The sequence below is a fragment of the Glycine max genome, chromosome 1 (assembly GCF_000004515.6).
Source record: "Glycine max cultivar Williams 82 chromosome 1, Glycine_max_v4.0, whole genome shotgun sequence".
Lineage (NCBI taxonomy): Eukaryota > Viridiplantae > Streptophyta > Magnoliopsida > Fabales > Fabaceae > Glycine > Glycine max.
In genome coordinates this window covers 39,137,061-39,196,180 of record NC_016088.4, presented here as the reverse complement: position 1 = coordinate 39,196,180, position 59,120 = coordinate 39,137,061, and the positions used below count along the sequence as shown (strand labels likewise).

Here is a 59,120-nt window from a genome sequence, read left to right as displayed (position 1 = left end):
GATTGACTAAGGAAGAAAAGAAAATTATGCCTGATATGACAAAGTCGATGGTGACACCGAAAAACATCTCGTTCACGTTGAAGGAACCACATGCCGTCAGTTGCACCATGATAAAGCAAATTTACAATGCAAGAAGTGCATATCGTTCTTCAATAAAAGGAGCTGATACCGAAATGCAGCATCTGATGAAGCTTCTCCAACGTGATCAATACATTCATTGGCATAGATTGAAGGATGAAGTTGTGGTGCGTGATCTGTTTTGGTGTCACCCAGATGCAGTAAAGTTATGCAATGCATGTCATCTGGTGTTTTTTATAGACAGTGCCTACAAAACAAACAGGTACAGACTCCCACTACTTGACTTTGTTGGAGTGACACCAACGGCGATGACATTCTCTGTTGGGTTTGCATATCTGGAGGCTGAGCATGTTAATAATATTGTATGGGCTTTGGAACGATTTCGAGGCCTATTTTTAAGAAACGATCGCCTCCCTCTTGTTATTGTCACTGACAGAGACCTAGCACTGATGAATGTAGTGAAAGCTGTGTTTCCCGAGTCTACTAATTTGTTGTGCAGGTTTCATATCGATAAGAATGTGAAGGCGAAGTGCAAATCTTTAATCGGGGAAAAAAATGCGTGGGACTATGTAATGGATAACTGGGGTACTTTGGTTGATTGTCCGTCTGAACACGAGTTCCATGAGTCACATCAGAAGTTTCAAGTTGCTTGTTCGCCTTGGCCGATGTTCATTGACTATGTTAACGACACATGGATTATCCCCCACAAGGAAAATTTTATTACAGCATGGACAAATAAGGTCATGCACCTAGGCAACACAACAACAAACAGGTATTAAGAACTGATTTTATTTGTTAGTAAGGATTAGTATTACATGGTATTTAATTGTTGTATATTTTCATGTTTGTTGTGTATTTTAAATGTAGGGTTGAATCAGCTCATTGGGCTCTCAAAAGAGTACTACAAAATAGCATTGGAGACCTATGTAGTGTTTGGGATGCCATGAACAACATGATCACGCTGCAACACGTCGAAATTAAAGCATCCTTTGAAACCAGTATGCATGAGGTTGGCCATGTATATAAAAAAACCTTATACAAGAGGCTTCTTGGGATGGTTTCAAGGGATGCTTTAAATCAGATTGCTTCTGAGGTTGACCGTCTACGTTATCTCGGCAACAATCTCTCTTCTTGTGGTTGTGTGATGAGAAGCACGTACGGTCTTCCTTGTGCATGTGAGCTTTCTAGGTATACTGCTGGCAGCATCCCATTGGAGTTAGTCCATCTTTTCTGGAGGAGACTTTGCTTTTCAGACCAAGGGTTATGTGAGACGAAAGTCACCATCAAAGAAGAGATAAAGATCATATCTAAAAGGTTTGATGAACTTGATGTGGCTGGCAAAGTAACTCTGAAGAGTAAACTTCGAGAAATTGCATACCCTGATCATAAATCTATGTGCCCTCCTCCGTCAAAGGTCAACACTAAAGGTGCACCGAAGAAACGATGAAAAGAAGTCAAAGATCCACAAAGCGTGATCCGTCTTACTGGGAGTATGTTGATGTTTTTCATTCTGTTCAAAGCAGCAACTCTCCAGTGAAACAAAGTGCATCATGTTCTCAACCGCCTCAGCCACAAGGATCATCCCAATGTTGGATCAATTTGCGTCATTCTTTCAAGGTTTCATTCGTGACGTTGTGGATGTGAAAGCGGACGGTAACTGTGGATATCGGTCAATTGCCGCTTTATTAGGTATGGGGGAAGATTCGTGGCCGTTAGTGCGTAATGAATTGATTAAAGAACTTGGCAGGTGGTCGCATAAGTACATGAACCTCTTCGATGGTACAGAGATATTTGAACAATTAAAGTTGTCCCTACTTGTTGATGGCTTTTCAAAGGTATGTTTTTAGGTTAATTTTTTTTTAATAACAATGTTTAAATTACTTACATGTGTATGTTTGGTTCATTCAGGTTAATGTGGACAAGTGGATGGATATAACGGACATGGGATATGTGATTGCTTCACGGTATAACGTAATCCTTGTATCGTTGTCCCGACAACAAAGCATGACATTTTTCCCTCTTAGAAGTCAACCACCACCTGATTCTTCTGGCCACCGCATCATATGTGTCGGTCATGTGTTTGGAAATCATTTTGTTCAGGTACATTGAATATAGTTAGTATAACAATTATGCAATGACTTCGCTGGTTCGTTTGGCACGGTCAGCGTATGATATATTGTTTGTTCATGTACAACAGGTTTATTTGAAAGACCATTGTCCCTTGTCGCCTCCAGCGCTGTTGTGGTCAAGCAATTGTTATTCTCAAGCAAAGCAGTGGGCAATTCCATATATTAGTAGAATGTAACAATACACAAGCTTGATGTCATTCAAAACACACTATGTAGACCTAAATGAATACTAAACATGCATTGTTTATGTAACTGTATTCATTATGCGATATAATTTGTTGCAAACCGTTACTAACCAATTAATATTATCAAGTACTCGTTTGGTTAAGCAAGGAAATTGTTGGTCCAACAAAAATCATTTACGCGTGCATCATACATCATTGTCATAATTGACAACACATAATGACATGCATGCGTATTACAGTTTGAGCGCGACAACACATTGGCTGACTTGACTACACATTCTGAAACTAGCAGTCGCTCGACAACACATTGGCTGACTTGACTACACATTGGCGACAACACATTGGCTGACTTGACTACACATTTACGCGTGTCTATTTTTTTGTAAACAAAGTTAAACAATGGCTCGGTCACAACCATCTATATATATGGCAGACTAGGCTACTAAATCACACATTATCTTGCTTCCAAATAGTCTCCCAACTGATACACAAACTATGGCATTTTTAGGAGAAACTAGCAGTCAGACGATTGTCAACTCAAGGTTGACTTTCATTTTTCCAAATGGATCGATTATTCACAATGATACTGGGGTTTACTTCCAAAGTTCAACTCCGGTGCCCATTCGAGTACCAAATAGCTGTGATTTTGCAAGCCTAAAAACCAGAATACACAATACCCTTCAGCTATCCGACAAACAATTTTTGGATGAAATTCACTACTTGAAGCCATTCACCGATAGAGGTAACCAAATTCACTTTGAGTGTATGCAATTGATAAATGATGACGATGTCAACACAATGTTAATGTGTAATGATCAATTTTCTTGTGTTGGTCCGATTGAGTTATTATGCACCGTTGGAAGAACACCAGATGGAATAATAAACTTACTTGAACGCACTATGCCTCGTACTCATGACGCGATCCTGTATTACAACGGGAAATGGAACATGCCACCGCAGAACAAATTTGTTGGATGCATGTTCACAGGAAAAAATCCTAAGAAATTTCAAATTCCTTCAACATGTACCATCGATGAACTGAAGAATTTAATCAAGCAAGTTGCACCTAAAGGGATTCCCCCTCTTGGAATTCACGAATCACAAACGGTAAGACGATTGTTTTTCCGCCAACCAGCTCGCTTTGAGTATTCAGATACGGTTATAAAATATGAAATAAATGAGCTGATGACCAACGAAGAACTGCTGAAGGTGTTAGTACAATCTAACTACTGGAAAAAATATGGACCAGTAGAAATTTTAGCTGTCTTTACTAAATATGTTGTGAAAATCGAAGACGAGGTCACTGGGACGTCGCTAAACAACTGAATGTGATGTTTAATTTTTTTCATTTTTGTTGATGTAACCTTTATCTGTTTACGGCGTGTTTAATTCCCATAATAAAGTTGAATGTGTTGTTTCAGTGGTCCAAAAAATTAATTGTTAAAAGGGTCGATTTTCCATTTTTTTTGGATTTTCAAGCTTTGTTTTGACGTGTTAGTTGACGGAACCGGGGAACGGGACTATTGTTTTTAGGTTCTTTGATGTCCAAACATGAGAAATGGCCACCCTCCATTGTCTCACGCCACTGGCACACCCACGCAAAAAAATCCCAAACATGGGTACTTGAACATGGAAAAAGGGTCGATTTCCTATTTTTTTGGATTTTCAGGCTTCGTTTTGACGTGTTAGTTGACGGAACCGGGGAACGGGATTATTATTTTTGGGTTCTTTGACGTCCAAACATGAGAAATGGCCACCCTCCATTGTCTCACGCCACTGGCACACCCACGCAAAAAAATCCCAAACATGGGTACTTGAATATGGAAAAAAGGGTCGATTTCCTATTTTTTTGGATTTTCAGGCTTCGTTTTGACGTGTTAGTTGACGGAACCGGGGAACGGGACTATTTTTTTTGGGTTCTTTGACGTCCAAACATGAGAAACTAAAACCCTCTATTGTCTCACGCCACTGGCACACCCACGCAAAAAAATCCCAAACATGGGTACTTGAACATGGATTTTTTTTAAAGTCATCATTGTAGTATCTTATATGGCGATTTCATTGTCATGTCAATTTTTTTTTATGATCAAATCATAATTTATTATATATCATAATTACTTTAAAAATCTTACTAACACATAATTATGAATTATGAATTATGAATGATTTTAAAAACATTTGTTTTGAATGTAATTCTTACAAACAAAACTCTTGATTCTAGGTTCACTTTTTTAAAAAATAAATTTAAAACACTCGTAAACTTCGCTTAACGACCACAAACAATCGGAATAATAAACTATATTATAAAATAATAAACCGTGCAAAACACGTCAACTATTAAACAAAAAACTGTAATAATTACAAATATTCATGTTAACTACAACACAAAATAAATACAATGATCAATGGTCCGTGCGGCGTCTCTGACGAGCCCTGACAGTCCCATCAGCATTGGGTCCCCCTCTCGCGATCGTCATGCAGTCCTGCATAATGTCATATAACTCTGTGCCTACAGTGACTATCCTAAGGTTGAGCACACGCTCAAACCTCTATGCAATCGCCTCATATCCCTCATAATCATCCTGTCAAAGTCATTAAAAACATTTATTATGAAATTTAAAATAAATAATAACTCATAAAACATTAAACGCACAAATAATCTTACCACATGTAGAGGGGGGTCAAATGCTACTGGAACTTGGGGGTTGGGCGGCTGTATGTAGTCCTCAGGGTCTGCGGCTAGTGCATCCCTCCGCTGGTCACCTGCCTGGGTCGGTATCATGAATGAGTGAGATATGCGGAAAAACCACTCCATGTAATCCGCAGATGCCTGCCCGGCACTAGACAAACCTGACCCGCAGGTAGTAAGTGATCCGCAAACTGCATCCACCTGTCATCTATCTGATCGTGTGACAATTGTGCACTAACAGGCGGCGGAGGGATGCTCTGGATGTAACCGAACTGGCGTACCACCCTCTTCGGTCGAGCTGTGACGACCATAGGACCCCATCTCAGCTGACCCTGGAAAGATGAAATCTCCTGAAATGCCCTAACCCCCCGATGCTCCGAAAACGGCAACCAGGACACATCTGTGACGGTCAAACCATCACAACGTGCCCTGTAGGGTGCTCCTGTGATTCCCTTCATGTGCGCCTTCGACGTCAACCACTGGGAAGCACGTGGGGACGTCTCCTGGTATGTATCGTCAGTCACGCACTGGTGCACACTAGGGAAGTGCTCATAGATCCAGCACTACACAATAATTGAGGTTAACATAACATAAAAACATGTTTAAATCATAATCGAACGTAACATATTAATAAACACAAAATTTACCTGAAGTAGCGTCAAGTACCCCGCAAGCTGTCGGGTGGTGGTCCTACAAGCCTCATCTAACTGGTCATAGATATGAACCAGCGCGGCAACTCCCCAAGCGTAACCACCACTATGAGCGAGGTCCCGGAAAGCGTCAAGGTGGACCACATGCACGAATGTTGCACTCTTATTAGCAAAAAGAGTGCAACCGACAAGGTGCAGCAGATAAGCGCGAGCTGCGACAATCCACCGCCGGGCCTGACATCTCGTCTCATAAATGTCTCGAACCCATCCTAATCGTACATATGCTCCACGTGTGAGTGTTGTCTCGGCTCTGGCCTCCTCGGCAGACACTTCCAGCAACTCCGTAAGCAAAAATCTGGCCTCCTCCGTAGAAAGAGCGTGGAAACTGTGCAAGGCGCCAGTGATGGGCAAATGTAGGATTGACGACACATCATCCAATGTGATCGTCAGCTCTCCTAAAGGAAGGTGGAAGGTGTTAGTCTCACTGTGCCACCTCTCCACAAATGCGGATATAAGTCCAGGATCGCCAGTAATAACTGAACAATCTATCAGTGGACTTAATCCTGTGGCAGCCACCAGGCCTTTAATCTCAGGCACTGGCCTCCCAATCAGTGTCACCTTCCTCCCATGTGACACTAACTTCAAATCAGGACGTTCCTGATTTGAAGTACAAATTATACAATTATTAAAAAAAATTAATCACAAACAAATAAATCAACAATGATAAATAATTAACAAATTAAAATACCTGTCCACTCCAAACGGCATATGCAACATGCTCGGCAAATGATGTGAGCACTGACGGGTCACGTGGACCACCAGGGAATCCCTCAGCAGCATCATCACCATCTGACCCCTCACCACTATCAGCACCCTCTGCGTCCGCACGCATCTCAGGTGCCTCCGCAGCCTGCTCAGGGACATCGTCAATCATGTCAGCGACATCCTCAGCCATATCACGTCCCTCCGTAGTCATCTGATGAACGCGTTGCCTACAGGCTGAGGCAGTAGGCCTTCGCCTCTCAGGAACATCAGCAGCATCCTCGTCAGCAGGTCTATCTCTGCCTACAACTCTACCTATCGCACGACCTAACCTCATGTTCTGGCCATGATCTGCAAATCATGTCGAACACGTATTTTTTTCGGTCAAAATATACACAATTTTCTTTATAAAAAAATAACTTTATTTATAAACAAATAAAACTAACTTAAATCAAATTATTTTAAAACATACACAACATAATTTTAAAAAAAAAATTAAACAACTTCATTTAAAAAAAACACAACTAATGTAAAAAAAAATTAATTAGTAAACATCCACAACTTAATTTAAAAAAAAAAGAAACTTCATTTCTAAAAAAAACACAACTAAATTATTTAGTAAACATCCACAACTTAATTTTTTTAAAAAATAAACAACTTCATTTATAAAAAAAAACAACTACTATAAAAATAATTCATTACTAAACATCCACAACTTAATTTTTTTAAAAAAAAACTTCATTTATAAAAAACCACAACTAATGTAAAAAAAATTAATTAGTAAACATCCACAACTTAATTTAAAAAACAATTTAAAAAAATTCATTTATAAAAAAAATACAACTCAATTATTTAGTAAACATCCACAACTTAATGTTTTAAAAAAATAAACAACTTCAATTATAAAAAAAAACATAACTAATATAAAAATAATTAATTACTAAACATCCCAACTTAATTTAAAAAAAATAAACAACTTCATTTATAAAAAAAAACACAACTAATATAAAAAAATTAATTACTAAACATCCACAACTTAATTTAAAAAAAAAACTTCATTTCTAAAAAACCACAACTAATATACAAATAATTAATTATTAAACATACACAACTTAATTTTAAAAAAAATTAAACAACTTCATTTATAAAAAAAATACTTCATTTATAATAAAATAAACAACTTTATTTATAATAAAATAAAAAATTTTATTTATATACAAAACAAATACAACTAATTTCAAAATATATAATTAGTAAACATACACAACTTAAATTATATATAACAATAAAACAAAAATGGGAAAAAAAATTCCAAACATACACAACTTTATTCATAAAAATTAACTACTTCATTTATAAAAAATACATAAGTAATTTAAAATTAAATAATTAGTAAAATACTCAACTAAAATGATATAAAAAATAAACTGAAACAATTAACAAAAATAACAAACTTAATTAACAAAAACAATATTTAAAAAAAAAAAACTTCCGGAAGAAGGGCTCTTCCGAAAAGTGCTTCCGGAACCACTGAAAGGTCATCCGGAAGAACCCTTCTTCTGAAATGTTTCCGGAAGACCAGTGCTTCCGGAAGACGTTTCAGTGGTTCCGGAACAACTAGTCTTCCGGAAATATTCCGGAAGACCTTCTTCCGGAAGCCGCCACCGTCACCAAGCTGTCATTTTTTCCGGCGTCTTCTACCCTAAGGTTCCACTAACCTAACGTTACACTAACCTACCCTAATGTAGTGCATAACAAAACCAAAGCTAAGAAGAAGGCCACCTATCTCGAATGCAAATGGGTCCAAGGGCTGCCGGAGAAGCTCGTGGAGAAGAAGCTCGTCGGGGAAGAGAGAAGAGAAGAAGCTTTTGCGGAAGAGACTCAGTGAAAAGAGAGAATGCTTTCGAGGGAAAAAAAATGCTTTTTATTTTTTTAAATGAAGGGCAAAATTGACCTTTCAATGAATTGCTGGGTGCTTTGCTGGTGCACCTAGCATATCCCTAAACTTTAACTAGACCATGTTCTTTAACTTGAGCCCAATCTGATTGAGGCCCAAAATATATGTAACAAGACGGGTCAACTCCATTTTTAACATTATGTATAGTTAAATTTTAGAATAAAAGAAATACACAAGTTAAATTAAGGTACATTTTATAATATATATTTTAAAATAAACAATTTCATTATAAATATAATATCATGTTATACAAAATCAGGAGTATAAATGAGTGGACCTGAGCACTAGAAACTTAGGTTTGACATGGGAAAAAAATGGATAATTCAAACTTAACTCATTTAAATAAATGAATCTAATTAAAAGTTTGGGTTTGGCTTGTTTAAAAAAAAAATAAGAGTTTGACTTGTCTAGCTCATTTATAACTTAATTATTTTTAATTTGTGAAAATTTTTCATAAATTATTTTTTAAATTTATGTATTTAGTATTTAATAAAACATTTTAAAACTAAATAATAATCTACAAATAAAAATACATACTATTAAATAAAATGTTGACTATGAATACACAATTATTAAAAAATGTATACTTTTTAAGAGAATATTAGATAACTTATATATTATGTTTGGATCTCTCTTACACGACAAAAACGTGTTTATTTCGAGTATTTCTATCAATTTATGGTCAGGAGTATTTTTGAAAAAGTAAAAACCAAACTAAGTATGGGATGGGAAGAGAGTAAACCTGGTAGGGAATAGCAAAGTCCATTAAAAAACTGCACCGGTCTCTTTATCTTTGGGAACTGCTTGGGGCACCTAGCATTGTTGTCCAATAGTTTTTCAAAATACTGAAAATGTCCTTATGGGTATTTTTAGTTATAAATAGCTGATTAAATTTTTCATTTTTGCAGTGCCTTTTTTTCTATAAAATCATACTCTCTTAGTGTAACCTACTTCCGTTAGCATCCTTTTGTGAGTGTTTGTTGTCTCCAATAGTGTATGTGCGTTGTTTACAGATATACTATGAAATTCGGTGGTTTTTCGTCACCGAAGAAGAGGTGTGTATTAAAACAAATTCAAAACATATGTTTTGCCAATCCGTATGTTTTGAATTTTTTTTAAAATTATAATTTTTTTAGAATCTTTTTATACATTTAATTTATTTACAAAATTTGATGATTAAAAAAATTGATATTTAACTGAACATTGTATTTAGATGTTTATTACAGGAGTTAATAGTTAAACAAATTTGATATTTAATTGAATGATGTATTTGGATGTTTATTACAACAATTGATCATTAAATAAATTTGGTACTTTTTTTACATATGTAAATTTTTATCAAACCTATGATTTTTATTTATAATTTATATATGTAAACAAATTAATTATCACAAAATTTATTATGTAAATTTACGTGTGCATTAAATATACATTAGAAATTTTAGTGTTATATATAGCGACATTAATTATTTTATAACATAATTGGTTTATTAGCTTAGTTGGTTAAAATATTGTACTAATAACATGAAAGTCACAGGTTTGATTCCTGTTTGAACCGTTGATTTTAAATTAATTCGTAAATTATATTTTTTAAAAAAAATTAAAAAAATCCTATGGGTCACTTATGGATTGACAATCCGTAGGTTCAGTACGGATTGCTAATCCATAAGTCTCATACAGATTTTGAGCTTACGAAAGGGTAAAATCAGAATTTCGCATGTTATGCTGGGTGTACCAGCAAAAATGTTGAATGCCCGTAGCAGTTTCCTTTATGTTATGCAGGCCCAAATTTAATAAGTGGGCTTGAAACCTTGATTTTTTCTTAGGGATATGATCTCATTCCTTCTTGGATTGCCGTACAGAGAGAAGTTGAAGTAAAATAAACCTTTTGAATGTATGGTCATGGTCCGGTATAATGAATAGTAAAACAAAATTTTCTAAGCAAGAGTAATATATATATATATATATGATGTGATAAAAAAAAAGATAAAAATACATAAAATATTTAAAATAATGAAATCCTTGTATATCATTATTTAAGTGCAGAAATTGTGGAACTACTAAAATCACTTTTTACATTCCTACTTCAAAGATTGTCTTAGTAGCACCTAAAATTATTACTTAGTGACAAAAATGAAGTTATTGAATATTCCTAAGACTATATAAGGGTAGACTGTTCTGGGTGCTGTACATGAATGTCGGGATGGTCTGGTGTTTTGGTCATGGCCTAGTAGTAGGTTTCTGTAGTGATTTGTTCAGGTAGGCTTAGGGCTTATTTTTATTTGGTCAACATGTTGCTGAGTACACGGTTGTTTGCTCATTGCTCTCACTGCATAGTATCTAACTGCAAAATATGTTCCTGAGGCTCTGACATCCTTCTTTCCAGTTTGTTAATTATCATGTCTGCTACTAATTGTTGGAGGTTGCACACTTGCACCATAAAGCATTAACCAATAGTGGCTGGATTATGCTGTTCAATTTGAGAAATTATCAGGTAGTCTTAGACCACCATCTATTTATAGTCTCAACCAATGTTTATATTTAATGTTTTAAAAATTGTATCAATCATCGAAACACTCAAAGACACTCTAGCTCTGGAATCATTATATCAATGGTCATATATCATATAAAGATTAATAGGAATCATGATGATTCAGGATCATTTAATAATTTCTCATTCAAATCTAACCGGATCTTTTGTTGAGCAAAGTTGACAGATAAAGACAACAAACTCAAGTGGGAATTGATATCATGTAAAGATTAATAAGGATTATGATGGTTCAGGATCATCTAATAATTTCTCGTTCAAATCTAGCTGACTCTTTTGTTGAGCAAAGTTGATGGATAAAGACAACAAATCCAAGTGGGAATCGTCAGAGCTAGAGCTGGTTAATGATGATATAGAGGATCAAATCTTCACTCAGCAATGTCATTCATGAGTGAATGAGAGAGGCGGCAGGTCATATTTTCTATCCTTCTTTATAAGCCATTCAATTTTGCTCTCAAAAAGGGACCTCAATTCCACCTCAAAATCTCTCTGTTATGCTTCACATGCAAATATGATTTTCCGGTTCTTATCAGCATCTATATTGCTGTCATGGAAGCGACAACTGATATGCATTCTAGCTGGTTGGAGTGCAATATAGACTATCCGCAAGAGGGGTACTATCAGATTACACAACTCATTGCGCTGAGGGTCCCATGAGTTTCTTTTCTTTTTCATTTTTTTTCTTTTATGGTCTTGTTGCCTAAATCTTTATCTAGTAGCTAGGATGCTTGACGATAATATCATTAACTATTTATTTCTTTTTTTCTGCTATACAGACCTTGCTTTGGGTACTTACTTGTTTTGAGCCTCATATTAAGTAGAATAAGAAGTTTAATGTGATACTTAAATTAAGGAGTTAAACTTTAAACTCTCTTACCTAATAGATTAATCTTTTTGGGTTGAGCTTGATTTCTTCTTATGCTTGAATTAAGGTGTAACAACTGGTGTTTATGTTAAGTATTTGGCTACATAAAAGTTTACCTTTAGGTTGAATTAAGGTACAACGTACTAATTACTATAAGTCAAGTCGTCAATATAAGGAAAAATGATTACCATTGAGTTAATGTTAATTGCGTAAAGAATTTGTGGATGTCTGCTCTCAAAAGAGTATATATATAATACTTAAACGATAAGGTTTTCTCACCTAATAAATTAATTTTGAGTTAGACTATCCTCTTTTACTTAAATTATAACAGTAATTATTGTGCCTAAGCTTCCTTTTTTATTTTAATTTATTTATTTTGCGTACATATTTGTGTGCTTTATCGGTATATATCATGCTATGAAATGAATCTTATTATGCCAAATATGAAAGGTTTTGTGTATGTAAATGATACAACTAAATACACTGAAGATTCCAAAATATCCTTTAACTGATATTGTCACAAAGATCGAATTCTCATTAAATATGACGTTTTCAGACTTTAACCTTAAGCTTAAGATTTCAGCTGGGAAAGGTTCTAGAAAGGATGCATCCAATCTTTACCATGAAGTTTGACTGAACCTTACAAGTACCTAGCTAGGAGACAGATGTTTTTATATTAGACCTTTTCGAAGACGTATTAAACCTTGATGTTGCTAGATGCATGAACATTAAACATATTTTGAGTGCATGATGATGGGAATATTGCATGTGGTAAAACGTGCTCATGATCACGTCAAAAATTTAAGAGGAAGACAAGTGGAAAAGTTATATCTAGTTGAGAAGTACATCTAGTTATATCTAAAAATAAAAATAAAGTAGAGCTAGTTACCAAATTTAAAAAAAAAAATTAAGGTTTTTACCCCACTTGTAAAAATCTTGTGAAATGTATTTTCCGTCGTATTTTCGTTAAATTTCAAATAATGCTGGTAACACTTTCTCACTAACACAAGTGTGATTTTAGTAACAAATTTTAGTCTCACTTAATAAAAATGTTGTTAAAGACTTTTGACAATATTTAAAAAATATTTTTAAATATAAATAAATGTTATTAATATTTTTTTTATATTTTATGAAATATTGTATATGTCTATATTGCTATTTTAGTGATTTGGACCATACACAATATGATAAGATATTACAAAAATATATTAATAATATTTATTTATATTTTAAATTTTTTTTAAATGTTAAAAAAAATTTAGTAACATTTTTATTAAATATTAAAAAAGATGTTATTAAAAATTACATGTGTAATATTGTCGGATACTTTTTAACCACCGTTAAACACCGGAATTTAGAAAGTGTTTTTATACAATAAAAACTAAAAGTTGTCACTACGTTACAAATACTTATTTTAAATATGTGTATTCAGTGATCAAGTGTTAGTATGTTGTTTAGAATTTAAACGGTGTGACAGAAAACACAATAAGCGAGATTTTTAATAGGGAAACAATGATTAGATTTTAAAAAGAAAGATACTATTTAGTTGTAAGATAAATATATTGAAATTTTACCCCCTTTTTTTTAAAAAGTAAATAACAAAAAGAGAGCTCTTATTTGCATTTCTATTTTTTACCTTAAAATTTACACCTTTTTTGTGAATTTCGTATAATTCTTGTTAAAATAAAGTTTGGATTGATTTATTTTATGGAACTCGGGTGAAATATAAATCAAGAATAAAAAATGTTGAAATATATAAATAACATGTTAGCATTTTAAAAAAATAGTATAAACTTTTGGAATATCTTCTTTTGACAAGAAAAATTCAATTTTTTCCCTCTATAATTGGAAAAGGACCCGACGAAAAAAGAGTAAAGAAAAATCATAGCTTTCTATAAAATTGGGAAATTGAAGTCAAATAGACACTAGAAAGGTAAGAATGAATACGTGGAAAAGCTGACAATAAATCTAATTTAATAGGCCTACCTAGCTAACTAGTAGCTAGCAATTATAAAACCATAAACCATGTAACTGAAGCAACGTATACAGGAAATTCAATTCAAACAAGGGTCTTAATTAAAAGTTGCATATACATTCTTGTAGTGTAGTTTAATGATAAAAGAGGGGTGGGGACAGGTGTATAGTCCAAAAGATGCATTTTGTTAAATGCATCTGCTTCCCCCTAGTCCTCTGTTACAGAAGGGCAGTTAATATAAATACATGCAATTGGATTCATTGATCTGTTTTGTGTCATATTCATTGGGTCCATTTCCCTGGACCGCATCAAGTCAGGGGCATTGAATCATCCAAGTCTCCATCATCATAAACAATTTCCGTCCTAGCTTTCCTATCATTCCAAATTCTGGTAAAAGGAAGAAAAAAAACAAAATAATGAAAATTTATAGTAGACATGCTTTTGTGGCGACATATTCTTCTTTGTACACTCTTTCGTAAAACCTAAAAGGGAAGGGGGATTTTGGAGCTGGCCTAGTTGGATTCTCTGTAATTAATGCTGTATTTTTTAAAATACTCTAATGATAATTCTTTGTTTTTTGCATGAAAAATACAAAATGAGTAACTTATACAAACATCTTTTCTGTTTAGAACTTATTTCGCTTACAATCACTCATTGTTGAATTCCTATACAGATTCCCTCCTCTTTGTAATTTCCTTACATACGCACCCATGCATAATAACGGTGTTACTTTCGTTAATCCAAATCAATCACATGCGATGCACATGCTTATTTAATGAAATTTTAGGATAAAAATACCCTCATCTTCCTTATCGCACACTCTCTTATCCAAAGCATGCTCTGAACTCAACCTTGAACCAGCAACAACAAAGATTGCACAAAATTCTCATATTCGACCTTTTTACAAAACCCATTTTAAAATTTTACACAAATAAATGAAAAGTTAAGCATAATAACTCAAATCAGTACAAAAAACCTATTAATTCTAAAAGGAAGACAAAAATCAAATCTCTTCAACAATAGTGCCTACAACAATGAAAAAAATAAAAACAGATAACAAATTATTGAAACAAAATAAGAACTCTGTTGGTTCTTTTTTCAGATCGCACGAACAAGCCTCGGTGCTAGCCCTTCAGCTCACCCTCTTCCCAAACCAAGGTTTTTGAATAGGAATAACAACACACCAACAACCCTTGTTCGCGAGTCCATGCCTTGTACGATAGCCTTGTATGCTCACGATTGCTACGACTTTGAATTGGGGTCGCCAACGGGTCACTAGTGTCGTTGTTGACGTTGCAGAAGCTAGTCACGAACGACCTCTCGTGCCTGTTCTCGTCGACGACGGGTTTGTTAGGAATGTGATGGAGCCTTTGGCTTTGGGTGAGGGTGTTTGAACGGAGCTTCTGAGGGGGTGGGATTTCTAATGGGGTGGTGCATCTAGTAGATGGTCGGGTGTCTGGTGGTGACAGAGTGGGACTAGAGATTCAGATTGGGGTGTGAAGCATGAGAAGGGTTGTTTTTGATATTTCACCAAAGTTAACATCATCAATTAACGGTGTTAGCTTAAGCGGTGCAAATGTAATGCATTTTAACAAAAATGGTAAGAGTATACTAAGTCCTAAACATAGGAGAAGTGAGTATAATTTTCTCATATAAAATAGAAATAGATCTATTAAATGTTTCATAAACTTAATACTCAACATATTTTTAATAGATAATTGCTGAAAAGAATAATATAATTTTTTAGAATTAATTACAATTTTAATTTCTTTAGTTTGAATTATGTGTCAGGATGAAAATAAGTCAGGCCACTTGATAAGGGTCTATCACCTAGCTTACATCAAGCCCAAATCAGGTCAAACCTTTTTTGAAAATAGTTTAGGTCAAGACTTTTAATAAAGTTTATTTAGTTAAACAGGTTAGGTTCTAGGTCATTCAAAAAGTCTTTTAGGCTAAATAGGCTGATTTATTTAAAAATTTATAAATAAGTATTCATTGTTAGTATTATTATTATATTAAATTTGTTATAATTTACTAAAATATTACATTTACTTGTCTTTTTAAATATTAATCATGCTGGTCTACACAAAAAGTTAAGCTAAAGTTTATAATTAAGTTTATTGAAAAATAAATTTATGCCTTATTTAAATGTCTTATTGCAAAATATACTTTTAAATAAGATCATGAATATTATATTAAATCTTAAAAATATGTTTCTATCATATAAATAAGTTAAGATTTGATTCTTATAATGTCTCACACATATTTTTTTACCCCTATCTTAGTGTTAAATTATCATAAACTAAGCCCTTAAAATAAGCTTGTACGACAAGTCAAATTTTTATGTAGGTCAAGTCCAGGCCCTTAAAAAAGCCTTTGATGGGTAAATAGGTTAGGCTTAAGCCATATACTTTTACTTAGGCCTAGCAAAGTCTAGCTCAACTCAACCTATTTTTACCCCTAATTATGTGTAATTTTACTCTAAGTTTAATTGAGCCAGTCATGTCCTCTTATTTTCAAAATTAAACAAATTTGATATTATTATCATTTTTTTTCTAATTAAAACTCAAATTTTCATCTTTTTATTCAAATTAAATCTATTAAATTGTTTTAACTCTCATTTGATCAAAACTCACCAACTAAAATATCAAGATTTATCCAACAATAACAAAGCCTTATCCCACTAGGAGAGGTTAGCTAAGTGGATCACACGATGCCATTCAACATAGTTATAAACTAAAGCTTTAAAAATATTATTTAGCTTGAGATCTCCTTTGAGACTTCCTTCAACATCCTTTTTGGTCTTCCTCTTCTTCTTTTCATAAAGAATAAATCATGCAATCTACTCTTTTTTATTAACAAGTGTCTCTTGTGGCCTTCTTTGTATATTTCCAAACCACCTTAACAAATTTTGTCATTTTTTCCTCAATAGGTGCTATGATAATTGTTAAATATGCTTTAATTTCACACATGATTTGAGGCAATTATTGAGCATTTTTTTATACTTTTAGCCTTGTTATAACTCAAAGTTAGAATAAATTAGGAATTAGCAACTAGGATCTTTGGATTGCTAGTTTTTAGGACTTTTTTATGTCTTGTGGAGTTTTACCGGGAATTAAATTAGGAAATGAAGTTGGGATTCCCTCACTTAAGCATGGTTTGTCATGCGCTTAAGTGAAGAGAGAAAATAGTTGTTGAAGGAGTCATTGGCATGTCTTGCTTAAGCACAACACTTGAGCGAGGGGAACCTTGATGATCAATGATGAAGTCAAGGTCACTTAATCGTGACATGCTATGCTTAAACAAGCCAAGTCAATGAACAACCTTGGATTCATTTGAGGCCCTCACTTAAGCTCAAGCCTCAAGGTGCTTAAGCAAGGAAATCAAAGCATGGGAATGTCATGAAAACCTCACATAAGTGCAATATTTTGTGCGTTTAAGTGAGGAGAGGCAGAAATTACAATTTCTAAGATTTGAAGGTCTCGCTCATGCGAGATGTTACTCACACTTAAGTGAAGAGGTCATAACAGGCCCAAACCCATATTAGAATATAAAATACCGGAGGCCTAATTGAAGAGACATTCTAACGTTGGAAAGGTTGGACCTAATTTCATGTAATGCTCTTTCTTAATACAATTATTTAGATTTATTATTCTTCTTCTTCTCTTACTACTTGTTTTAGACTGATCACCTATTATTTGATCTTAGGAATCAATAGTTCAGTTAATAGATATTCGTTTGATTCCTGAACTGAGAAGACTACCTAATTAGGATTGATTCTAGACATAGGACAATACCAATTAGGCTCTGTTAATTCTTAAACGTTAATGTTGGTTGCTTAGGTTAATTTGCCAAAACATTAGGAATTAATATAAATAGCTTAAACTCTTTTGCCTAAGACATTAGGGTTAGTATATAACTGCTAATTAGGGACAAATTGCAAGAATAATTGAATGGATTAAGATTATTGCATTGAAATTGAAAAAGGGTGAAACCAAGTCCAACCCTGGCTATTCAAAACATCAATTCTCACAACAAGATTGTGATTGTCAACTACTTTATTTTATTTGCTTTTCACTCTTACATTATTCTTTTACACATTTAACTATAATCAATTGAGAAATATGTTTACAAAACTTAGTTCCTTAATATTAATTTCTCAAATATCCATTAGTCCTTTAGGAGACGATTTGGACACAAGTCCTATTACTATTTCAAAACTTGGTTACACTTGAACACACGAAAAATCCCTAACAAGTTTCTATCGTTGTTGCTGAGGAATAGTGTCTCATATTTAGGAAATTTAGAATTAAATTCTAGGGTTTTTTCTTTTTGTATTTTATTTTATTCCATTTTCCCCTTTCTTTTCCTTCTAATCATTGCTAATCTTTCCCTTCAGGTTTGGTTGACTGTTTTGTATGCAAGGCATGAGGAGTACCATTAGATCTTAATTCCTGAGAGTCCAAAGATAAAGGCAACCCTCAGTTGTTTAAGCGAACAAGTCAATCGTGCAAAATAGTTGGCTAGGGAGCAACAACAGAGTGAAGGTTCATCATCTTTAATGGAACCTTCAACCCTTTTTCTTGAAGGGCTAGAGTTAGACCTTGTTTTGAATCAAATTAGCTTTAAATTCAGTTTTTATTTAGTTTTAGGTAGAATTTATGTTTTAGCTATTTTTAATGAATTTTTTTTTAGTTTTTCAGTAAAAATAGATCATTCTGGCAAGAGCTCCAAATGCCCAAAAGCAGTAGGAAGTTTTGGAAAGAGAAATTGTGAAAATTGAAGATATAAGCTAGGAAAATCAAGAGCAAGATATTTTTCAAAAATAAATCAATTGAAGAAGAAGACAATAACTTGAATTAATTAGAGATGTGATTTGTTTTGTAATTTCTTATGATTATCTCCTTAATTAAACCTATCTATAATTCTATAAATAGGAGGCTAAACATTCATTGTAAAGTGTAGAAGTCCTGAGCAGTTCTTAGAATTATATTTTAGACTTCCACCTACTAGACGCCTCCATTAGACACTTTAGATTTCATTGTATAATTTTTATGAGTGTAATTCCTTCCACCTAAGATAGGAAATGATGAATCTTGTTTCACTTTAATTCTATTAGTTCAATACTTCATCTTGAGTTTCTTATTTCTTTCCCGAACATGAATCAAATACTTAATTGGGATTATCTCTGGATAGAATAATCTTGGTTATGCATTGCTAATTCTCGATCATTAATGTTGATTGCATGTGTTGGTATGTTCAAGGGATTGGGTATTAAACAAGTAGTTTAGAATTTGCAACCATGTGAGAGTTGGGGTAGAATACATTAGTGAATTGGGGATAAGTAAGAGAGATGAGTAGAGAATTATGAAGTTACAGTGGATCGAGCGAATTCCAAGTGCAAACCTAGACATTTGTTCATCAAGATCGATGTCATCATTCAAGTCTATTATTTTTATCTTTACTTAATTATTTTATTGTCATTTAATTTTTATTGCAATTTATTTTATGTTATTTATTTTGTGACAATAAAAAAAATAAAAAATCATAGTTCTTAGTTAAATAATTACATGAAATCCCTCCTTTATTACTTTTGGAGACGACCTAGATGATTGTTCAATTATTACATCATGATTGGGCTACACTTGGCCTATAAGTTGAATATGTAACATCCTGAAATTTCACTAATTATAAATCGATGTTTAATTATATGTATCGTGTTATTTGATTATATGATTGACTTGAATGAGTTTAAGTATGGTGTGAATTAGCCATGTGTGATTTTCTTGATGTGGATGTTGAGTTATGTGGAGTTTTATTGACCTAAGTTGAAATTATAAGATTTCAAATTACACCTAAACCTGTTCTAGTAAACCCATGATCCTGGATTTGTTAACCGTTAGATCATCTTCAAATTTTGACTGTAGGTTCCTATCACATGTCCTCACAGTCTAACTGTTGAGATTTTCAAAATAACAAATTTTAACATCTCAATTAGTGCAAGAAGCGTGCTAAGCGCGATTCTAACCCAAGAGAGAATTAGGCTCAGCGCAAATTGTCGCGCTCAGCGCAAATCCCAACCCAAGAGGAATTGTGCTAAGTGCGAAAAGTCACCCTTAGCACCAAAAGTGGACTCCCGCTTAGCAAGACGAGCTTGCTTAATGAGATCTGCAGATTATAAATACATTTTTTAGCATGAAAAGCATGATTTCACGCCTTTCTCTCTCTCAAAACTCTGTCCAAACCACCATAGAAACTCCTCCTCCACCACCCACGACCACTGGTGGCCACCATGAGTCGTTGTTGCTTGCCGTCGAACCACCACACCGAGAGGAACATTTTAATCGGAGCAGAATCCTTAGAATCCACCTCAAGGATTTGGTGGAGAACAATCCCTCAAATCCTTTCTTACGTAGCTTCTCTGAGGTAATCTTGACTTCTATGCCTTTCTCCTAGTTTGAGCTTCTCTTAGTGTCTCTTGCGTTTTGGGTACTGTAATATGGTATTTTTACACTTTCTTTGAAAAACCCTTGAAAATGAGATGTTGTAAAAGTTATCTTTTTATAAAAATGATGTTATTTTCGTGACCCTTGTTGAACCCCGGTCACATTGGCGTGATTTAAATTTCAAAATGACATCTCCTTTTAGTAGAATCCAAAACACCCCTTAGCCCTTTATGTTTTGACAGAGGTAATTGACACCGAATGTTGTTATTAACCTTGTTTTCGAAATATATACTAAATTTCCTTTGATTTAGTATGTAGAACCTTGTGTTTGGACTAACGAACGTGAACGAGAGAGGTCTCTAAGCGGCGCAAAGAGGAACTGACAGAGAGCTCATGATAGGTGAGGGGAGTTTATTATAATTTACGACTTTTAATACCATTGTTGGTATTGGGGAACCTAACTGTGGGGATGTATGACTGTCCCTGTTGCATGTTGGTTTTCAAGAAGAACAATGTTTTTAAATAATGAGATGTGATACGTTTGTTATTGATAAATGACATTATTTTTTTTATTAGACTTGTGTTGTCTGAAGACTTGGAGAGTGTGAATCTCAGGCATGAACTATATGTGTGTGTATATGTGGAATGTGATTTATTGATGATATTGTTATTGATGATATTAATTGATATGAGGTGATGTTGATGTTTATGATAATGTTGATAGAGAATGATGTTGTTCTTGAAGGTGATATTGATAATAATTGATACGAAATGATGTTGGTGTTTATGATAATATTGATATGAGATGATGTCGTTATTGATGATTATGTTGATATGAGATGATGTTGTTATTGATGATTATGTTGATATGAGATTATGTTGTTGTTGTTGATAATGTCATTGAGATGAGATGATGTTGATGTTAAGATTGAGATGAGATGTTATTGATGTGGAGAATGACATTGAGATGGGATGATGTTGATGTTGATGTTGATAATGACATTGAGATGAGATGTTGTTGATGTTGAAAATGTCATTATGATGATGTGTGATGTGTATGTACATGGGGGGGTGCAGTGACCATGTTGGATATGTCTGGTGGGAGAAATAGAGTGGTTTAAGAGTTTTGAGTATCTCTTGAGGGGGATGGCTTATAATCTTTAATTATCCATGGTCAGTGCATTGATGGTGCCCATGTTTCATACTTCATATTGCATGGAATTAGTATAAACTTTGTCAGTAAGTACTTGTAGTTTCTCATGAAGGGGAATACTTGTATTTGGGGCATGTCACTCAGTTTAGAACTCCCTTGAGACTCAGGTTGATCACCATGGGGAGGGGGGGTAGTTGCCTATGCACAACAGGGTGACCTCGACACTTGCTGCCTAGTTTTCCTAAGTGAGAGTGTCGTGTGGACACGCTTAGGCTATTTCATGACGAATGGTACCACATTGCATTTAAGAGTTGAGGTTAGGTACATGCATCATACTGAGCATGATTGATTGGAATTATGGACGAATGATGACTACTTGTTGAGTGTATGTTGGACTAATGGATGTTTGTGTATGATTATGGTATTGGTTAATGTTTTCTCACTAATCATGGTCATTTGATTTTTTTGTGTGTTAATTTCCTTTATAGTAAACTCACCCTTGCAATTTTTGTATTGTGTGGTTTGTACTTGTGATGGTCGCGAACCTTTGTTCGTGGGAGTATAACGACAATAGTAGAGTGCGTGAAGTGAGATTATTTTGTGGAGCCGCCAAACTAACATGATGACGTTGGGATTATCTTAGAAGAAAGTTGTTTTTTATTAATCAACTCCTCCGTAGTTGGTTCTATAATTTATTTATTTTTGAATTGAGGATGTAAATCACAGATTTAATTATATGTATGAACTAATCTACTTTTCATTATGTGAATGATGTGTACTGAGTTACTATATATATATATATATATATATATATATATATATATATATATATATATATATATATATATATATATATATATATATATATCGTGAAAAATTTACTCTCATTTTTCATATCCAAATTAACGGAGTTTCATTTTAAAATTGAAATTTACGTGCTTTAGAGTGATGATATCATAGTGATGAGGCGGGTCATTAACGTGAAATAAAACCCTAACAAGTCCCCAATGGTCACCTAACAAGGTTCTTACAGTTATGTGTTTCAATGAGGCTACCCGAAATCAATGAGGATCAAACTAAACTAATCCTTTTTCCTTTCTTTTTTGGAGGAAATGCCACTACATTGTTGAACTCACATCCTAACCACAGTCAAACCACTTGGGATGAAGCCAAGGAGAAGTTTCTTAACCATAGACCAAGAGAAGATTATCAATTTTAGATAGCTGGGCACAAAGTCTCGGGTTGATGCTTGGGAGAAATAGAAAGCTTTACTCTATAGTTGGCCCAACCATGGCTATTTTGAGTATAGCAAAATTTAGATGTTCTTGAAGGGGACCAGTCATGAATGCACAATGATGATAAATGTCATTGCTAGTGGTAACTTCTTGAACAAAACCATTGCTAAGGTAAAAAAGATCATTGAAGACTTAGCTATTAGTGAGTTAAATTTGGATTATGGTAGAGCAACTCTTCAAAAGGGTATCTATAAGTTGAATAGTCTAGACAATCTACTTGTCATTGAATAGAGGATGCAAATCCAATTGGACACTATCACAAAGCAAATGCAACAACTACCTAAGCAACTTCAATCCATGCACAACACCTCACATCAAGTTTTCAGCTATGAACAATGCGAGGGAGAACATCATTTTTCCCACGACGAGACAAGCTATGGGTAGTAAGAGGGAGTTCACTACAGTCAAGGAAACCCTACAATAACAATTACCGGAAAAGGAACTTCCAAAATTCTAATGAAATTACCACCAAACTACAAATACCAATCCCGCACAGGGTAAGCCACCATTTCAAAAGCAAAATCTGTATGACTAGACTGCTAAGCTCAAGAAGCACAACAATAAGTTAGAGGAAGCTATTGCTAAACTCATTGACCTATCCATTGCCTCCATGGCCAACCAGAAGAACATAAATGTGTCCATCATGAACTTAGTGATGCAAGTGGGTCAATTGGCTAAGCAACTTCAGAACAGTTTCGTTGCATTTTCAACAAAAGTGAATTGCAATGCTATCACAACTTGGAGTAGGTTGGTCATTCCTAATAAAGTGGCAGAAAAAAAGAAAGATGAGGCCGCAAAGAAAGAGAAGGACTAGAAAGAAGATGGCTCATGACCCACCAAAGACAAAGAGCCAGCTTGCTAAAGAGGGGAAGTTTATTCCCAAAGCCACCTTCTAAAAAAAGAAGCTTTATTTTCACATGCCAACCATAAAAGACAAGGAAAGGCATTATGCACGTTTTTTGGAAATTTTCAAAAAAGTTAACATCACCATTCCATTCTCAAAGGCATTGAAGCTAATGTTGGTATACTCCAAGTTCATGAAGGACTTGTTAACAAAGAAAAAGAGTATAAAGGATGAGGGCATAATGACTTTACAGACCAACTATAGTGTTATTCTCCAAAAGAATTTGCCAACCAAGTTAAGAGATCTAGGTAGTTTCACAATTCACATTACTATTCGAAACTTATCAATTGGAAGAGCGTTCCTTGATTTGGGAGCTAACATAAACTTAATGTCCTTTTCCATGCTAGAGGAAATTGGAAACATGGAAGTGAAGGAAACCCATATGATTATTCAATTGGCAGATTGTTCCATCAGAATCTTTCATGGAGTGGTGGAAAACATGCTAATTAATGTGGGAAAATTCACACTACCAATTGACTTTGTCATTATGGACATAGTGGAAGACTTGGACATTTCCTTGATTTTGGGAAGACCATTCATGAACATAGCCAACACCATTATTAGTGTTGCATAAATGAAATTCATAATCTGAGTAGGAGGGGGAAGAACTAACGTTTGATATATTTTAGGCTATGCAACATCTAAAGGACACATGAGATTGTTTCAAACTAGATGTCACAGATGACGCAATTAGAGAGAACATCATTCAACTTCGTGTGAAATTTCCACTTGAGCATGCAATGGTGAACATGGTGGATAGGCAAACATTGGAGGAAATGAAAAAACTTGAAAAGTGCCTCCATGACCTTGAATCCTCGAAGGAGGTGACTAGCAAGAGCAAGATCAAAGAAGAATGAGAAGCCTAAAATGGAATTTAAGGCACTTCCCTCTCATTTGAAGTATGTGTTCTTGGAGGGTGAAGATGAGAAGTTGGTTATCATTAGCAGTTCCTTAACCAAGTTGGAGGAAGAGAAGCTACTGAAGTTGTTAAAGGCAAACAAAGAAGCTGTGAGGTGGCATATTTCTGACCTTAAAGGAATAAGCCCCTCCTATTGCATGCACAACATCAACTTGGAGGAGGATTACAAACCAGTAACCTAACCGCAAATGAGACTCAACCCAATGATGCAGGAAGAGGTAAGCAAGAGGTTTTGAAGCTGTTAGAAGCTAGGATGATCTATCCCATATGTCATACCCTAATTTCGTCCGGGGACCTTTGCTCGATGACGTGCGACCATTCTTTGGTCCTCGTGAGGTGCTTGGCACCCATCATTAGGCAATTTGTGAAATTCCAGGACATGCCGAAAAACCAAAAAAATATTGATGCACAATCCGTAAGTTTCCGTGACACACCGGAAATCAAATGGAAGCATCGTTGCATAATTAAGTGAGGTTCCGTAACATTCCGTAAGTCAAAAAGGGGATGATTATGTAATCCGCAAGGTTCCGTAACATTACGGAAAGAAAACAAGTATCGTTACGAAATTCGTAAGTTTCCGTAACTTTACGAAAAAAGAATCACCAAAAAAACAGCAGAGGGGGGTGTACTTAGTAAAAATGGGGGTGCAAATAGCACCCAGGCCCACTTGGGCCCTCTGGAATATTCCTCCAGAAGGCGGTTGCTTCTGGAGGAAGCAACCCTGCTCGCCTGGGCGAGCTGAGCTCGCCTGGGCGAGCTGGGCGGCAACCACCTCCCCTATTTTGCTATAAATAGGGGAGGAAGGCAAGAAGGAAGGGGTTCAGCCCCTTAGGCACTTCTCTCTCTTTCGAATTTGCTTGGAAAAATTGTTTCCGTGAAAAAAATCTAAGCCGAGGCGCTTCCGAAACGTTTCCGTAACGTTTTCCGTGAGGAATCTCGCAAAGCTTTCAACCGTTCTTCGACGTTCTTCATTCGTTCTTCATCGTTCTTCGATCTTCAACGGGTAAGTACCTCGAACCAAGCTTTTCGATTCATTCTATGTACCCGTAGTGGTCCACATTGTGTTTCGTGCATTTTTATTCTCGTTTTGTTTACTTTTTATACCCCCTGTTGACGTGCTTAAGCCATTTTACTTAAGTCATTTCTCGCTTAACTTAAAAATAAAATAAATTTCCACTGAACGTTTGAATTGTATTATCCATTAACTTCGGTTAAAATAAATTCCGACCGTTCGGTCATGCCGTAACCACGTTGGAAAATCAAAAAAGGAGGTAAAAAAAAATATATAAATAATCAAAAAACATCTTTTAGTAAAATAAAGCGGAAAATCAATCGGACGTTTTCTCTTTGGGATTTCTCATTCTTAATCGAATTGATTAATAACTAAAGTGAAACTAAGGCTAAAATCAACTCGCCTAGTCAAGCTCATCCACAAAAATAGGCTTTTGAAGTTCGTCATTTCAATTTCTCACTAAGTAAAATGGATCATTTTTAAGGTCCAACGCCTTAAAATGATCACCTCTTAAAATAAAAAGAATCACTTGATAAGAAAGAACTACGTAGGTCTGATTTCCTCATCGCAAATTGAGGAATACGTAGGAGCAAAGGGAAACACCCTTGTCGACCACAAAAAGAGAAAAATATAAAAAGGGTATAAAGGATATAAGGACATAAAAGGGAATGTAAAAATCAAAGTCATGTTTGCACATTCGATTAAAGGCTGCCGTCCCTTGGGACGGACGTGTGGGGTGCTAATACCTTCCCCGTGCGTAAATACAACTCCCGAACCTTTCACTTAAAAAGTTCATAGATCGTGTCTTTTCCGGTTTTTCCGACGTTTTCCTCAAATAAACGTTGGTGGCGACTCCGCGCGTATTCCTTTCGTGGAACACGCATCCCGCGAGTCTCGCGTCGCCCTCCCGCCGAAGGGTAGGTTGCGACAGTTGGCGACTCCACTGGGGAAATGTTTTTAGAGAGTTAGGCCATTTAATTTTGTGCAATATTTTACCGTGACTTACCCCTTTGTTGGTTTCCTTTCATTATGTTCTTGTGTATATAAACTCTTTGTTGCTTTTAGTGCGTTTTAAATGTATGCATGAAGTAAATGTTTATTCATTTGATGCACACAAACACCAACACTATTTGCACACACTGTGAGTGAAAAAGGGCCCTATACCCGGGTTCATGGGAGCATAAGGAGTGGAGGTGAATCTGTGATCATGCTAGGTCTCCGACTTGCTTGATTACAGTGAACCCTCATCTAGAGCTTTTCTCTTTGAAAACCTATTGTTGCTAGTAGTCCCTACTGCTACAATATGTTCTTCAAAGGGGATGATACCTCTAGAAACCATCAAGAGAGATATAACTACCTTGGGGATTGTTGCTAAAAGCCTAGTTAGTTCTCTCCCTTATAGGTCCCTTAAATAGGGGCACGAAGCAAACACGCTGCGTGCCATTTTTCACACTGCCATGCATGAGTATCATATACCCTTTCGCTTATGTTCGGTAAATATTGTCATACTACGTACATTCCCGCATAGTGTCTTTTGCATAGGCATTGCATATGGGTTCTGTCTTGATCCCTACTGCAAACAAACCAACGGAGGGTCCGTGTCGCCTTCTTAAAAACGTGCGTTGGGGCATTTTGCTACCCCTAGACGTCGTATCTAAGAAGGGGACAAATTCCCCGGACCCCCCGCATTCCTAGATTGCATCTGTGTCATATGCATTCCATCATGCATTCATCCATTCCACCCATGAGATATCAGAGTTTTGATTTGCACCAGCTTTTATCTCACTTTAGTAAGCATGGGAACAAATCAAACCGGCAAGAGGTTCTACCAAGTCAAGGTCAAAAGCCCAGATACCACCAGCATCAAGGAATTAGGGCGGTTGATGGAAACCCTCCAAATGCAAGCCTTCCGCAAGACTTACGGAAAAATCTTAGAGTTGACCATAGCAGAGGTGTCCATAGAAGCCATTGCATCACTTACCCAATACTACGACCAGCCTTTGAGATGCTTCACATTCGGGGACTTCCAATTAGTACCAACCATTGAAGAATTTGAGGAAATTCTAGGATGTCCTCTCGGGGGAAGAAAGCCATATCTTTCCTCCGGATGTCTCCCCTCTTTGAGCAGAATTGCAACTGTGGTCAAGGATTCAGCAAGAGGTTTGGACCGCATAAAACAGACTCGGAACGGCATAGCGGGCCTACCACAGAAGTACCTAGAAGACAAGGCGAGGGGTATGGCCAATCAAGGAGACTGGGTCCCGTTTATGGATGTGTTAGCTTTGCTAATTTTTGGGGTCGTCCTCTTTCCAAACGTGGATGGTTTGGTAGACCTAGCAGCAATCGACGCTTTCCTTGCCTACCACCATAGCAAGGAAAGTCCGGTGGTAGCTGTCTTGGCAGATCTATTTGACACATTTGACCGAAGGTGCGAGAAGAGTAGCGCACGGATCATCTGTTGCTTACCCGCCCTCTGTGTTTGGTTGGTTTCACACTTGTTCCAACAAGACACAAGACATCCATGTCCGCTTCTGAGCCATCGCTCGTGTACTGAAAAGAGGAGAATGGATTGGGACCAGCTCTTGGCCGGGATAGGAGGTAGAACAATCAGTTGGTTCCCCCGATGGAAGGAAGGAAAAGAAGGAGTCCTTTTCTCATGTGGAAGGTACCCAAACATTCCGCTGGTAGGAACGAGGGGTTGTATTAATTACAATCCCACACTCGCTATAAGACAACTAGGGTACCCCATGAGGGGAGCACCGACGGAAGAAAGCATGTCTCCTTTCCTTGTGAGGGATCTCGGCGCACAAAATTCCAAGACTATACAAAGAATCCATAAGGCATGGGAAACCCCGTTAAGGAAAGATCAAGAGCTTAGAGGCATTCGTAATGGCATCATTGGTGGGTACCACGAATGGCTGAAGGTTCGCATACGAGGTTTAGATTGGCTCGCCAAGTTAAAAGTCGTCAGCGAAGAGAATTTTGAAGCACCGGAAGAGGACGAAGAAGTCCAAGCTCTCAAAAGCGAGTTAGGAAAGGCAAAACTCGCCAAGGAGAAGTTCAAGTTGGCTGCTACACACGTTCGGAAGGAGTGCGCCGGGTTACGGGAAGAGAATGCAATTACCGCAAGAGCCCTTGAACAAGAGACCAAGAGGGCTCGCAAGGAAGAGTATGGCCGGAACAAATTTCGCGGAGCTCTATGGGGTAGCAATAATGAACTCAAGTTGCGAAGGGAAGAAAGGGACCAGTCGCGAGCACATAGCATGGTTCTGAAAGAGGAGTTGATTGCTTGTTCAAGGTCCAAAAGAAGCTTGTCTCAGCGTCTATGCGAGACAGAGACCAACATGTTAGCTATCATCGCCAAGTACCAAGAAGAGTTGGGTCTAGCCACGGCCCACGAACATAGAATCGCGGATGAGTATGCCCAAGTATATGCGGAAAAAGAGGCTAGAGGAAGGGTGATCGACTCTTTACACCAAGAGGCAACCATGTGGATGGATCGGTTTGCTCTTACCTTGAACGAGAGTCAAGAACTTCCCCGATTGTTAGCCAAGGCCAAGGCGATGGCAGACACCTACTCCGCCCCCGAAGAGATTCATGGGCTTCTCGGCTATTGTCAGCATATGATAGACTTAATGGCCCACATAATTAGAAATCGTTAGGAAACTTGTATGGTCTCTCAGACCTTGACTAGATATGACTTCCTTTTTGAAATAAAATGAGTTGGTCCCAGGTTTCTACTCCAAAAAGCTTGTGCAAATCAAATCACTCCTACATCTCATCTCTAGCATGCATTTTCTTTCTTTACCCACTCCTCACGTTTGGTTTTTTAGGGAAAAACTCCATAACTAAACGCGCCGCAAGGGATCCCTATCGCACCAGATCCAAATCTAGAACGATGGGTGATCAAGAGGAGACACAGGAACAGATGAAAGCCGACATGTCGGCTCTGAAAGAACAAATGGCCTCCATGATGGAGGCCATGTTAGGTATGAAGCAGATCATGGAGAAGAACGCGGCCGCCGCCGCCGCTGTCAGTTCGGCTGCCGAAGCAGACCCGACTCTCTTGGCAACTACGCACCAGCCTCCCTCAACCATAGTAGGACGGGGAAGGGACACACTGGGGCACGACGGCAGTCCTCACCTGGGACACAACCGAGCGGCTTACCCTTATGGATTGCCGCCCAACTATTCACCACCCATTTTGCAAGAAGATGCGGGCCACATTGCTTCTACCGTCCATGAAAAAGAGCCTCCTCAGCAGCCCGACGAAGTCCATAAAGACCCTCAAGATTATGCTCGGAGGGATGTCGAGTTTTATCCCCCGATCCCCGAAGGGCCGGCACCAGGCACGTTGCCTCAACCCAACATCGCAGCATCGCCAATAGTTTTGTCCATGGAAGGGCCGCCCCCAGCAACTGAAGAAAGGAGGAAGCTCGATCTCCTTGAGGAAAGATTGAGGGCTGTGGAAGGATTTGGGGACTATCCGTTTGCAGACATGACGGATCTTTGCTTAGTACCCGATGTTGTTATTCCCCCGAAGTTCAAAGTGCCGGACTTCGACAAGTATAAAGGGACGACTTGTCCCAAAAACCATCTCAAAATGTACTGCCGTAAGATGGGCGCTCATTCTAAAGATGAAAAGCTGTTGATACACTTCTTTCAGGATAGCTTGGCCGGAGCTGCGGTAGTGTGGTACACTAATTTGGAAGCTTCCCGTATCCGTACCTGGAAGGATCTGATTACCGCCTTCCTAAGGCAGTATCAGTACAATTTTGATATGGCTCCTGACCGTACTCAACTGCAGAATATGTTCAAGAAAGAGGGTGAAACCTTTAAAGAATATGCGCAGCGATGGAGGGATTTGGCGGCACAAGTAGCTCCTCCCATGGTTGAGAGAGAGATGATCACCATGATGGTAGACACTCTGCCAGTGTTCTACTATGAGAAGCTAGTGGGTTACATGCCGTCCAGCTTTGCGGATCTGGTGTTTGCCGGGGAAAGAATCGAGGTTGGATTGAAGAGAGGAAAGTTTGATTACGTTTCCTCCACAAACGTGAATGCCAAAAGAATCGGGGCGACAGGGGCAAAAAGGAAAGAAGGAGATGCCCATGCCGTCTCTTCAACACCCGCGTGGGTCAAACCCCAGCAAACACCTCATGGTACCCATCAGTACGCGCAACATCACCCAAGCTTCTCGGCTCATGCGGGGAACGCCTCTAGTTCAACACCCGTGCAGCCTAAGGCACCCACCCAGAGGGAAGCTCCCCAAGTTCCAACTCCGAACACGACTCGACCGGCCGGTAATTCCAACGCGACAAGGAACTTCCCTCCGAGGCCATTGCCGGAATTCACCCCGCTCCCAATGACGTACGAAGATCTTCTACCATCCCTCATCGCCAATCATTTGGCCGTGGTAACTCCCGGAAGGGTCCTCGAACCCCCTTTCCCGAAATGGTATGACCCTAATGCAACTTGCAAGTACCATGGGGGTGTCCCGGGGCATTCCGTCGAAAAATGCTTGGCCCTTAAATACAAGGTCCAACATTTAATGGATGCCGGATGGCTGACTTTCCAAGAGGATCGGCCCAATGTGAGGACCAACCCGCTCGCCAATCATGGAGGGGGAGCAGTTAATGCAGTTGAATCCGATAGGCCCCACAGGTCTAAACCTTTAAGAGATGTGGCAACCCCTAGGAGGTTTATCTTTGAGGCCCTACAAAAGGGAGGTGTAATTCCCCGTAGTGGGTGTAAGGAGGATTCCTGTCTGCTACATTCCGGCGAGATGCATGACATGGAGACGTGTTTGGAAGTAGAGGAATTGTTACAGCGGATGATAGACCAAGGTCGGCTAGAAGTCGGCATTAAAGGAAAAGAAGAGCAACATATATGCATGCAATCTACGGAGGGGAGCGGTGTTGCGAAGCCCAAACCCTTGGTGATATACTTCAATAAAAGTGCAGCCACGCAAAAGCCCGGGCACCCCTTAATGGCCAAACCTGTTCCTTTCCCGTATCAAAATAGTCACGCGGTCCCGTGGAGATATACACCTCCGGGGAAGAAGGAAGAAGAAGTTACTGACGTTAGCTCTCTGTCGGCCAAAATAACAAATATCACGGGACTGAGTGGTGTGACCCGTAGTGGTCGTGTGTTCGCGCCTCCGGACCTACCGGTCCAACCCGCCGACGTCAAAGGAAAAGGAAAAGTGGTGGAGGAACAAGATGGCGAAGCACCCCACGCTTCGAATAAAGATATTCCAGCAAAGGGGCCCCCGGAGAAAAAGGATGGTAGAAAGGAGGTGTCGCTAGAGGAAGCCAGCGAGTTCCTTCGGATAATTCAGCAGAGCGAATTCAAGGTTATCGAACAGCTCAACAAAACCCCGGCTAGGGTCTCGCTGTTGGAGTTACTTATGAGCTCCGAGCCTCATCGGGCTCTGCTAGTAAAAGTGCTGAACGAGGCTCACGTGGCCCAAGATATTTCGGTAGAAGGTTTCGGAGGGCTGGTCAACAATATCACTGCCAACAACTATCTTGCCTTCGCCGAAGAAGAAATCCCCGCCGAGGGGAGAGGGCATAATAAGGCTTTACACGTATCAGTCAAGTGTATGGACCATATCGTAGCCAAGGTACTCATCGATAATGGTTCCAGTTTAAACATGATGCCTAAGAGCACTTTGGACAAGTTACCATTCAATGCTTCCCACTTAAAACCAAGTTCAATGGTGGTTCGGGCTTTCGACGGCACTCGCCGAGAGGTTAGGGGAGAGATCGATCTCCCTGTACAAATAGGCCCTCACACCTGTCAAGTCACTTTCCAGATAATGGACATTAACCCCCCCTACAGCTGCCTGTTGGGGCGCCCGTGGATCCACTCAGTGGGTGTTGTGCCTTCTACACTCCACCAAAAGCTGAAATTCGTAGTGGAGGGGCACTTGGTCATCGTGTCAGGCGAGGAAGATATCTTGGTGAGCTGCCCATCCTCCATGCCTTATGTGGAAGCCGCAGAAGAATCGTTAGAAACTGCTTTCCAGTCTTTTGAGGTGGTCAGCATTTCCTCCGTGGACTCCCTCTTTGGGCAACCTTGTCTGTCCGATGCAGCGGTAATGATGGCCCGAGTTATGTTGGGGAACGGTTTTGAACCCGGGATGGGTTTAGGAAAAGACAATGGCGGCATAACTAGCCTGATAAAAACCCAAGGGAATCGTGGGAAGTATGGTTTAGGCTATAAGCCCACTCAGGCGGACATGAAAAGAAGCATCGCGGGAAGGAAGAACAGTGGTCAGAGCTCGCGTTGGAGACAAGAAAGTGAAGGAAGCCCGCCCTGCCACATAAGTAGAAGCTTTATAAGTGCAGGTTCGGGAGACAAAGGTCAAGCGTTCGCGATATGCGAAGATGATATTCCGAGTACTTTGGATTTGGTACGACCATGCTCTCCTGATTTCCAGCTGGGAAATTGGCGAGTGGAGGAACGCCCCGGCATTTACGCAACAAGCATAATGTAAACCTTTACGGTTTTAAAAGCTCTATAGTTGGGCCTAGGCTTTAGAGTTTTCTTTTTGTTAAGGCTTTGTGTCTTTTGTTTTTGAATTTATAATACAAGGATCTTTCTTCATCTGTTCCTGGTCTCTACCCATTCTCATTCATTTGCATGTTTACTTCTTTGTCTAAAACGGCAGATCCGATGACGAGTCCCCCGAAGGTACTAATACCTGGGACCCGTCTATCAACTTCGAGCAAGAAATGAATCAAACGGAAGATGAAGGAGATGAGGATGTGGGACTTCCTTCGGAACTAGAAAGAATGGTCGCCCATGAGGACCAAGAAATGGGGCCTCATCAAGAAGAAACAGAGCTAGTAGACTTAGGAATTGGCAGTGGAAAGAGGGAAGTAAAGATAGGTACAGGCATTACCACACCTATCCGTGAAGAATTAATAATCCTGCTAAAAGACTACCAAGACATCTTTGCTTGGTCATACCAAGATATGCCCGGTTTGAGTTCTGACATTGTGCAGCACCGATTACCTCTAAATCCCGGGTGTTCCCCGGTAAAACAGAAATTGAGGAGGATGAAGCCCGAAACATCCTTGAAGATAAAAGAAGAAGTGAAGAAGCAATTTGACGCTGGATTTCTGGCCGTCGCTCGGTATCCAGAATGGGTTGCCAACATCGTACCAGTTCCTAAAAAAGATGGGAAAGTACGAATGTGTGTAGATTACCGGGACCTGAATCGGGCCAGTCCCAAGGACAATTTTCCTTTACCACACATCGATATCCTCGTAGATAACACGGCCAATTTCGCTTTATTTTCCTTCATGGACGGTTTCTCTGGTTACAATCAGATAAAGATGGCGCCCGAGGATATGGAAAAGACTACTTTCGTCACCCTGTGGGGAACGTTCTGTTACAAGGTGATGTCCTTTGGACTCAAGAATGCCGGGGCAACTTATCAACGGGCCATGGTAGCTTTGTTCCATGATATGATGCATCAAGAGATCGAGGTCTACGTGGACGACATAATTGCTAAATCTAAATCTGAGGAAGAACACCTTGTCAACCTGCGGAAGTTGTTCGAAAGGCTTAAGAAATATCAATTAAGGTTGAACCCCGCTAAGTGTACCTTTGGGGTCAAATCAGGGAAATTGCTTGGTTTCGTTGTAAGCCAGAAAGGGATAGAGGTAGACCCCGAAAAAGTGAAGGCTATCCTTGAGATGCCAGAACCCCGTACAGAGAGGCAAGTCCGAGGTGTCCTGGGGCGCTTGAATTATATTGCCAGATTCATATCGCAGCTCACCGCCATTTGTGAGCCGTTGTTTAAACTCTTGCGCAAAAACCAAACTGATCGGTGGAATGAGGATTGCCAAGAGGCTTTTGGAAGGATCAAAAAGTGCCTAATGAATCCTCCCGTGCTTATGCCACCAGTACCTGGAAGGCCTCTCATTTTGTACATGACAATCTTGGACGAGTCAATGGGGTGTATGCTGGGGCAACATGACGAATCCGGGAAGAAAGAGCGCGCTGTTTACTACCTAAGTAAGAAGTTCACGACCTGTGAGATGAATTACTCCTTGCTCGAAAGAACGTGTTGTGCTTTAGTATGGGCATCCCATCGCCTAAGGCAGTACATGCTGAGTCATACTACCTGGTTGATATCTAAAATGGACCCGGTTAAGTACATCTTTGAAAAGCCAGCTCTCACAGGACGAATCGCCCGGTGGCAAGTCTTGCTATCTGAGTTTGATATAATCTACGTCACCCAAAAGGCGATAAAAGGAAGCGCTTTGGCAGATTATTTGGCTCAACAGCCTCTTAACGACTACCAGCCCATGCATCCGGAATTCCCGGATGAGGACATCATGGCCTTGTTCGAGGAAAAGTTGGACGAAGATCGGGACAAATGGACTGTATGTTTTGACGGAGCGTCAAACATTCTAGGTCATGGCGTTGGGGCAGTGTTGATTTCTCCGGACAATCAATGTGTACCTTTCACAGCCAGGCTAGGATTCGACTGCACCAACAACATGGCCGAATATGAAGCATGTGCCCTAGCCGTCCAGGCAGCAATTGACTCCGATGTCAAACTACTCAAGGTGTACGGCGACTCAGCGTTGGTAATCCATCAGCTGAGAGGGGAATGGGAAACTAGAGATCCCAAGCTGATACCCTACAAAGCCTACATCAAGGAATTGGCTAAGACTTTCGATGAGATCTCCTTCCATCATGTTCCCCGCGAGGAAAATCAAATGGCGGATGCACTTGCTACGTTGGCATCTATGTTCCATCTAACACCGCACGGGGACCTACCCTACATTGAATTTCAGTGTCGTGGCAAACCCGCACATTGTTGCCAAGTGGAAGAGGAACGGGACGGAAAGCCTTGGTATTACGACATCAAGCGATATGTCGAAAGCAAAGAATACCCGCCAGAGATTGCCGACAACGATAAAAGGACATTGAGGAGGTTGGCAGCCAGTTTCTTCATGAGCGGAGGCACACTGTATAAGAGAAATCACGACATGACACTCCTGCGATGTGTGGATGCCAAGGAGGCAAATCACATGATCGAGGAAGTCCATGAGGGCTCGTTTGGAACGCACGCCAACGGGCATGCTATGGCCAGGAAGATCTTAAGAGCAGGTTATTACTGGCTTACCATGGAAAGTGATTGTTGTGTCCATGTGAGGAAGTGCCACAAATGTCAAGCATTCGCGGATAATGTCAATGCCCCACCGCATCCCCTGAATGTCATGTCCGCCCCTTGGCCTTTCTCCATGTGGGGAATAGATGTCATCGGGGCCATTGAGCCCAAGGCCTCGAATGGTCATCGCTTCATCCTCGTAGCAATAGATTATTTCACCAAGTGGGTCGAGGCGGCTTCATATACCAATGTCACGAGGAATGTGGTGGTCAGGTTCATTAAGAAGGAGATCATCTGCCGATATGGTTTGCCAAGAAAGATTATCACGGACAACGGCACCAACCTGAATAACAAGATGATGGGGGAAATGTGCGAGGAGTTTAAAATCCAGCATCACAATTCCACACCCTACCGGCCAAAGATGAATGGAGCCGTGGAAGCAGCCAATAAGAATATCAAAAAGATTATCCAAAAGATGACTGTGTCATACAAGGATTGGCACGAGATGCTCCCATTCGCGTTACACGGTTACCGGACTTCAGTGCGAACGTCAACAGGGGCAACGCCGTTCTCATTGGTATATGGGATGGAGGCGGTGTTACCATTTGAGGTAGAAGTCCCGTCATTAAGGATCTTGGCAGAATCCGGATTAAAGGAATCAGAGTGGGCTCAAACACGCTACGATCAGCTCAACCTCATTGAAGGTAAGCGCTTAACGGCCATGAGTCATGGGCGCTTGTACCAGCAAAGAATGAAGAGCGCGTTCGACAAGAAAGTACGCTTACGCAAGTTCCATGAGGGAGACCTTGTGCTAAAGAAAATGTCCCATGCTGTCAAGGACCACCGAGGGAAATGGGCCCCGAACTACAAAGGGCCTTTTGTTGTGAAGAGGGCTTTCTCCGGAGGGGACCTGGTGCTTACCAACATGGATGGCGAAGAGCTACCTTCACCCGTGAACTCTGATGTCGTCAAACAATATTATGCTTAGAAGCTGGGGCAATTAAGGATGTCGCTGCATGTTCTCTATCTTTATGCGTTTTCTAGATTTCCCCCCAGGGATTTCCGGTCCGTTGTATCCCTTGTTACGATCTTTCAAAGAAATGAACATGGATTTGAGGCTTTTAGTCCTCACGTTAGTTTCACACCTTGCGTTAATTTGTGATCGCCTGAGCCCTTCTGCTCAGTTCATGGGATCCCCCAAGCGCTTAATTAGAATTAAACCTGAACCAACTTTCCCTAAATTTTCTGCGTTTGAAAACATTCATGCATACGCATACGCATACGCATGTATATTGTTGTGGTAAAACAGGGGCAGGATCACCTTGGGCTACCTTTTGGAGTGAAGACAAAACATGAACGGCAGAAACCAGTCAAGGTAGGGTAATGATGCGGCCAAGATTGGCCATACCTGGTTGTTTATTACTTGCAGGTACTTAAGGATGAACGCAAGCGGGGATGGGGTCACGACCGACCGATCGTTACCCTTCTCTGTGCGAAACAAGCAGGGAATGTCGCTGCAAGGCAGCCCCGTATCCTTTGTATTTTGCAGCTTTCTTTTACTATTTGTTTGTTTTCAAAAGGAAAAGAGTAATAATAAAATAAGTAATCAACGCCTAATTCTAACCTAAGTAAGTTCAAGTTAGGCAAAATGCTAATCCATGAGAAGGGAGGGGACATGGTTAATGTTCCCCTCAAAAAAAAAAAAAAAAAAAAAAAAAAAGTGCAGGTTAGCTCGCCTGGGCGAGCCACCCCTGCACCAAATTATAAAAATGACGAAAGGGGAGGCGTTTTTACATTCAAAAACTTCTTTTCCCCCCTTTCAAAAGCCATACCCACGGGATTGACGAGTTTGCAGCCCTAGGGTCATCCTTTTTCGCATTTTTTGATTCCGTTTTGCGCTTTTGTTCATCACCAACAAGTAAGTGTTCCATCCCTAAGCTTTCTAGCTTTTCATTGGTGTATTTTGATCTCCTTTTGGTGCTCTAAATTGTGGGAATGTGCTCAAATATATGGGGCAATTTTGGTTTGTTTTCTTGCTTGATTAGGTTGAATTAGGGGTTGGTATGGGATGGCCCTAGGCCTATAATGCATTTTGAAACAATGGGACATGCCACATTGTCCCCGTTCTCTTGCTATTGACGCCTAAACGCGCGCCCACCAAGTGTTCGGTGAAATGCCTCAATGGCATTAGCGCGTGACTTTTGTAAGGAAACAACCCATGGGGTATTTTGGTTTGTGCATATTTTCTATTTTTGGAATATGTATTCATTCCCGAAAAAGGCTAGAGTAATTGCCCCACATATACCCTAGGCCTAGAAACTAAAATTTTATGCAAAAAGAACACAAAAGGAGGTGCATATTGGGTAAAGTTACCCTTTTTGGCCAGCAATCAGCTATGGGCCACGCTACAATATTTTCCCTATGCCTAGATGGTTAGGAATGTTGCTCATCATAAATGTGTAGGTTTAGAATAGGTAGCAAAATACCTTTGGCAATTTACACTTTGGGTATGATAGCAAAATACTTGGATGTATGTACATATAATTTTTGGTAGTCAAAATGTCTCACAAAAAAAATATATACATAAATATGTTGCATGTTATGTAAAGAAGATATATTACCAAAAAAATGTATACCTTTTAATTTGAATACAATTTTAGTCAGCAAAGGAAAATATACTTGAATTTGCATGCGGCCTTAGGTAGCAAAAACTTGAAAAGAGCATGAAATGTAGCACCTTATTGTGTAGATAGTCAAGATTCATCATGAAGTTTGCGTATGTATAGGTATTAGAAATGCCAAGATGTGCACATGTGAAATTAGGGTACCCCAAAATGCTTTGAGTATGCATGTATGTGAATTTAGCCAAGGAGGTGTGTGTGATGTAAGTAACAAATACACCTTGGAAGTACGTGTAAATAATCTAGGTAACGAAGCTGCCTTGATTGTATATGGGTGCATTTTTTCGATTAACAGAATGTCTTGTGCAAGAGAACGTTTGTAAGGAAATATGCGCATAAGCTTGCTCTGAATTTACATTGATGTTTGTATTTATGGGAGGAGGTTATATGCCATTTTTGCTTTAAGAGTAATGTCCCACTGGTAAAACTAACTTTCCAAATGTTTGCCTTCGCAGGAATGGCCCCGAGGAAGCTTGCCTCAAAGAGGTCCAGGAAGGACAAGGCGGCCGAAGGAACTAGTTCCGCCCCGGAGTACGACAGTCACCGCTTTAGGAGCGTTGTACACCAGTAGCGCTTCGAAGCCATCAAGGGATGGTCGTTTCTCCGGGAGCGACGCGTCCAGCTCAGGGACGACGAGTATACTGATTTCCAGGAGGAAATAGGGCGCCGGCGGTGGGCACCACTGGTTACTCCCATGGCCAAGTTTGATCCAGAAATAGTCCTTGAGTTTTATGCCAATGCTTGGCCAACAGAGGAGGGCGTGCGTGACATGAGATCCTGGGTTAGGGGTCAGTGGATCCCGTTCGATGCCGACGCTATCAGCCAGCTCCTGGGATATCCGATGGTATTGGAAGAGGGCCAGGAATGCGAGTATGGCCAGAGGAGAAACCGGTCTGATGGGTTCGATGAGGAGGCCATCGCCCAGCTGCTATGTATACCGGGGCAGGATTTTGCCCGGACTGCTGCAGGGAGGCGAGTGCGAATCATGCGCACCAACATGACCACCCTGACCCAGATATGGATGACGTTGCTCCTCAGCAACATCCTGCCCACCGATCATAATTCCGACCTCCCCATGCCTAAGTGCCAGCTGGTGTACGCCATCCTGACACGGATGAGCATCCATGTGGCTCAGTTGATCGCTGATGCCATCTATATTTTTGCAGGTATGACGCCCACTAGGCACCCTTTGGACCCAGATAAGTCCAACAGGGCTCTGGGATTCCCCGCACTGATCACAGGACTCTGCCAGTCGTTCGGAGTCCCCGTTGCACCTACCAAGGTGATTCGGCCGCCCATCACCCGGGCTTTTATTGAGAAGTACTGTACCCAGAGACAGGCTCAAGGTGATGCACCACAGGCCGCAGGCGCGCCCCCACCACCTCATCAGGCTGGCCAGGCTGGGGCATTTGACATGGAGCAGTATTTACGGCATTTGGTTCGCCAGCAGGCGGCCAACCACCGAGCACATGTACGGACCCATGATTGTCTGTACCAGATGAGCCTTAGCATGCAGAGCCAGGGCTTCGCTTCTTTTTCATGCCCTACTCCAGACCAGTTCAGGGCAGAGGTAGCATGGCCCGGAGATTGGCCCGAGGCCCAAGCAGGAGAGGCACCCCCAGAAGCTCCCGGCGATGGAGAAGAAGCCCACGAGGATGAGGAGATGGCTGATTTGCTTGACTTCTTGGGAGGGAGTGGAGACACGTGACTGGGAGATCCCCAGATTCATGTTTTCTTTCATATTTCTTTTGTCATTTTTATTCTATGTTATTGTTTTGACTTGAGAGACTAATGTTTGTTTTTGTTGTTTCGATTGTCATTTGTACAGCGCATACATTTTTGTTTAGGTTGGTGCGTTAGTATTTATATATCATTACTATCGATGATGTTTGAAATTCTGGAACCGTGTAGAGTTCTTCGTTTAGGAACATCGTCCAAAAGTATATATGTAAAATAAACCAAAAAAATCATGATAAAAATAAAAATAGAAAAGAAAAGAAAATGAAATGGAAAAGAGAACAAAAGGGAAAGAAGAGGGCAAGTAAAGAAAAAGAGAGCAAATAAAAAAAAAAAGAAGAGAAGAAGGCAAGTAAGGAAAAAGGTGGAAAAAGAGAAAATAAGTTGTCTAGCTAAAAAACGACATGCTTTTGAAAAGAGACGATTTCCAACTTTTCTTTGAAAAAATTCATTGATCATAACCAATTTTTGGAGAATGTGTCTACACCTGAAGGGTGAATGCTGTGAAATTTCCCCGGACGCCCGAAATGGACTCGGATGAATGCACAAATTGATAGAAAAACATATTTTGGAAACATTGGGTTGATTAAAATAGAGGAAATGAATCCTGAGCCCTAGCATCACATGACCATAAAAATTTGACACTTGAGTGTCCGCATAGGTGCATGCATGACCAGTTTTGCATAAAGTTTCCAAATCATCAGTTTTGCATTTGTGTCATGGAAATAGTGTAGGGCATCCCTTTTATCCTTGAACCAAACCAAACCCCGACATGTATCATGTCTAGCCATTCTACAAACCTTGAGCCAAAATCCTGACTCACCATAATCCTTACCCTCGGAAGCAAAAAGGAAGAGAAGGAAAATTTCCAATCAAAGAGAAAGCAAAAAAAGAAAAGAAAGGAAATTCCCAATCAAAGAGTGGGAGAAAGCAAAAAGAAAAGAAAGAAAATTCCCAATCAAAGAATGGGAGAAAGAAAAAAAAAGGAGAAAAGAAGGAAAGAAAGCTCCTGATCAAGGATCGAAAGAAAACAGAAGAAATGTGCAGAGAGGTCTTTGGACCGGACAATATCTGAACAATACAGAATTGTCACCAGGTGAACGAAAAAGGAAGGAAAGGAAACCACGACCTAACATGGTCTTCTCCCTTTAATTACCAACCAAAATCCCGTGCGCTAGCGACCCTTTTTTTTCTCGCCCCGCACTAAACAAAAAAAAAAAAACAGAAAAAGAAAAAGCCAGGAAAATCAAAAGCCAAAAACACACAAAAGCCGAAAGAAGAAACCACCAAAAGAACCCATTCCCAAGGGAAGCCCTATTGATCCATGATCACGCATGTAATTTTCGATTTGATAGGAAATAATTTGCAAAGTCAAGTCATGACATATCTATGGTTCGGAATTAGGATAAAACACTTACCTGTGCGAGATTGATACACTTTGAGTGGATTTCTTCTATTTTTGTTGAACCCAGTGTTTCCTCTAAATGGTCATTTAGAAACGAAATGCTAACATCCAAAATCTCATTTATGGTTATGGGAGATTTCATCAGCAGACTCTCCTTCCCCGGTAGACGCATTGTTTTTCACTCAAAAAAGCATATGCTGCTCTAAATCAGTTGGAATATTTGTCTCTTTGCTAAAGCATGTTTGCATTTTAGTGGAGAAAACACCGAGACTTTTTCAAGTCTCACAAGTTACCCAGAACTACGTAGGTCTGAGTTCCTCATTGGAGGATACGTAGGAGCAAGAGCTTTGCTTTTGTCGGCCGCCCCATAATCTTTGTCATACTGACCCTGAGGTCATGTGACGTGCACCCTTGTATCATCCAGAGGCGGCGGGCCCGATGATACGCGGAGATACCTTACGGTTATCCGCACCCTTTTGTCATCCAGAGGCGGCGGGCCCGATGACAAGCAGAGACCAAGTTTGGTCATTCTGCACCCTTGTATCATCCAGAGGCGGCGGGCCCGATGATACGCGGAGATACCTTATGGTTATTCGCACCCTTTTGTCATCCAGAGGCGGCGGGCCCGATGACAAGCAGAGACCAAGTTTGGTCATTCTGCACCCTTGTATCATCCAGAGGCGGCGGGCCCGATGATACGCGGAGATACCTTACGGTTATCCGCACCCTTTTGTCATCCAGAGGCGGCGGGCCCGATGACAAGCAGAGACCAAGTTTGGTCATTCTGCACCCTTGTATCATCCAGAGGCGGCGGGCCCGATGATACGCGGAGATACCTTACGGTTATCCGCACCCTTTTGTCATCCAGAGGCGGCGGGCCCGATGATACGCGGAGATACCTTACGGTTATCCGCACCCTTTTGTCATCCAGAGGCGGCGGGCCCGATGATGCGCGGAGATACCTTACGGTTATTCGCACCTTTTTGTCATCCAGAGGCGGCGGGCCCGATGACAAGCAGAGACCAAGTTTGGTCATTCTGCACCCTTGTATCATCCAGAGGCGGCGGGCCCGATGATACGCGGAGATACCTTACGGTTATTCGCACCCTTTTGTCATCCAGAGGCGGCGGGCCCGATGACAAGCAGAGACCAAGTTTGGTCATTCTGCACCCTTGTATCATCCAGAGGCGGCGGGCCCGATGATACGCGGAAATACCCGAGTGGTTATCCGTATAAACATTCTTTTGCTATCTGTAAGACAGAACGCTTGATAGCATGCAGAGGCTGACACAGTCTTCTGCACCTTTTGTTCCTCCGGGAACAACAAGTCATTTACATGCGGAAATTTCATGGTCACCCGCGACTCTCGTCAACCGAGAGGAGCGAAATTAGTGTCATACACTGATTTTCGTCCGGGGACCTTTGCTTGATGACATGCGACCATTCTTTGGTCCTTGTGAGGTGCTTGGCATCCATCATTAGGCAATTTGTGAAATTCTAGGAACGACAAGTCATGGTCACCCGCGACTCTCGTCAACCGAGAGGAGCGAAATTAGTGTCGTACACTAATTTTCGTCCGGGTACCTTTGCTTGATGACATGCGACCTTTCTTTGGTCCTTGTGAGGTGCTTGGCACCCATCATTAGGCAATTTGTGAAATTTTGGGAACAACAAGTCATTTGCATGTGGAGATTTTAGGGTCACCTGCGACTCTCGTCAAATCGAGAGGAACGAAATTAGTGTCTTATCTTTACTTTCCTTTTATCTCCAATAAAAGACAAGTAAAGAGGGGCAACTGTCATACCCTAATTTCGTCCGGGGACCTTTGCTCGATGACGTGCGACCATTCTTTGGTCCTCGTGAGGTGCTTGGCACCCATCATTAGGCAATTTGTGAAATTCCAGGACATGCCGAAAAACCAAAAAAATATTGATGCACAATCCGTAAGTTTCCGTGACACACCGGAAATCAAATGGAAGCATCGTTGCATAATTAAGTGAGGTTCCGTAACATTCCGTAAGTCAAAAAGGGGATGATTATGTAATCCGCAAGGTTCCGTAACATTACGGAAAGAAAACAAGTATCGTTACGAAATTCGTAAGTTTCCGTAACTTTACGAAAAAAGAATCACCAAAAAAACAGCAGAGGGGGGTGTACTTAGTAAAAATGGGGGTGCAAATAGCACCCAGGCCCACTTGGGCCCTCTGGAATATTCCTCCAGAAGGCGGTTGCTTCTGGAGGAAGCAACCCTGCTCGCCTGGGCGAGCTGAGCTCGCCTGGGCGAGCTGGGCGGCAACCACCTCCCCTATTTTGCTATAAATAGGGGAGGAAGGCAAGAAGGAAGGGGTTCAGCCCCTTAGGCACTTCTCTCTCTTTCGAATTTGCTTGGAAAAATTGTTTCCGTGAAAAAAATCTAAGCCGAGGCGCTTCCGAAACGTTTCCGTAACGTTTTTCGTGAGGAATCTCGCAAAGCTTTCAACCGTTCTTCGACGTTCTTCATTCGTTCTTCATCGTTCTTCGATCTTCAACGGGTAAGTACCTCGAACCAAGCTTTTCGATTCATTCTATGTACCCGTAGTGGTCCACATTGTGTTTCGTGCATTTTTATTCTCGTTTTGTTTACTTTTTATACCCCCTGTTGACGTGCTTAAGCCATTTTACTTAAGTCATTTCTCGCTTAACTTAAAAATAAAATAAATTTCCACCGAACGTTTGAATTGTATTATCCATTAACTTCGGTTAAAATAAATTCCGACCGTTCGGTCATGCCGTAACCACGTTGGAAAATCAAAAAAGGAGGTAAAAAAAAATATATAAATAATCAAAAAACATCTTTTAGTAAAATAAAGCGGAAAATCAATCGGACGTTTTCTCTTTGGGATTTCTCATTCTTAATCGAATTGATTAATAACTAAAGTGAAACTAAGGCTAAAATCAACTCGCCTAGTCAAGCTCATCCACAAAAATAGGCTTTTGAAGTTCGTCATTTCAATTTCTCACTAAGTAAAATGGATCATTTTTAAGGTCCAACGCCTTAAAATGATCACCTCTTAAAATAAAAAGAATCACTTGATAAGAAAGAACTACGTAGGTCTGATTTCCTCATCGCAAATTGAGGAATACGTAGGAGCAAAGGGAAACACCCTTGTCGACCACAAAAAGAGAAAAATATAAAAAGGGTATAAAGGATATAAGGACATAAAAGGGAATGTAAAAATCAAAGTCATGTTTGCACATTCGATTAAAGGCTGCCGTCCCTTGGGACGGACGTGTGGGGTGCTAATACCTTCCCCGTGCGTAAATACAACTCCCGAACCTTTCACTTAAAAAGTTCATAGATCGTGTCTTTTCCGGTTTTTCCGACGTTTTCCTCAAATAAACGTTGGTGGCGACTCCGCGCGTATTCCTTTCGTGGAACACGCATCCCGCGAGTCTCGCGTCGCCCTCCCGCCGAAGGGTAGGTTGCGACACCATATTAGATAGTTCATAGGTGAGTCCAGTGCAAGTGACTCCAAAGAAGGGAGACATAACTATGGTAAAGAATGACATGAACAAGCTCATCCCCAATAGAACCGTCACAAAGTGGAGGATGTGTGTCGGTTACAAGCGGTTGAGTAATGCAACAAGGAAGGATCACATTCCCCTGTCTTTTATGGATCAAATGCTAGAGAGGTTATCCGACCACACCTTCTACTTCTTTCTAGATGTCTACTTAGGCTACAACTAGATTGCGGTCACAAGATCAAGAGAAGATAACATTTACTTGCCCTTTTGGAGTCTTTTCCTATCGAAGGATGCCCTTTGGATTTTGCAACACACCAACCACCTTTCAGTAGTGTATGCTTGCTATTTTCTCCGATTTGGTGAAGAAGTGTATAAAGGTCTTTATGGATGACTTCTTAGTTTTCATAAGCTTTTTGTGAAACTTAGAGTTGGTGTTGAAGAAGTGTTTCGAAACCAACTTAGTGCTCAATTGGCAGAAATGTCACTTCATGGTGACAAAAGGTATAATACTTGGGCATAAAATCTCAGCTCGTGGAATTGAGGTGGAAGAGGAAATAATTGAAGTGATTGAAAGGATACCACCACCAAGGGATACAAAGGCAGTTATAAGCTTTCTGAGGCATGTCAGATTTTATAAGAGGTTCATGAGGGACTTCTCAAAGATTCCTAAACCCCTTAGAAAATTGTTAGCCAAGATGTCCTCTTCCATCTTAATAGTGACTGTCTAAAAGCTTTTGAGTTGCTTAAAGGGAAGTTGGTGATAGCCCCTATCATCATAGCTCCAAATTGGGCCGAAGAGTTTGAGTTAATGTGTGATGCCAATGATTATGCAGTAGGAGTTGTGTTGGGATAGCAGAGGAATAAGGTTTTCCATGCCATTCACTATGCAAAAAAGATGCTTAATAGTTTGCAACTCAACTACGTAGCCACATAAAAGGAGATGATGGGGATTGTGTATGCATTGGAGAAGTTTAGCTCATATCTGGTGGGGTCCAAAATTGTAGTCTACACAGACCATTCAACTATTCGATTCCTTATTACCAAAGCAGATTCCAAGCCACGGTTAATCTGGTGGACTCTTTTGTTGCAAGAATTCTACTTGGAGACACAAGAAAAAAAGGGGAGTGAGAACCTTGTAGCCAACCATCTTTCACATTTGGCGAGGAGGTCACCATTCATAAGAGGGAGCTCCATAAGGAGTTTTCAGATGAGAAGATGATGGCTTTGAGAACCTTAGTTGACAAGTTCCATTGGTTTACTGCCATGGCTAACTTCAAAGCCATAAGGAAAGCACCATTAGACCTTAAGTCATATGAAAGAAAGAATTTCTTTCAAGAAGCCAACAGGTATGTATGGGATGACCTTCACATATTCAAAATTGGGGTTGATAATCTATTGCGTAGGTGTGTTACAAAGAATGAAGTAGCTAGCTTACTTTGGCAATGTCACAACTCACCCTATGAAGCTCACTTCAATGGGGAAAGAACAATTGTTAAAGTCCTTTAGTTTGGTTTCTATTGGTCAACTCTGTTCAAAGACACTTATGCACCTGCTCAAGGGTGCGACAAGTGCCAAAGAACCGAAAACATCTCTAGGAGACATCAATGTCATTACAATCTATGTTGGAGGTAGAGGTCTTTGACTATTGGGGCATTGATTTTGTTGGCCCCCTACCATTATCCTATGGCAATGAATACATCCTAGTAGCAGTAGACTATGTCTCAAAGTGGGTGTTAGCAGTGGCCACTCCCACCAATGATGCGAAGACAACAATCAAGTTCTTCATGAAGAACATCTTTGCCAGGTTTGGAATATCGTGAGTGTTGATCAATAATGAGGGAACACACTTTTGCAATGCACAACTAGCAAAAGTTTTGCAACATTATGAAGCGCGACACAAAGTGGGTTCCCCCTACCATCCACACACAAATAGGAAAGCTGAGGTTTTCAACAGGGAGATTAAGCGCATTCTGGAGAAGACAGTGGCTGCCTCATAGAAAGGCTGGTCCAATAAGCTTGATGATAGCTTGTGGGCCCACCGTACTACATTCAAGACACCTATAAGGCTCTTGCCTTTCCAAATGGTGTATGGAAAGGCATGCCACCTCCTGGTGCAGTTGGAACACCAAGCCTTCTAGGCTCTCAAGTTTCTAAATTTTTTTATTCAACTGCATCGGAAGACAAGAAGAAGCTACAATTATGTGAGATGGAGGAAATAGACTCACTGCTTTTGAGTCCTCCAAACTGTAAAAGGAGAAGACTATGGCCTACCATGACAAGAAGATTTTGAAGAGTTCAAGCCAGGACAACAAGTGTTACTCTACAACTCTCGACTTAGACTATTTTTAGGGAAGCTAAAATCATCTAAGGATAGGTTAAATGAGGCATTATAAAAAAAAATCATGAGGGATGGGTCTAGGATTCTTAGCCCATTGTCCTGGCTTAAGCGGGCAGATGCTCACGCTTAAGCGAGCCACTCGAAACTGATGGGAAGTTTTAAAACTTTCCACCTTTCCATTTCCCCCCATTAACTCCTTCATTATTCCCTTAATACCTTCACCCATTTCACGTTTTAGGGTCCTTTTTCCCCTTAAACCCCACTTCTCTCATTCTTCCCTCACCTTCATTCTTCTTCTTCACAACCACACTCGAGCACCCAAGCATCTTTCTCCCTACTCTTGCATCATCATTTGAGTAAGTTCTCTTTTTCTTCCTTTCTTTCCTCTTACATTTTGTTGAAACTTTAACTATGAAAGAGGAGGGGTTCCAAATTGATTCCTACAATTTTACAAAAGTTTGTTGTTGTATTACATTATGGAAGAAATCACTTTGTAGCTTCCCATTATCTCTGGATATTGAACCTCGCTTAAGCCCAACTTATGATCTTTTAAGCGAGGTAGGTTTTTGTTCAAAAGTTTGATTTTGGTGGGTGTTGTTGATATGGCTCGCTTAAGTGTGACACTCTGAGCACCTAAGCAAGCCACAACCTCAATGACCAATCCTCAAGCTTGGGCGAGGACTTCAGTGAGGTTGCCTCCTCGCTTAAGCCTGATGTTTTGGGCACTTAAGCGAGGAGGTATAGAACCACTTGTTGCCTCATCATTGATTGTCTCGCTTAAGCAAACCCTTGCTCTAGCTTAAGTGAGGTCACCTAGAACAACATTCTATGTTTTTATTTCCATATAGGGTTGATCTTTTTGTTTCCAAATGTGTTGCTTCTTATGAATTTCAAGATGGCCTGTACTAAGGAAATTGTTCGTAGCATTTGCATTCTTTATGATGCACTCATCATCAACACCTATTTAGCAGCATCTGCTCTCAGGTCGGGTACTTTTCCTGAGTACGACCAATGGCTGCACAATCCTAGTCATCACACAGAGGTGGCAAAAGTCCTTTGTGTACTAGGGGTGAGCTTTGAGATGAGTGGAGCAGGGGAGTTCGATATAAGGTAGCTCACCCAGACTTAGCTGACCTTCTACTGTGCAAACATCACCCCCAACTCCCATGTTTTCTGACCTCAACAAGGACACCGCCTACCTCATCTATGCCATCATCACGAGGATTTCCATGAATATTGGGTCCACCATCTACAAGAAGATTGAGGAGTTCGTGCTCTTGGCCAACCCTAGAAACACTAAACACAAAGGCTCTTTGGGATTCCTTTCTTTCATCACTAGCCTTTGCAGGTCTAGGGGAGTCCAGGTTAACCGCCCTCATGCACCTCCTTATGATACCATCCGGCAGCCCATCAACCAATTATTTATTTTGGATAACTACACGCTAGCAACCCCCATGGTTGTGGATGATGCTCCTCTAGCAGGGCCTGCTACCATTGCTAACCCTCTACTAGCACAATATCAAACAGTCCACGAGGCCAAGATGAGGGAAATGCATGTAGCTATCGCAACCAACAACTGTGCCATTAGCATAATTATCGACCCATTAAGAGGTTTCAACCTCCATAGCACTACTGGAGCTTAAGAGCCTTATCACTACCCTAGCCAGGAGGAGTACACAACCAATGTTGCAAGGCCAACCAACTTTGGGAATCAACCAGCCGCTACCCAAGGAGGGGGGCATGAGGTTGCACAAGAGAGCAAAAGTAAAGACCAGATGGAGGTAGACTCTTCCTTAGATGAGGCTGAGTCCTAGGGGAGTATTTTTATTCCTTTTTCTTTTCATTGCTTTTAGTTCTTTTGATTTCTAGGATTTAGTTTTGATAATTTATATAAAAAAAAAAAGAGTAGGAAGTGTTGAACATGTAATTGCAAGCTAACACCTCTCACATGGTATGATAAAAATTTTGGTTTGTTTTCAAAAACCATGGTTGCACTCTAAAAAAGAAAATGAGAGAAATTGTATGTCATTGCATGGTTTTGAAAGGATTAATGGGTTTGGCATGATGAATAAAAGCAAATTGAGTTCTTTGTAGCTTAGTTGGTAAGATGAGTAAACCATATTGCCTGATAATGGAGTGTCAAGCCTAATTCACACATAATTGATTTTGATTCAATCTCATGTTTGATATGTTTGTAAAGAAATGATCAAGGCCATGTTTGTCTACTAGCCACTAAGCCAAATAGCCAACCTAGCACTTTTTTTACCCTTGTCACCCATTTTGAGCCTAAGTATCTTTTTTTGTTGATGAATCCTGAGCCTAAAAGAAAAATCATTACTACCCTTGACTTTAGGGAAAAGGAGATAAAATGTCTTAGAATACTGCAAGATTCTAAGTTTGGAGTGAGCAATCTATACCCACCAAGGGAAAACCAAGTCCAGTATCTATAGTGGTTAAGAAAACAAAAGATATATGCCTTTACAAAAAAAAGTATCAAGGGAAGCTTAATTGTTCTTAATTATTAAAGTTGGGATACCTAGGACTAGTTTGAATGAGAAGCAAGAGTGACAATGTTTTGAAAGACAAATTTTTTCTTCTCTCTAGGTCATTTTGAATATATAAAAAAAACCAAGTTATTTGTAGCCTAGCCAGAATACAAGTCAAGAAAGTCCTTCGTGATCTTTGCATGTTTTTGTGAGAATTGAATATTGAGATGAAAATTATAATTAAACTATGTTGTTGTTCTAGGTTATGAAATAAGTTATACACTTAGCTGAGCTAAATATGATCTTGTGAGAGAAACACTTTAGTGAGGACAAGTTACTGCATAAATTTTGAATTTCCATTCTTGTTAGTTTTCTTGTAATCCCTTGCATGATACACAAATGTTTTGAAATTAGGAAGTGGGCACCGTGCTAATTGAGGCAGTACATGAGGAAATTGGATTTGATTGAAAGATGTATGAGTGAGGGGTGTTGCACAACCAAAAATGTGTTTAGTACAAACTCTTAGTAGGAAGTAGTTGTTGCTTGAGGATAAACAAGGTTCTAAGTTTGGAGTGTTTTGATAATTGCTAAATATGTTTTTAATTTCACACATGATTTGAGGTGATTATCGAGCATTTTTTATACGTTTAGCCTTGTTTAAACTCAAAGTTAAGATAAATTAGGAATTAGCAATTAGAATCTTTGGACTGCTAGTTTTTAGGACTTTTTGATGTTTTTCCAGAGTTTTACAAGGAATTAAATCAAAAAATGAAGTTAGGATTCCCTAGCTTAGGCATGGCTTGTTGTGCACTTAAGCGATGAGAGGTAGTAACTGTTGAAGGAGTCATTGACATGCCTTGCTGAATCATAACACTTGAGCAAGGGAAACGATCAATGATGAAATCAAGCTCACTTAAGCATGGCATGCTATGCAGTTAAGTGAGCCAACTCAATGAGAAGCCTTGGATTCACTAGAGGCCCTCGCTTAAGCTCAAGTCTCAAGGTGCTTAAGCGGGGCAATCAAAAAAGGTCATGAAGACTCCGCTTAAGCTCAATATTCTATGCACTTAAGTGAGGAGAGGCAAAGGCTGTAATTTCTAAGATTTGAATGCCTCACTCAAGCCAGATGTTACTCACACTTAAGCGAGGAGATCACAACAAGCCCAAGCCCATATCAAAATATAAAAGACCTGAGGCCTAATTGAAAAGACAGTTTGGTGTGATTCAGACAACAATCGTATGAAATAGAGAGAAATATTCTTGGGGCTTTTAGTTTTGATTCATTACACATCTGTATGATTGATCTTGGGAATTGTAATTAAGCTTTAAGCAGCTAATCTCCTCATTTGACAAGGTTGGAAAGGCTAAACCTAATTTCATGTAATACACTTTATTAATACAATTATTCAGATTTATTCTTATCTTAATGCTTTTTTAAACTTATTATTTGATCTTAGGAATTAATAGTTTAGTCAATAGAAATTGTTTGATTCCCAAACTGAGAAGAGTACCTAATTGGGATTGATTCTAGACATAGGTCAATACCAATTAGGCTTTGTTAATTCTTAAACATTAATGATGGTTGCTTAGGTTGATTTGCCAATACATTGAGAATTAATTTAAATAACTTAAACTCTTACAAGTAAGACATTAGGGTAGAATATAACTGTGAATTGGAGATAAATTGCATGAGTAACTGAATTGATTAAGATTATAGAATTGAAAAAGGGGGAAACCAAATTCAACCTTGACTGTTCAAACTATCAATTCTCACAACAATATTGTGATTGATCTTCAACTAGTTTCTTTTATTTGCTTTTCAATCTTACGTTATTCTTTTACGCATTCAACTATAATCAATTGAGACATACTTTTATAACCTTAGTTCCTTAATCTTAATTGCTCAAATATTTGCTAGTCCTTTGGGAGACAATTTAGACGCAAGTCCTATTACTATTTTGAAACTTGGTTACACTTGATCACACAAAAAATCCCTAACAAGTTTATGGCATCGTTGCCAGGGACCAGTTTATTATTAATTAAACCAATTTTCAATACATTGTTTATTATTAATGTATTTTTAAAAATAATTTAGTTATCTTTTTAAAATATGTTTGTTAAGATAAATATTATCTTTGAAATAGATTGATAATAGTATTTTAAAATATATTTTATTAATATTTTCTTTCAAAGAACAAGAATGATTAGGATCATTCATTCTCCATTACTTGTAATTATCCATCACTCTGTTAAAAATAATTCATTTTTGTCGTTTAGATAATGAAGGATGAAACCATGGTTTTGGTGATTTGTTGGTTTTGGTATTTATAGAATAAGAGTTGTAGTAACACTTGGCTTATTCAGAAAAAGGAAGGATTAGTCTTGGAAAAAAAATAAAAATTTAAGAAAATTTTGATAGTGTATTTAAAGACAATTTAAGACTTGCCTAATCGGCTTCCTTGTGCAATACAAGTGACTGATAACTAATTCAATAGTAAGTTGAAAATTTGTCGCCTGATTGTCTCTGAATAATTAATGATTGAAAATGGGATACATATTGGTGTTTCCACCTCTCCAAATATCTAATAACTATACCCTGTTGTTAATGGGATTTTCCTTGCTAATTATGGTATAATCATGGTATAAGTGTTTCTGGATGTGCTTAATCGTAAGGGTTCTCAATAGTACAATAGTTGACCTGCTAAAGGGGGAAAGGTCATACTTTTTGTGCCCTTTTATTAGGAATTCAATTAATTATGCTATAGAAATATTTCAATTATTTTTTTCCTTTTGGCATTAGAATTTAGAAAATTTTAGGTGAATTAGGTCTTAGGAGTTGACTAGCTAAGGTCATGATAGATCCTAAGACTCAATAAATACTTATAAATAGGGATGAAAATAGGTCAGACAATTCATTAAGGATCTATCAAAGGTCTGACCTGACATGTTATTAAAAAAGTTAGGCCTAGTCCTTTTAAAAAGCTTTTTAATTAAAAAGCAAGCTTTAGGCTTAAAAAAAATGTCCATTAAGCCTAATAGACTTACTTGTTTATATAATATATATATATATATATATATATATATATATATATATATATATATATAATATTTACATTTAATATATATAATTAATTATTATAATAATAAGTTTTATAATAAAAATAATATGTAATGAACAAGATTCGTTGGCCTTTTTTAGACATGTTGACCTAGTTAGGCCTGTAAACCTATCGGTTGGTTTATAGGCCCTTTTGTAAAACAAGCCACATAAATAGACGTTCAAGTTAGATTAGGCTTTTACATAGGTCAAATTAAGGTTTAAAAAAATATTTGTTACAAGTAAATTTGTCAAGCTCAGGATCACTAATAGTAGCGTAGGTCAGTCTTAGGCTCGCAAAGTCTAGCTTGTTTCTTCCCTTACTTATAGAGGTACTTATACATTATCACTAACAACATCTTCACATTGACAGTAAGAATCCAATCCATGTCCTTATGAGATCTAATTTGGTCTTTACTAACTGGATCAATTTTTATTGATAATTATTATTTTTATTTACAACACAAAATTAAATGCCCACAAAAGAGAGCCTTTAATATAATAATTTTAAACATTTCTCTCGAGTGTTATCTATGCATCTAACCCTCATATAAAAAGATAAGAAAAGAGATGATTAGGAATCTTTCCTCTCATCTTTGATTTGGTAGCCCCTTTCCATTCATACTCTCTTTCCCTAGGAGTTATACAAGTATAAGGAGGACGATTGGGATGGAAATCTCACATTTCCTCTAGTATCTATGTAGTTCTTTTTTCCTTCTCCTTTTATTGTTATATTCTATTTTTCTATATGTATAGCTAAATCTCTCTTTGTTGGGGTTAGGTGAATAATTATCTATCCCTTGAATTTTTAAATTGCAATATGAGAAGTGCTACCAATATACTTTTTAATTTATATACTTGCAACAACTCAGTACAATTATCAGGGTCTCATCTTTATTTTAATATGTATGCTTTTTAGTAGTAATGAGTAATTATGCGCTAAAAAATTCATACACTAGCACTTCAATGTTTGACTAGTCTTTGCTAGTAATATTTCTTTTGTTTTAAGAAAATAAATTATTAATGTAGATATTGCAAAATTGTATCAACATTGTAATATATTATATTAACAAACAATTTTATTAATACAGAATATTTATATATATTATCAATACATCATGTGCAAATATAATGTATTATGTTGTTAGTATAGACTCATAATATTCGTGCTAAATTAAATTTCTAATAAACGAAATCTATATTGACAAAAACAATCTGAATGTTTGAAAGTTTGATTTTTTTAGTCAATGACTTTTTCTATATTGATAAAAAAAAAGGTCCAAAGAATAAATTTCTCTTTTTCTTTTTTTACATAAATTTTAAAAGGAGGAAATAATGCTTCAGTTTAAATAGGAAAGGAAAAACCTCTATACTCAAAGATCATTTTAAAAAAATTACATTTTTTTTACCTCAAGAAGGAGAGTAGAGACTCAATTTTGTGACATATTAAATTCGAAATCCTATCCTGATCCACTTGACCAATTTCTTAAAATTGAGTATTTTTTGTTTCGTCTACAAGTATAATTTGATAGATAATTTGGATACCCTCTTATCTATTTTAGAAAGGAAAATGTTTAATGTTACGAAATTACTTTGGTACGAAATACACGAATGATGTGGCAATGTGCTCCCTTAATCTTTTGTGTTTTAATTCAATTAAGGCAGATGTTAGGGAAAGGAATTTACTGTCGTTAGATTTTGTTGATCCGAAATCAGTGGTTCAAACTCTTCTTCCTTTTTTTTTTTTTAAATTTCCTTTTTCACTTATTTTCCAAATTTACCCTTTCTATCTTTTCTCTTTCTCTCCCTCTTTCCCTCTCCTTCTCAGTCCACCCTCTCCATCTCTACCGCAGGTGTTTTCTCTTTCCCTCTCACTTTTTTTCTGCTCTCGATGAAACTCTCACCCGCAGGTGTCCTCCCTTTTTCTGCTCTAATCCGCAGGAGTTCTCCCCTTTTCTTCTCAAATCCGCAGGTGTTCTCGATGAAACTCCTGTTACCATAAAGAGATCTCATCCGCTTCTACCGTCTCCTTTTTTCCCCCTAAAACCGTGCAGCGGCAGCTCAAGGATGTTGCCATCTGCGGCCGCCAAATTCGTGCGCGAGCAAGGGATTAGATCGGACCAAAAGGAGGAAAAAAGATAACGTGAATGTTGAGAAGAGGGGCGCCGCTGTGTGTGGCGGCGATGGGACACTGACGGTGGTGAGTTACCAAAAGCAGAAAGAGTTCTTGGGTGACAGTTGCATTGTTGTTCCGATCTTATTTTCTTTTGATTTTTCTTATTTTGTATTTTCTACTTTTTTTCCACTGTCATTTGTTTGTGGTGGGTTGCAGTGTTGTTTTTTGCAGTAGAAGGGTTATTGTTGTTTGCAGTGGAGGATTTGTTACTGTTGTTCATGGAGATGGTGATTGCATTGTTGTTGCAGGGTGGAGGGTTTGTTGTTTTGGAGATGGTGATTGCTTTGTTGTTGCAGAGTTTTGGCGGTGCCTACAGTGGAGGAAAAAGAAAGCTGAGTGTTGGTAATTGGTGGAGGCTTTTGTGGCTTGTTTCATACGGAGATGATAAAAGATAAAAAAGTGACAATGACGCTGCTGCAGCGTGAGAGGCGGCAATGTTTGAGATATACGAGGGAGGGGTCTATCATTTTTCAAAATTAAAATTAAAACTAAGTGCCTGTGGTAAAAAAGTAGTTCATGGCTTCACGCGTTCGTGCACTTTCGTACCATAAGTTTTCATAAAATATAGTACTGCTCTTTTAGAAATTTTAAAAGATGAAATGTAGTGAAGTTTATTTTCAATGGTGGTGAATTAATTTGAGGTTTTCATGACTATTTTTCCTCTCCCGTGTTAAATACTTTATCATTGATTGTAAGGAGGGATCACAATAGTTGGAGTATTCGTACATGTCCAATTGACTCTAATGTTGTTTTTTCAAACAGAGTTTGATACTGCCTTGTATAATTCCATACACACTTCTGTTTTAACGCTATATAACTTAGTACAACATCCAATCCACTTTAAAGTAGATTTGGAACAGTTTCAAATCTTCCCATAAAACAAATCTATGTATTGTCTCAAACATTGAAATTTACAGTTAAAACAATAAATATGTTCTTTAAATTACAAGACCCCATAATAATTTATTAATAAAACAACAAGCTATCAATTTTTACCAAGAAACATAGATTTCAATTGATATCCATGTCCAATTCCAAGTTCATGATTCATCATGATTTCAAGATTATATGCAAGTAGCTGTCAACTCATTAAATAACCTAATCACTTATCTTTTTGCAGTTGTTGTTTAATGAAGATATCCAACGATGATAGCAATTTGAACACCTCATATGTTGGATTCATGCTGGAAATTATCACAACAATTAATTAAAGCATCACGGCACATGTTTAAATAAAACAGAGCATCTCAAATTTCTTGGCCACTTGGATGGCCCCTTGGCAGTTTAATTTCACATCCAGTTCTTTAATTAATTAATTAAATTTATTGATTATATTTCAACGCGCACACATTTATCTCATATTCTTTATCCATAACTATATCCTCAATCAGAGTTCCTATCAACTTATCTCCACTCAATTCTCAGATTAAAAAAAATTAAATTGTATACAAAGAAAAAAAAACAACACTGAACGAACACTTTCAAAACAGCTAAACAAAAACTCCAAATTCCATAAGCCTATTTTGGCTTCAACATACTTCCCTTTTATTTTCCAATTTCCATTTTTCATCATCATCATCATCCATATTATTATTTCGTCCTGTTATTGGTCACCTGAAAAGTGAAGACTGAAAAACCTCCCCGGAATCACGTACAGAAAAACCATTATATCATTTGGGCCAACCACCGAAACACTCAAACACAGCCTAAAAAAGAGACCCCACTCCCCGAACGTTTGACCTTTGACTGACACAAAACGACGCCCACACCCCATGGTACTATTGTCGTGCAATCACCCACCCACCTTCCCCGTCGTTTCATCACCGACTTATAATTTTTTTTTCACTCCCTCCCTCCTCCCAGTTTTCACTATCACTACTACTGTGCCGAAACTTCATGAACAAACTTATTCAAACGAATTGCGTTACGTATTGCATAAACTCCATGTCGTTTTCGAGCCCCGCCATGGTCGCCGGGGCCAAAACGACCTCCAAATCGACGCTGCCGTTTCCCTCTCTCCCCGGAAACGCGGAGATCTTTCCGTCGAACTTGTTCGCTTTCCCACTCCGAATCGCAACGGGTCTGCCCCAGCCGAAGTCGTTTTCGTACATGGGAAACCGCGGAGAGCTTCCCATGGTGATCATCGCGCCGTCAAAGTTTCCGAGAGGAAACAGCCTTGGCGCACTCTCCCAGTCCTCAATTCCGCGGCGCACCGTAGCGTCATCATGAGCGACGACGTTACGGTGCAGAAGATCTGCGCAGAAGCGCAGATCGCGCGAGAGAATGTCTCCGACGGTCGCGACCGTCGGGATGCTCTGAATCGCATTGCCGAAGTAGAACGCGTCCATCTTCGGCTCCAGACGGTGGCGGCAATTCACCGCCATCCGAAACGTCGACGTTTTGGCCGGGTCGTTGAATTTCCTCGCACGTGTCACCGCTCTCCAGAGCTGAGCAGATAACGACTGAAACGACGAGATCTCGTTTCTTCCGTTACCGTTAATCATTCCGTTACAGTTACCGTTACCGTTACCGTTAACGACTTTCCAACCGTCATTTACATGTTTTCCCATAACTTCCGTTAGTTCCTTGTTGTTGACAGTGTTGTTGGCTCGTTGTTTGAGTTTCTGAATGGCTTCGCGGGAGAAGTGGAAGACGCGTTCCCGGAGAGGCTCGTTGGCGTCGAAGGTGACGGTGGGGCCGCCGGAGGGGACGGGGAGGACGGCGGCGGAGTTGAAGACGGTTTCCCTCGTGAAGTCCGGCGCGCGGAGGAGTTTCTTGGCGGACCCGCCTTTGGTGACGGCGGCGAACGTGTTGAAGAAGTGCCAGAACGAGGTGCCGTCGGTGACGGAGTGGTTGACGGTGCAGCCGACGAAGACGCCGTCGGCGAGTTCCGTCACCTGGACGGCGGCGAGGGGGGTGTTGTGGCCGGCGTAGGAGATTGTCATGTCGTAAGCGAAAAACTCCTCCTTAAAGCAAGGGTGAACATCAACGAGAGACGGTGAAACGACGGCGTTCAGAGTCAGGTGTTTTGCTTTAGCATGGATAAAATCCACGCCAGCGTCGTTACAGACAATATTAACATAACCATGAGAATCTGTCTCTAACCTTCCCGCAAGAGCCGGAAAGTGAGAGAGCGCGATAGAAAGAGAGTGTTTAAAAGAGAGTATCATATCCTCGAAAGACGAGGGCGGAGCGGTTAGTAACACGCCCTTTTGGATGTAGTGACACGACAACATTGGAAGGTCAGAAACAGAGAGTCTCAAGGGTTTCATGTTTGATTTCTGGTCGGGGTGGATCACGCATTTGGAGACTATGGTGGTGGAAGAAGAAGGCATTTTGGTAAATTTTTCTTTATTTTTTTGTTTAGTGGGAATGAATCAATGCTTGGTTGTGAAGGGAGTGAAGTGGTGCAAGGGCTTTTATAGGGAAAGGAGTGGTGTGGCGTTTTCGTTTTTTCTTTTGGAATTCTTTTGCGTGAGAAGGTAGTCAAAAAAGATATTGGGGTGAATGTAGTGACGTGGCTCACTATGGCGCTTGGGGTGGACACGTGCACTTTTTTAGGCTGGGGTCTTCTACATTGGAAGAGAGCATGTTATTTTCGTAGTTTGAGCTTTTTTTTTCTTTTCATTTTGTAAGTTATTGAGTATGGCGTTTTACTGTTTTAAAAAGGTTTAATTGTTTTATATTTTGTTTTCTGTATAATATAAATATGAATGTGAATATTTTATTTGTCCTGAAAATACTGTATATCTATATATCTTATCATTTAAAAGTACTCTTATCATTTCTAATTGTATAATTAAATTTGTTATTTTTCGAAATATTTTGGACTAAAGGTACAATACTTTCGTCTGTCTCTTCTCCTATTGAACTACACATAACTTGGCTAATTTGATGTATATTTACCTTCTTCTTCTTCTTATTACTATTATTTCAACTAGACATAAATGCTATCTTTCGATGAACAGAGGTATGAACTGTTACTTTATAATGT

At 39.2% G+C, this 59,120-nt stretch overlaps 1 protein-coding gene and 1 long non-coding RNA gene across 2 annotated transcripts; one reads left to right on the top strand and one right to left on the bottom strand.

Moving 5' to 3' along the window:
• The first annotated feature begins 54,658 nt into the window (after nucleotides 1–54,658).
• On the top strand, nucleotides 54,659–55,845 carry LOC121175223 (uncharacterized). The gene is made up of 2 exons (XR_005892463.1): nucleotides 54,659–54,803; nucleotides 54,892–55,845. It is a non-coding gene; the product is annotated as an uncharacterized lncRNA (long non-coding RNA).
• Nucleotides 55,846–56,519: 674 nt separating this feature from the next.
• Nucleotides 56,520–58,861, bottom strand: LOC100780358 (BAHD acyltransferase DCR). Its single transcript, XM_003516894.5, has one exon. It carries the CDS (start codon nucleotides 58,459–58,461, stop codon nucleotides 57,037–57,039), a length of 1,425 nt encoding a protein of 474 aa, XP_003516942.1. The 5' UTR covers nucleotides 58,462–58,861; the 3' UTR covers nucleotides 56,520–57,036.
• Between the last annotated feature and the right edge of the window lie 259 nt (nucleotides 58,862–59,120).

Excerpts from the sequence above, each read along its gene's own strand:
- LOC100780358 (XM_003516894.5), bottom strand. The coding sequence starts at position 58,461 with ATGCCTTCTTCTTCCACCACCATAGTCTCCAAATGCGTGATCCACCCC.